The sequence below is a fragment of the Pinus tabuliformis genome, chromosome 5_2 (assembly GCF_031772625.1).
Source record: "Pinus tabuliformis cultivar Carrire ecotype Pingquan chromosome 5_2, CPIR1, whole genome shotgun sequence".
NCBI lineage: Eukaryota > Viridiplantae > Streptophyta > Pinopsida > Pinales > Pinaceae > Pinus > Pinus tabuliformis.
This window is the reverse complement of record NC_142306.1, coordinates 491286299-491354034: the sequence shown is the minus strand read 5'-3', so window position 1 is coordinate 491354034 and position 67736 is coordinate 491286299. Positions and strand designations below refer to the sequence as shown.

General features: G+C 37.9%; 1 protein-coding gene across 1 annotated transcript; it reads left to right on the top strand.

Moving 5' to 3' along the window:
* Positions 1-28551: 28551 nt before the first annotated feature.
* Positions 28552-31433, top strand: LOC149159846 (uncharacterized). Its single transcript, XM_089434439.1, has 3 exons — positions 28552-28665; positions 30622-30828; positions 30984-31433. Exons 1-3 carry the CDS (start codon positions 28552-28554, stop codon positions 31290-31292), a joined length of 630 nt encoding a protein of 209 aa, XP_089290565.1. The 3' UTR covers positions 31293-31433.
* The last annotated feature ends 36303 nt before the right edge of the window (positions 31434-67736 follow it).

Genomic DNA, 67736 nt, shown 5'->3' with positions numbered 1-67736 from the left:
GAAGGTTTTCTACTATCAGGAAAAGAAGACTATGTTTGCAGGTTAAAGAAGGCTTGATATGGTCTCAAGCAGGCTCCCATAGCATGGTATGCTCGTCTTGATGGATAACTACATCAACAAGGGTTCAAGAAAGGTACTGCTGATAGCAATCTTTACGTACAAATAGATAAAGATAATTTAACAATCATTGAGGTATATGTGGATGATATAATCTTTGGTAGCAATGATGATTGACTAAGTAATAACTTTGCTACAAAGATGCAAAGTGATTTCGAGATGTCTTTACTTGGTGAGTTGACATACTTCTTAGGGCTTCAAATATCTCAGCAAGAGAAAGGAATATTTATATGTAAAGCCAAGTACATCAAGGAAATGCTCAAGAAATTTAAAATGGAAGATTGCAAACCCGTCCTTACTCTGATGGTAACAGGTTGCAAATTGAGCATAGACGACTCATCTAAGGATGTGGATCAAGGGTTGTATAGATCTATGATTGGTAGTCTTCTATATGTAACAACCTCCCGACCAAATGTTATGCAAGCAGTTGGACAAGTAGCAATATTCCAAGCAGCACCAAAAGAATCACATATTATTGTCGTCAAAAGAATTCTTCGATATCTAAAGGGCACAACAGAATATGGCTTGTGGTATCCCAAGGGAAACAATCTCATTATTCAAGCCTTTACAGATGCAGATTGGGCAGGAAGTGTTGATGATCATAAGAGTACTAGTGGAGCAACATTCTATCTAGGTGGTTGTCTCGTATCATGGTTGAGCAAAAAGCAAACCTCAATCTCGTTATCTACAGTGGAAGCAGAATACATTGCAGCGAAAGCTTGTTGTACTCAAGTCCGTTGGATGAAACAAACCTTGCAAGATCTTCAAGTACAATTCAGTGAACCTATTCCCATCTTCTGTAATAACACCAGTGCCATCGTCATCTCCAAGAATCATGTCATGCATTCAAAAACAAAACACATTCCATTCAAATATCATTTTGTTAGAGAACAAGTCGCTGAAAAGAATATCAAACTTGAATATGTTGGTACAAAAGAACAAATCGTTGATATCTTCACTAAACCTTTACCTCGTGAAGCATTTAAATATCTTCGCCAAAAGCTTGGGATTCTCCCAAGTTCTCATTAGATTTTCCTTATTCAGAAAATAAAGGGGGAGTGGAAGTGTGTGCAGGTCCACAGGATGGTTGTGTGTAAGGGGAAGTTACCCTTTGCCATTGATGTCAAAGGGGGAGAGAAGGCAATAGGAAGAGGTGCCCTGATCGCAGGGGGAGTGCTTGTGTTGCCATCAATGCCCAAAAGGGAGATTGTTGATCTAAAGATGATCTGAGGTTGTCATTGATGTCAACCCAAGCAACACCGAAGATGACCCTAAACCTCCATGGCACATTGGGCATCATCATTCATGGTTTCTCGTCTCATAACCATTATAGGAATACTCTACTCAAAAATATCTTTCCATCAGTATATAGCTCTCCTCGTAATTCCTCACGGTTTGTAAGTTATTCAAGATTGAAGTTAGTAACCCCAATTAGTGGGCTAAAATGCCATGGGGTTGTGGCATGGCATTTATCATTGATTTTGGTCATTGAATAGTCAATAATTAATAATTTTTTAAGCTCCTAAGATCCCTCCAACATTCTCTATAGAAGCCCCTCTCAACTCTATAAAAAGAAATCTCATGTATCCTCCAAAAGTAGTGATTGTCGCATTTTCGCTATAACTATATTTCTGCGAAGTATTAGATGCTGAAATTAAAACCCATTTGAGCCGAGATCCTGATGAACGTCGTGACCGAATTTCAGATCTTGGTTCGCAGTATTTTCGGAGATATGATCTGTGGAAGTTAGAGTTTTTGTAGGCTCCCGAATTTCATCTCAAAGAGGCGACCTTGGGAAAATCGTCATAACTCTCTCTCTGAGAAGCAGATTGGAATCATGTAAAAAGTGTCGGATAGTGTACGGACTATAGTTTTCAATGTATCAATTTCAGAGCTGAAGGAGGAAACAGTGACACGTGGCACGTTGTACAAGTTCACTCTACTGAACTAGTCCATAATTAGGTCATTGTGAGAGATTGGGATAACTTTGCCTTGAAGAACCCAAATCAGGTCAAACCTATGGCATTGGGAAGAAGACTCAGAGGGATGCTACAAGACCGAAGATCACATATTGGGGATCTGAAATCATAGAGATACATCAGATTTAATATCGTGCTCCTAGAAGGCAACAAAGAGCAAGGTGCAGCAAAATAATGTAGCAGAGGTAAGCTCCATGTAAGTATCTTTTGTATATGCATGTTCATCTCTTAATTTCATTAGGTTCTTTGTATTCTAATTTGTTATTTTTTTTAGCACTAACATATGCTCTGCAGGATGAGGTAAGTTTTGCTATTATCATGTCATGGGTATTTCCTTGAAGACTTTTTGCAGGTATTATATATTCATCAAGAGAAGACTCAATGCATAATCTATTGTTCTGAAGAATGAGAAAGGGTAGCATGACAAAAGAAACAATCAAGGTGCAGAACAACAGCAAGAAGTTCACCACATGAAGTCTTCAAGTGGGCAGCACTGCATATAGTCATTGTAAAAGTATCATTGTACAGAGTCATTTTAAATGCATCATTGTAAAAGTTGTACGAGTGTCTATCTGCCAAGAGTTGAAGAGGCAGTGTTGGGAGGTCTAGGATCATCATTAGGTGGTTGTGTCATAGTTGGGGTTATGGTCTAGTGTGTCTTCTTCTTCTACATCATTCTATATCATTGTAAAGTGGACCATTTTCCCTAGTACGAGAGTCCATTCTTATTTTATTCTTCTATAAGGTGGTAGGGTGGTGCATGAAATCACCAATAGGTTCAAGCCTATGAAAAATTCAGGGTGGTAGGGTGGTGCTAGGGTGAGTTGTAGCTCATTGGGTGTTGGGGCATCCATTCAATTGACTACTGAAGAATCTTAGGCATTGGAGTGTCCATCCAGTGAGAGCTGGAGAAGAATGCTTTTCTAGATTCTAGGAAGTTTGAGCTTTATTTTCAATTGGAGTTGAAGATTAAAGAATTATTAGAAAAGCATTCTTGTGGTTTTTGTCCTAAAGGGGGTTTCCACCTTAAAAACTGTGTGCTTTTGTGTTCCTTTTGTTTACTGCTATCAATGTACAAACACTGATAATAATTGAAGATTAACAAATGCTTTGAAAGATTAATAATAATACTAATTGAAAGGAATACTGATTCATCCCCCCCCCCCCCTAAGTATTTCCAACAGATATTTCATCTACCAGGTGACAACATGCAGATTCCATGCAAAAAACAACGTGGATCTCTTTCCAACTAAGGACATCTGTGATTCCACCCAGTGCCATGAAAATTAAAAAAAAATGCATACTTTCCATATATTTGTATTTTTATTTACACCTTTTTGGGTATGGGAATGCATGTAATATGCGTCCATTTATTTATTTTTAATATCGGAATGTTTGAACGAGTATCTGAGGCAAGCCACCCTTTCATATGGTTCAGTGGATCCTAAAAACTTCTCTTAATCTCGATGAGATGCTTCCCTTTTTCATTCAGCATACCTTGTTATAGGCTGCCTCATCCTTCGGAGACCGTGTAGGTTTTAACCCCATACAGAAATTACCTGCATACGAATTCTAAAACACAGAAAATAAACAATGTTAGAGCATAACACATAAAACACATATACACAGAGATTTTCCCCTGGATCCCAAAATCGGAACTACCAGCTTGATTTTTCATTATGTTCCTTTCAATGTTACAATACATATTTATACATGCCGAAGCATCCAATACCATGGACTGAAAACCATCGCGTCCAAAACCATGTGCGAAAATTATGCACAAAACCATAGCTAGGTCCGCCCAACCTAATCTAGTGTCCAAAAACAAAATTTTCAGGGGCACTACCCGAACCTCATAGAGTGGGGTTATTTGCACCCGTCAAACCCCCTGTGACTCCCCCCGCTACGCAATCGGCGCAATGAAGGGGGGCTCTGCCCCCCTTCTAACCCCCTGGTTAACTACACGGGCTAGTCATGAAAAGAATATAACACAACCCAACATTCTCCCACTTGTTGTTTTCTTTCCACAGGGGGCCACAAGAGAACTTAGTCATTTATCCAGCCCTGCAATGACCATTGTTTCTCTACACCAAGAGAACTTCTCAGAGCTCACAGATTTTGTCAATGCATCTGCAGTATTCTTCAAAGTGTCCACCTTTACCAGCAACACCTTTTGTCTTCTATCATATCCTTCACAAAGTGATACTAAACATCAATGTGCCTTGTCTTTGAATGATATGCAGGGTTCTTTGCCAAGAAAATTGTACTTTGGCTGTCACAGTCTATTCTTATAGCTCCCTGTACTAACCCCATACTTGAACACAATCTCTGCAACCAAACTACTTCCTTGCTTGCATGAGTGGCTGCCATGTATTTTGCCTCTGTAGTTGATAGTGCCACTACAAATTGTTTCTTCCTCATCCCACTGACTGCACCTCCAAATAGGTTAAACACATACCCACTTGTAGATCTTCTCTGATCCAGATCTCTAGCCCAGTCTACATCAAAAACACCACGAATATCCAACACTTTGTCCAATCCTGGTCTTCTTTGGTAGCACAAACCATAATCACTAGTGCCACACAAATACCTGAAAACCCGCTTCATTGTTGTCCAGTGCTCCTTCCCTGGTTTTGACATAAACCTGCTCAATACTCCCACTGCATGTGCAATGTCTGGTGTAGTACAGACCATTGCATACATCAGGCTACAAACTGCACTTACATATGGAACACAGGACATGTCCTCTTCCTCTTCTTGTGTCTTGGGACACTATTCAGCAGATAACTTTACACCTACAGGAATAGGAACCTTCACCGGTTTACTATCCTACATATTAAACCTCTGCAATATTGTCTCAACATATTTCCTCTGGTTTAACCAGAGCTTCCTCTTTTTCTGATCTCTTTTAATTTCCATGCCCAAAATATAGCTTGCAGCACCAAGATCTTTCATGTCAAATTTGGAGGACAAATGGCTCTTCAAATCTTGGATAATTTCTTTGTCATTTCCAACCAGTGACATATCATCCACATACAAGACCAAATAAATAACACGGTCACCAATTAATTTAAAATACACACAATGATCTGCTTTGCTTCTAGTGAAGCCAAGTCCCTGTATAAATGTATCAAATTTCTGATACCACATCCTTAGTGACTGTTTTAACCCATACAGAGACTTTTTTAACTCGCATACCAGTTCTTTCTTACCCTTCACCGCAAAGCCTTCAGGTTGCTTCATGTAAATTTCATCTTCCAAATCCTCATGAAGAAATGATGTCTTCACATCAATCTATTCTACCTCAAAATCAAAAGCAGCAGCAACAAATAAAAGTAATCTAATAGAAGTTACCTTGGCAACAAGAGAAAAAATATCACCAAAATCAATTCCCGAAACCTGGGAATAACCTTTTGCTACCAACCGAGCTTTGTATTTCTCCACCTTTCCTTCTGCGTTTGTCTTCTTATTGAACACCCATTTGTTGCCAATGGGTTTCCTTCCAGCCGGCAACTCCACTAGATCCCAAGCCTCATTTTTGTGCAAAGATATCATTTCATCAACCATGGCCTCTTTCCAGAGTTTTCCATCCTCTGAATCTACTGCTTCCTTCACAGTTCTGGGATCATCATTAGTAATAGATAAAGCAAAATTTGAACAGAAGTAGATGGACTATACCTTTCTGGCTAGCTTCTCTCTCGAACTGATCTTCTCACACCCGGAGTTTGTGGCTTTTCATCTTCTGATTCCTCCTCTGCTGTAGATTCTGATTCCTCCTCCTTTAGCTTAAACTCTATCTTCTTAGGTTCCTTTGTTTGGACTTCATGTTTAATAACATCTTTCACCTCTCTGAACACCACATCTCGACTGTACACAACCTTCCTTGTTACTGGGTTCCAAAGCTTATAACCCTTTAAACCATCCTTATACCCAATAAAGATGCACTTTTCAGATCCAATTTGACTATTTCTTCCCATTCTTTCTTAAGATAATTGCTAGGAATTCCTTTGGCCCCGTTAGGATCTTTGTATTCATCTCTAATAAAAGTATTGAGATCTCCTCCTATAATGAGTTTTCCCTTAAACCAATTTTCTACTTCTTGGGGAAGGTTAAAAGCCTCTGCAATTGACTATTCTGAAACCTGCAATTTGAAACCAAAAATTGTAGCTTCTTGTCCATTGAAAGTTTGATCAAACTCTTGGGCTACACCTTGATCTGAGCCTCCCAACTTGTTTGTTTCTTCTTTGGAACATGTACATATGCATCACATCCAAATACCCTCAGATATGAAAGAGAGGGTTTCTTACTAGTCCATACCTCTTGTGGAGTCTTATCCTCCAATGCTGATGAAGGTGATCTGTTGACCAAGTAGCATGCTGTCTCCACCGCCTCTGCCCAGAATTCTTATCCTAACCCGGCACCACTGAGAATGCTTCTTGCCCTTTCCATCAATGTCTTGTTCATTCTTTCTGCAACTCCATTTTGTTGAAGTGTATATGGAGTAGTCTTCTACCGTGCTCTACCACACTTCTTACAGAATTCTTCAAATTCCTTACTACAAAACTCTCCACCGTTATCTGTCCTCAGCACTTTTATCTTCTTCTCTGTCTGGTTTTCCACCAGAGCCTTAAATTCTTTAAACCTATCAAAGACGTCAGATTTCTTCTTAAGGAAATATATCCATGTATTCCTTGAGAAGTCATTTATAAATGATACATAGTACATAGACTTACCCAGTGATGGAACCTTCACAGGTCCAAACACATCGCTATGCACAAGCTCTAATATCTATTTCGCCCTCTTACCACCAGAGGGGAAACTCATCTGATTCTGCTTCCCATATACACAATTTTCACAGAAATCAAAATCCAAAGAGCTATTACTCATACCGTCTACCATACCTTTACCATGAAGTATTCAAAGGCACTTCTCTCCAGTATGTCCAAGCCTTTGATGCCACAACATGGTCTTCTCTCCAGAGACCACTAGATTTTATGCTCCACTTTAAGGAACCACAGAGTTGTTGCAGCCATCAACAATAGTGCTACCTTGAAGCTTGTACAGAGTTCCAATTCGAACTCCCCGCATCAATACAGTGCCCCCCGAACCATCTTGCAGGTATCATTCTCGATCACTATTTTTACACCTGCATCATCCAGCTTGCTTATAAAAATCAGATTTCTGGCCAATGCAGGAATATGCAAAACACCCGAAAGTGTTATAACCCTTCCACCTTGTAACTTCAACATTACTTTTCTGCGACCAACGATTCTAGCCTTCCTATCATCCCCTTAGAAGACATCACCACCATCGTATTTCTCATACTCGTAGAACCACTCTTTATGGGGAGTGAAGTGAAAGAATGCACCTGAGTCAATCAACCATGCCTCATGATCTACATGTATACTTGAAGAAGCCAAGTACACATCCCCACCTTCATTTGAGGTGGTTTTTCCCTCTGCAGAAAGAGCATCATCAGATCCCTTTCCTTTGTCAGGAGCTTTAGATTTACAGTCCCTTTTTTAGTGCCCTTCCTTTCTGCATTTCCAGCAAACCACCTTTATAGGTTTTCCTGGAGATTTAGATCTCCCTCTAGATTTAGATCTCCCACTCGATGACTTATTTTTGTTTATGTTCTGGGATTATCCTCGTACAGACAAGGCATCACCATTCTGGCTCTCCATATTTTTCCATGTCATCTCCTCCATTAGCAAGGATGAGACTACTTCATCAAACTGCAAGGTAGTTGTATTGCTACCTATTGCAATAACCAGACTATCCCACAAATCTGGTAGAGAACACAACAAACTGATGCACTTATCTTCATCTGAAATTTTAATATCAACAGATAATAACTGACTTACCACAATGTTAAATGCGTTCAGATGCTCTGTCACCGAGTCTCCATCTTTCATCCTCAGGTTATAGAGCTTTTTCCGCAGGAACAGTTTATTCACTAGAGACTTAGATTGGTACAAAGTCTTTAACTTATCCCACAAAGCCTTCGTCGTAGCTTCCCCTGATACATTCAGCAATATTGAATCTGAGACACACAATCGTATTGTGCTCTTTGCCTTCTGATCCAACTTCTTCCATTCTTCATCGAACACTCTCGTTGGTTTAATACCCAGATCTACCGCGATCCACTGATCTTTATCCACCAACAGATCCTCCATCTTGAGTTTCCACAACTCAAAACTCTAACCATTAAATTTCTCAATCTCTATCTTTTCACTGCTCGCCATCTCCTTTCACCACCAAAATTGATCTCGTAGATCTCCCACTAAACAGGGTCTACCACAGGCCCGAGCGAAACCCCTCAACAACAAAGGCACCCCCTTGAAGCCAAAACAGCTCCGATACCAAATGTAGGTTTTAACCCCGTACAGAAATTACCTTCATATGAATTCTAAAACACAATAAATAAACAATGTGAGAGCATAACACATAAAACACATATACACAGAGATCTTCCCTTGGATCCCAAAACCAGGACTACCAGCTTGATTTTTCATTATGTTCCTTTTAATGTTATAATACATATTTATACATGTCAAAGCATCCAATACCATGGACCGAAAACCATCGCGTCCAAAACCATGGGCCGAAAACCATCGCGTCCAAAACCATGTGCGAAAAATCATGCACAAAATAATAGGTAGGTCCACCCAACCTAATATAGGGTCCAAAAACAAAATTTTCCGGGGTGTTGCCCCAGACCCCATAGAGTGGGGTTACCTGCACCCCTCAAACCCCTTATGACTCCCCCCGCTACGCAATCGGCACAATGAAGGGGGGGCTCTGCCCACCTTCTAACCCCCCGGTTAACTACATGGGCTATTCGTGGAAAGAATATAACACAACCCAACAAACCGTAGATTCCAAAAGGGCTTCTTTGGCTATTGGTGCAAAGAGTCCCAAGACCCAAATATCGGACGCCATTATCTCCAAACTCTCAAATGGCTCATCTGCTACTGGTTAGTATATTTCTTTCCAAATGGCTCATCTGCTACTGGTTAGTATATTTCTTTCCAAATGGCTCCTTTGCTACTGGTTAGTATATTTCTTGCCAAGCTTGAGCCCATAATCAGTAAAAGAACCTAAAAGAAGTGGCCTGCTAAAGTGGGATATTATCTGTAGAACTAGGGTAATGCGACCAAAGGGAGCTCTATGATGTGGGTTAATGCACTGGTTAAGGTGTAGCGTTGGTTAGGCGAAGGATATATTTATCCCATCGACTATCAGTCAGTTTATAGAGCCTTATTGACTCTTTGAAGAGGTTTACCGAACTTGGACAGAGACCATGTCAGAGAATTCTTCCCATCCATGTAGATAGGGGCAAGCGATACCAAGCTTACATTCTTGGGCATGCCCCGTATAGCACGGATAATATGGTTGACCAACTGGCTGAAAGTAGGCAGAATGTTGGAGGTGTATTTACGAGAATCCACTAAGTTCTTTAGGTTGGATCATACCAGACTATAGAGATTCTTTCCCTGGAAAATAAATCCCGCTAGTTCGTTGTCGTCAGCTCGTATGTTGGGTTAGTTCGCCCGAATCATCAGAGAATCACATCACATTCCTGCTTACAAATTCTATAGTGGAGTGGAAAACTAGACGAATGCATGCACAGATAGGGCATTCGGAGCCGTATGATGAGCCATCACACACTACTTGAAGAACTAAGTAAACGGTAATTCATATAGATATAAGATGGGGCGGCTTCCACTTCTAGTGATGGTTCATTCATGCTCCTACCTCCACTTCGGTAGTTGTCTAGTAGTGTCATTCATTACTCCCCAGCGTTTACTAGCCCCACCTAGTGCTATTTGAACCTATATCCATCCAAAGGTGGGTGGTTATAAAGTAGTAGTGGAAGTTTCTATGAATAAAAGAGAGAATGAGTTATGCCAATGTTACTTATGGATTGGACCCCAGATTGAGAATATGCCTCTCAGAACTTGGAAACATAAATCTTTTATTTAGAAAATGCGCCTTTGGCTAGGGTTTTTGGATCAATCGGAACCACCGCTTAAATACTTGCTTGCTCACAGACTTTGAACTTTGAGCAGTCACGGGCTTCCTTGGATGTGTCGGCAGAACATATTGCTATTTGACTTTATGAAGCCTACTTTGCCTTTACTTACGTGCATGCACTAGAGGCACATCCTGCAAATGCAAATAACAATGAAAAATTTCCTACTTTATAGAGCACTGCAAGCACATCCTGTAAATGCAAAAATACATATATTTCCTGTGCAACCATGATGGCCTGCGAGGGGCTAAATTGAGCTCTGGTGAGGGAATATCATAACCCTCGCTTTACCAGCGAGATAAGTCCCCAATAGCAATAGATATAATGCCTTTGGAACTTGCATGCCATTGCACACCCCGCCCATTGAACCCTACTCATCACCCTCTCTTTACCTGGCAAACAAGCCCCCATTGACAATCAATGTATATTTTTGGAAACTTGAACGCCATGATGACACACCCCACCCTTTTGAACAATGGTGGGGGAATTTTAATAAATTAAATTCTAATTTTCCATTAGGGTCTTAACTTATCTATCAGCATTGATGTTTGATTTCCACTCTTTATTGCTATGATGTACTATAGAAGATTAAATAAGCATTCAAGCATATTGTTGTGCCTAGTCTCTCGACATCATTGTAAACTTTTTAGCCGTATGAATTTTGTGATGTAATTTTTAGTGCCAAATTTACCTAGGCATCACCTTTATCTTGTTCAATGGCTGGAGTTTACTGCTACATAAGCAGTCTTGTTTCTTTCACTGCTAATCTTGTATTTGCACGAGGTGGCCTCACAGATCAACAATGTTTTCCTAAAGAAAGTTACACTGGCAACCATGAAAGCATATTTTTCTTTATTTCTTTGTAGTAGTGCACAACTTATTTTGTTTCTAGAAACAATGGCTTCTCATCAATTCCTTTCCATTTTATTATTATCCTTATATACATATTTCTCATAGCCGTAATGGACGTTGTGATGTTCTTCAACGGTTGGATGAGATTATTTAACTTTTTCTTGTAAACCCTTCGTCAAATAGTTGTTTTCTGGATGGGCCACCTAGCTGGAAATTTTGTTACCACCAACAAACTGGAGTTGACCATGGAGACCATGGAGTTTCGGAATAATCTTCAATATTCCACGAATCTAGAGTGAGACTCTATTAGTAGCTATCAAGGTCTTGATTCCTATAACAACCCATTTCGACTTCAATTATTCTTTTATCATTCACTTCAACCCATTTCGACTTCAATTATTCTTTTATCATTCGCTTCATTTGGGCATTTCTAGACCTTCCCAACTTCTTTATAAACAACAAAGAGGATGTGTAACTACTTGTTCGACTTCAATTATTCTTTTATCATTCACTTCATCTGCGCATTTCTAAACAATCCCAACTTCTTTATAAACAACAAAGAGGGTGTGTAACTACTGGTTATAGCTTTTAAGAGTGATAAGTCGTATGAAAGCAACACCATGTAACTTGATTGGATTCACTTACCAAAACTAATAGCATTGGTTCATACTAGTTACATAACTGAATAGTTAAAGCTTTTACATAGGGTATAAGACTAACCAGCTTGATAACACTAATTGAATACACACACTATGCTAATCATACTAGTATAGTACGCTTTGTTCGTAATCAATAGCTTAACCAACCTCAAAGATCTGATTTACACATAATCTTTTGCACCTCTTGTAATTTTCTAAAAGATCTTATTTACACGGAATATTTTGCACCTCGTGTAATTTGCAACAATGCTGCTAAAGCAAGTGTAGCTACAATTGCCGACTAGGCAGGGAGTTATTGCTTGCAACACCTCTAGTTTATTTTTATTATTTATAAATTTCCAACTCTTATCACAAAATTGAAATTGAAATTGGTAAGTTAGTGATTAAAGGTAATATGGCTATGAAATTGGTAAAAAGACATTTATTAATGTATCATGGTTTATTTAGAAAAAGATGATAGGAACACAGTGATATTTATTTTTTTAATTTAATTATGTTTATTTATAACTAATTATGTTATTTATTTTTATTATTTATAAATTTTAAACTTTTATTGCAAAATTGAAATTGGTAAGCCCGTGTTTAAAGGTAATATGACTATCTAATTTATAAACACATTTTTGAATATATTATGTTTATTAAAGTTATTTTAGAAAATGATTATAGGAACATAACTATATTTTTTTTAATTTACATTTCTAGTATTATATTTTTTTAATTTTAATCATTATATTATTTATTTTTTAATTTATATTTCTAAAATTAAAATTAAAATTATATATATATATATATATATATATATATATATATATAATTTTTTAATTTATATATATTTTATGTAAACAAATATAATTATATGAATAATATTATATAATTTTATTTTTAATTAATTAATTAATTATGGTGAAATTCAGAAGTACAATTTCAAGATTTTTTTTGTTGTTTATAATATATTTTTGAATGCATAAATGGATTCAGCATCCTAAAAAATCTTAGGACATTCGAATTATTCACATTAAACAATTTAAACTCAAGTTTTTAAAAATCTATGTCAGATTTTGATAGAAATTAACTAGAAAAATGGTGGTGAAAAATGTCATTTCTTCAAGTTAAACTAAGCTTACATGGCATAGTCTAACTTAGAGATGAAATAGCCTTTTTCACCAGAATTCACCAAAATCCGGAAATACAATTTCAAGATTTTTTGTTGTTTAAAATATATTATAATCGTAGTCTAACTAATAGACGAAATAACTTTTTTCACCGGAATTCACCAAAATCAGGAAATACAATTTTAAGATCTTGTATTGTTTAAACTAAATTTTTGAATGCATAAATGGATTCAACACCCTAAAAAACCCCTAGGCGCTCCAATTATGTAAATTAAACAATTTAAACTCAAGTTCCTAAAAATCTTTTTTGATAAAAATTAACTAGAAAAATGGTGGTAAAAAAGGTCATTTCGTCTTTTCACGGGAATTCACTAAAATCTAGAAATACAACTTGCTTATATGGCATAGTCTAATTTATAAACGAAATAGCCTTTTTCACCGGAATTCACTAAAATCCAGAAATACAACCGGCTTATATGGCATAATCTAATTTATAAACGAAATAGCCTTTTTCACCGGAATTCACTAAAATCCAGAAATACAACTTCAATATTTGTTGTTGTTTAAAATACGTTTTTGAATGCATAAATGGTTTCAACACCCTAAAAACCCTTAGGGCACTCGAATTATGTAGATTAAACAATTTAAACTCAAATTATTAAAAATCTATGTCTGATTTTGATTAAAAAATTAATTAGAAAAATTGTGGTGAAAAAGGTCATTTCAGCTTTGAATTATGTATATTAAACAATTTAAATTCAAGTTTTTAAAAATCTCCGTCAGATTTTAATAAAAATTAACTAGAAAATGGTGGTAAAAAATGTTATTTCATTTATAACTACCCTTAATAGTCTTTATGGGTAGTCTAACTTAGAGATGAAATAACCTTTTTCATGGAAATTCACCAAAATCCAAAAATACAATTTCAAGATTTTTGTTGTTGTTTAAAATACATTTTTGAATGCATATATAAATTAGACTACGATTATATGGCTTAATCTAACTTATAGGCGAAATAGCTTTTTTCACCTTAATTCATCAAAATCGGGAAATAAAATTTCAAGATTTTTTGTTATTTAAAATACATTTTTGAATGCATAAATGGATTCAGCGCCCTAAAAAAACCCCTAACGCACTCAAATTATGCAAATTAAATAATTTAAACTCAAGCTTTTAAAAATCTCAGTGAGATTTTAATTAAAATTAACTAGAAAAATGGTGGTGAAAAATGTCATTTCTTTTATAAGTTAGACTACACTTATATATATATAATCTAATATTTTTCTTAGAGTTGAGAATCTAATGATATGAAAATAATGTTATACCATTCAATTCACAATTTCCCTAAAGTGAATTTAAGCATGTGGAAAATATTATATTATTTACTTTGACATGTTTGAATAATATAAAAATATTATAGTATTTTAATTTGGAGTAGTTTTAAGTGCTATTTTTTGGAGCTTTTGGTGGATTTCTAGCTAGACTATGGTGAAAAGAATTGTCGTCAAATCTTGATTTGTGTTGTTTAAACTCATTTATTTATTGTATATATGGATTCAACACTCTCATAAATCCCTGGGGCACTTTGATTGTGAAGAGTTCACCCATCAAAATTGTGGTCAAATCTTGATTTGTGTTGTTTAAACTGATTTCTTTATTGTATATATGGATTCAACATCCTCAAAAATCCCTGGGGCACTTTGATTGTGAAGAGTTCACCCATCAAACTTGTGATTTCAATGAATTCCTGTGGGATTCTGATGTAGGAGGTTGACGAAAATGGGGTGGTAGTCTGGAATTAGACTACTAGTTAACTTTGTAACCAATCAGCTGCGCATTGACGGATCTTGTACGTGGATTTTTCTCGAGAGTCCCGCTTACTTGACCAATAACCGTCGGTCCTAACGCACCTTTCGATACATAAAGGGTGCGATGGAGCCAGGGCGAGTTTTTCAAACCCCAGAGGCTCAGAAAAACCAGAAATCAGGCTCAGAATGCAAAATGGAAAGGATGAAATGAAAGAGCTTAGGTTTAGCTCCTACCTGGTCCAGACGGCGCCGAAAATCGTCCACAGAATCTCCCGGAATAAGCTAATGAAAATCAAGGAGGGGAAAGCACCTTCAAAGCTCCAACAAGCCAAAGTTCAAATGAAATGGTAAAATGAGAGGTAAAAGCACTTTTAAATTACTTTTTACGTAATTCAAGTAAAATATTAGTGTCTTAACTCATTTTTCAAACATATATTGTTCATTTCTAACTAGTTTGATGAAGCAATTGAGCATGCAGTACAATCTTTGAAAGAACAAAGCTATTTATGGTAAAGTCAAAAAATGACCGTTAATCGAGCAGTTTTAACGCAGACTTCATGCTCGTTAAAAAAAATAAACATAAGCGATGAGCAAATGTTTCCCCCAGCGTTTAAGCTCAATAAAAAATGAACCAATTCCCGGTAAATAACCATCGTGAATGTAGTACTTCAGCCTTTAAAGCCTTGGTCGTGTTCCCATCATCACCTCCACTCTGTATCAGCCGATCATTCACCTCCATTTGATTGTTTACCCCTTTTGAGGAACAGCTGCGAAGAGTGATCCCGCTAGCCATCCTTGTAACACTGCCGTGATTGGAAAATTCCAAACCTTACCTGGAATCAGCTACTACCCAATTTTATCACTCGTTCCTCAAAGATGAGTCTCCTTTAAGCTCTTTTCAACTAACTCGTAAAATATGAAAAGATTGTCGAGCCATTGGCCTCTCCAGCTCGTTAAAGGGACCGGAAGTGCTATCCCTCCTTTAGATTTTAATCTTTTTGGACCTGAGGGATTATTACACAAAAAGATCGAGCGCTTGTTTTGTTCGGCTCGTTAAAAGTATCGAAAATTCATCCCTTCTGTATTGTTTTATACTTTTTCAGACTTAAGGGATTAGATGACGAAAAATGATTTTTGGAGTTTCCTTTACGTCCCTTTTCAGACTCTCTAAAATTGAAAAGGACCGAGTTATCTTTGTCGTTAAACTCGTTAAAACCTAATAGCGACAAACTTGTCCATAGCAGACAAGAACGAGTTTCACTATCGCTAGGCTCGTTAAAACATAGCGATGGGTTTGCCCGAAGGGAAAATTATAGAACAAGCATATGTTATCCTCCTCAAGCTTGACAAAAATAAAGAGGTACTAGTCAGCAATGACTGGGGAAAAATTGGGAAGAAAACTTGAAGAAACTTTGTTGGTAGCAAGTCGCTCTTGAACATGACACTTTCACTCCGCATCCAAGTCGGGTTGGGTTGTTTCATTCACCGGTCACATCACCATGGTCCCATCACACCATCCACATTTGGGGTTAATGCTACCAATCCATCATGTCAGTGTCGCTGATATGTTCAAGAGAAGTCACTCAGAAAATTCACCTGTGTCTCACCCGCTGCAATACATTTACACTCCATTCTTTCATGACCGCCACCCTGAACCTTATATCACCAAACCGTTTTCACCTCCATTAAAATCATTTGCTCCGTTCCATGTCATTGATGTGGGATTCATTAAGGCCCTCCTATGACGGATCACTTCTTGTCGACATCAGCTCATTATCCAAGAAGCCGATCTAGGAACACCCCTTTCAGTACTTTGAAGCTTGCATGCCTCAAGGGCAAGTTTCTCACTTTCGGCGACAGGTTTACATCAATGACCTTCGACCGAAAGATTTTGCGTGGTGTTCGACGCCAAGTCCTTTATTCACACCACGTGAATTGTACTGCAGTACCTTGAGGGTCATTATCATTATCGGTGATTCCTCTCGCGCCTGTTAACAGCTTACATCATTGGCTGGTAATCAGGCGATGTCTTTCCATGTTCGACTCCAGAACATCTCTCACATGGATCGACTTGTACTTTGAGTGAAGATTGAACGAGATTGAAGACCCCGGATCTAGTTTCATCCATCCGGGCTGCGATATATATTCAGGAAAATAAAGACATCAAATGTACATCATTGATACACAGATAATCATCCAATCTATGGGATGATGGCTCTACCAGAATCATCAGTCTACACTCAGACGATTGTCTGTCCTATGTACATGAAAATGAATTTATAAAGCTGAGCATGGGAATGCCCGCCTCAGCTAGATCATGAAAATATTATGAAGATAATGTATTGTATTGTATCTTATTACAGGTCTCCTCCCAGCTTGAAAGAACTTTGGATCCTCATGATAAAGCATTTCACCTGACATCAAAAAATATTAACGACCTCATGCTTTAGGGGGCAACTGTTATAGACATTTTTGGGCACTGCAACCCCAAGCATAAAATGTCCATAAACCAAGGGCTCCTAAGTCCCTAAAAGTGTTGTTCCAACCCCTAAAGGAACAAGGTCAACTGATTACAGCTTCTCCCAGAAGTTCTCCATGGAAAACTACTCAGAACTGGTCAAAACAGGATCATTTCACCTGCTCCATAGGAAAAGTGTGTTGCATCTCACCTAAGTACACTCAGTGGGTGCGTTGCATTTCAAAAATCCCTTCTATGGGGTGCGATGGGTGAGAAGAGACAAATGGCAGTGTCAATCCGCAAGGTGGAGAAGCATGGAATCTTCCATAAACTTCTCCTGTGACACTTGCCTCTCTGAATTCGACCAAGGATGAGTAAGAGATCATCAATCTCCAAGTGGAAGCAAGAACTATCAGAGGGAAGACACTAATCAAATCACAAGCTGACTCATCTCCCTTACAGATATCTATATATGGATCCCTCATCCCAGAGATCCAGAGGCTGGAATTTTGCATCTTGTAAGGAATTGCGGTTGGTTTCTTGAGGAAACATCATAGTGTTGGGTGATCTAAGCTTTGCATGAGGTGAAGAAGGGCTTACTTGCTGAGAGGATGATGCTGGGTCAGAACAACTGGTTGTAACTCTCTTGGCTCTTTCTTGATTATCAATAAAGCTATTCAAGTTTTCCTCCATACTCTTGTGTCATTTATGTTTCATGCATTTGTATGGTCAATTTACATCTGATCCTAGATTGTTTATGATAATAGATCCATGTTCTTGTATAGTGTTATGCTGCTTTGATTCTACAGGTACTCTGTGAAGTTGGGTGTACAAGGAAGCAAGTAGCAAAGGACTATCAGAAGAGAGAGGAATCGAGCAAGGAACCAAGCGCAAGACAGAGGTTGGTCTCCTTTATTCTTCTCTCATCTATCTTTCATAAAGGAAAACAAAAATAGTTTTACTTTGTTTGTTTCTAAGGTAGCTACCACACCTTAGTGGGATTAGCAGTTCTGCATAGACACTTTTCCCTGTAACACAAACTTGCTCCAGGTATTAGATCAATATGATGACTAACACTCCTGATGGGTGGTAATGCATTTGGCAACTCATCCACAATAATATCAACAAAACCATTCAACATAGTTTTGATTTCTTCAGATAAATTACCTTAGGTCTCCTTATGACAGCAAAATGCATCTGTTCATCCTTCTTGACTTCTTACAGCAATTCTTTCCCACTCATTAGTGTAACACTGTTTCGAGGTGCTTCTTTGCCTACTTCATCCTTCAATGGCAGCAGTGTGTGTTTATTTCCATTCTTCTCTAGAGCGTAAGTATTTCTTCTTCCATCATGAATAGCTTTCTGATCAAACCGCCAAGGTCTTCCCAGCAACACATGGCATACATCCATTGGCATTACATCACACAATATCACATCCTTATAAGTACCAATTTGTATCTCTACCTTGCATAAGCTGATGTCCTTTTTGCAGCCATGATACTTTGTAAGGTGTAGGGTGTACTGTTTTCACTATTCCTAACTTGTCCACCATTTCTGTAGAAACAAGGTTATCAGTGCTTCCACTATCAATTATCACTTTACAACACTTTCCTTTGGACTTGCATGTAGTTCTGAATAAACTATTTCTCTGAGCTAGTTCTCCTGTCTCTTTCTCTGCCTTAAGCAATACCCTTTTCAACAACAAGGATTCTCCTACTTCAGATGATTCTTCCTCATTTGCAATTTGAGATTTTTCTTCCCTTGCCTCAGCGACATTCACATTCCTCTGATTTGTTACTTTATTATGAGGACAGTCCCATGATCCATGTCCCCATTCTCCACATGTGTAACACCAAATTTATCTTCCTCGGCCTCTTCCTCTGGGTGCAAATCTTCCTCTAGTAAATTCTCCTCTTTGTGGTGGTCTACTACTTGAACCTCCTGCTTCACCCTGAGGATGTTGAAATCTTGATCTGGTAGTTCCTCTACCTCTTGCTGAACTTTTTCCTCTATTCCTCTGATTTTTCTTCCTCAACATCTTCTCTTCTACCTTCAAAGTTTCTTGATAGGCATGTTCAATTGTCTTCAGACTCAGCAGGCTAATTTCATCCTGTATGTCATATCTCAACCCATTTATGTATCTGGCTACCTTTTCTACATCATCCTCTACATTTCTTACTCTAATGCTCAGCTTATAAAACTCTTCTGTATATTCTTTGACAATCATTCATTTTTGTTTCAAATTTTGTAACTGTCTGAAAAGATTTAACTGATAATCTTTTAGCATAAATTTGGCTTTCAATCTACTTACCATTTTATCCCATTGTTTGATCTTGGACTTCCCCTTTCTTGCTCTGGATGTTTGTAGGTCATCCCACCAGATAGCTGCATGACCCTTCAATTTGGTAACTGCAAATTTCACCTTCTTTTTGTCATCAACCTCCTCATAGTCAAAATACTTGTCTAATGAACCGATTTAGTCCATCAATTCTTCTACATTGAGATTCCTGTCATACAAAGGTCTTTCCACCTTTGGTCTTCCACTTGCTTTGGCCAATATCTTGGGAACGTTGGTAGCTTCACTTTCATCCTCTTCTTCTTCCTCAGAAGATTCTTCTACAGCATTGGCATCTCCTTCATCAGGTGCTCTCCTCTCAGCAATCTCCATTGTCTCCATCCTTGTACGCAGATTTCGGATCTCATCCAGCAGAACTGCATTCACTGCAGGTTTTCCTCGACCTATGCCAGCTCCTCTCCTCAGTGGCATGTTTACTGCAACAAAACTTAATCCTTGCTCTGATACCAAAATGATGTAGGAGGTTGACGAAAATGGGGTGGTAGTCTGGAATTAGACCACTGGTTAACTTTGTAACCAATCAGTTGTGCGTTGACGGATCTTGCATGTGGATTTTTCTCAAGGGTCCTACTTACTTGACCAATCACAGCCGGTCCTTCTTTGACTTTTCCCTTTGTCAGGCGTTTCAATTTGCATCGTTGATTTCACTCCTTCTAATCTAATGGATATCGCGTCGTATCACACTCCAACTAGCCCAGACGATCTCCATCATTGATCTGTCCTGTTTGATCCAACAACTATCGCGCAATCTCGCATGAATTCTTGCTCGATCGATATCAAGTCGAGAGCGCGCGAGAAAAGTGGTTTTCCTATGCTACGTGTCGCCCGCTAAGGTTAATCACGTGAAATTGAGAAATACCATTTACCAGTTTTTGTCCGCGCGAGATACTGCTTACCACTTTCCAAATACTACCCACGTGCTTAATTCATACTTTTAAGAAAGACGCTTAAGGAAAGGTTTAGTGCTTAAGCTCAATATTAACCCTTAATACTAATCGACTATGATTTATAAATAAAATGTTTAAACAGAGAAAAATACCCGATTAGGGTCCAGAACGTTGATACACAGATACAAATGAATTTCTACACCAGGATTAACACGCAACACCACACTTAATCATTTATTCAACAAAATAGAATTTCCAGAGTCTTGGCCCTCTTGGCTCGATTACAACAGTTTGTCTAACCTCTGTTCACTCTCCAACCCTATCTCTCACACACCTCTCGCTTACTTACTCTATTCTTGATCATCTCATCTCTCTGTCATTACATTCTTTCCTCTTTTATGAATCAAATCCTATCCTAACTGCATTGACAACTCAATCTCTATTTTTATCAACTCAACCATTAAATCCCTATTCTCAAGCTCTGATACACACCTATACTAACAACTTATCTCCTATTCTAAAAATAATGCAATATTCTAATTATTACAATAATTGGAGTAAAGATAATTTTCGAGAGATGCAACCCTCTCTACTAAGAATTGATTTTGACCACTCAGGTCATTGAAATTCATCTCTTGTTAGCCACAACATGTAAACATACAATCACATTGCTGGCTAAGTCCGGATGCTCCTGCATCAAATTCTAAATAGATTAGATCGGAAAATAAAATAGAAAACTTTCCAAAATATCACACTTAAAAACTACTAGTTTTAATTTGGCATCTAATCCATTCTCTTACAATTCCTATATAAGAGAAAATCTAACCATGTGTGAAAGAATATAATATATTAATTTGACATCCTTGAATAACATAAAAAAATATTATAGCATTTTAACTTGGGGTAGTCTAACTTATAAACGAAATAGTCTTTTTCACCGGAATTCACCAAAATATGGAAATACAATTTAAAATACATTTTTGAATGCATAAATGGATTCAGCACCCTAAAAAGCCCTTGCGGCACTCGAATTATGCAAATTAAACAATTTAAAATCAAGTTTTTAAAAATCTTTGTGGGATTTTGATTAAAATTAACTAGAAAAATGGTGGTGAAAAATGGCATTTCGTAAATTAGACTATGCTTATATGGCATAGTCTAACTTATATAGATAAAATAGCCTTTTCCACTAGAATTCACCAAACCCGAAAAGACTCCTAGGGCACTAGAATTATGCAGATTAAACAATTTAAACTCAAGTTTTTAAAAATATCTGTCTGATTTTGATTAAAATTAACTAGAAAAATGGTGGTTGTTGGTTTGAGTAGTTAATTAAACAAGAAAAAAATGAAATGAAAACTAAATGGAAACCAAATATCAAACAAGTAAACACAATATTTTTACGTGGTAAAACCTTGACAGTTTGTCAAGGAAACATCCACAAGGCAAGGGATTAGACCTTTATTTGATCAAGAATGATTCTCCATGATTAAATTCTCTCGGGAATTCACTAGTTTTATAAGAGCCTCCCCTCTGTTACATAACCGCTATTAGTTAGCAATCTCGTTACAAAACTAATTGGTAGTAATTACTAAGATTTTACCCATAATTATATGTCTTGTTATTACATTTCAACAAACTCCACCTTGACAACAATTTTCCTAATCCCTTGCCCATGCCCATTCATCATATCTTCTGCAAGCCAAGAGAAGATAAACACCATCGCAACTTCTCTACTGTAATTGGCTTCATGAATATGTCTACACAATTCTCCCGTGTATGGACCTTCTTAAAAGCTACTTTTCCGCCTTCGATCACGTGTTTCAGAAAATGATACCTTACATCAATGTGCTTGGTTTTGTTGTGATAAGTTGGATTTGTAAACAAGTAAATAGCACTCTGACTATCACAGAATACATTCAATCTCTCTTGCGTCCTTCCAATCTCATCAAGTAGACCCTTTAACTATATTTCTTCTTTACTGGCATCTGAAGCAGCTATATACTCTGCTTCGGTAGTGGACAACGCAACTTTTTCTTGAAGCTTTGACATCCAACTAATTGCTCCACCTGCAAGAGCAAAGACATAACCTATAGTAGATCTCCTTTTGTCCAAATCACCTGCACAATCATCATCCACATATCTATAGACTGATCCTTCACTACCATTAAAGATGATGCAATGATCATTTGTGCCTTTTAAATACCGAAGCACCCATTTCACTTCTCGCCAATGTTCTTCATCTGGATTTGCCATGAACCAGCTGACAACTCCAACTACATGTGAAATGTCAGGTCTTGTAGATACCATTGCATACATTAAGTTGCCTACAACATTTGCATATGGTACATGAGACATATACTATTTTTCTTCATCAGTTCTAGGACTCAAAACTGAAGAGAGCTTAAAATGGGAAGCTAATGGAACATTAACAAGTTTCACATTGTTCATACCAAACTTTTCAAGTACTCTTTCCACATACTTCTGATGTGATAACTAAAGCTTACCATTTTTCCTATCTCTGTGTATATCCATGCCCAAGATATGTTTTGTTTCTCCAAGATCCTTCATATCAAACATCCTAGAGAGTTGAGCCTTTAACCTGTTGATTTCTTTCATGCTTTTTCTTGCAATAAGCATATCGTCAACATACAAAACTAAGATAATAAATATGCCACTGAAACTCTTGAAGTATACGCAATGATCATACTCACTTCTAATAAAGTTTTGGCTCACCATGAAGGAGTCAAACTTCTTGTACCATTTCCTGGGAGACTGCTGCAGGCCATACAATGATTTCCTGAGCTTGCAAACTAATCTTCTGTTGCGACCTTGTACAAAACCTTCTTCCTGTTCCATATATATTTCTTCATCCAAATCACCATGTAGAAAAGTTGTTTTAACATCTTACTGTTCTAACTCAAGGTTAAGTAATGAAGTTAGTGCCAACACAGTACGAATAGAAACAAGTTTTACAACTGGTGAAAAAATCTCATGAAAGTCAATACCTTCAACTTGAGAATACCCTTTTGCTACCAGTCTCACCTTATATCTTTTGATACTTCCTTCAACTTTCTATTTCAATTTGAAGACCCATTTGCATCCAACAACACTTCTCCCTTTAGGAAGTTCTACAAGATCCCATGTATTATTCTTGGCTAAGGAATCCATTTCTTCTTCCATAGTCGTTTTCCATTTTTTGCTATCTGTATCATCTACTGCTTCCTGATAACAAGAAGGTTCCCCATCTTTAATAATCAAAGCAAAAGACGAAGCAGAACCTTCATACCATTTGGGAGTTTTTCTTTCCCTTGTAGACTTTCTTAGAGTGACTGGTTGCTGAACTAGTTCAGAAGCTTCAACAATTTCCTTTTTATCTTCATCACCTTTTCCTCCAGAAGTTTCTCCTTCCTTTCGCTTTCAAAAAAATCTCTAGCCTCCAACTGAATTTGTTGATTTTGTGATACCTATTCCTGTTCAATTCTTTCACGACATAGAATCCCACAACCTGCATCCTTTCACCGTGTTATCATCTAGATTGAACCTCAGGCTGAAGGAAGGCAATGTCAGGGTAACCACAAACCACGCTTAGCCAAGTAGGTAGCCCTACTAGGCCAGGAGAGGGCTCTCTTCCTAAAGATCTCAATCGAGATGACTGGATTAGGAAAATGATATTAGGCTAGGTATAGTAGCACAAGGTTTGATTTGATTTTGAAGGGTTTTGCTGGATCAGGAGGAGCCAAACAGTTAGGGCAAGGAAATTAGGTCAAAATCGCAGGGGTTCGATGGGGCAAGGTAGGCACAAAGCTCAACACTCTAGGGTTTGATGGGTGAGGTGATTTCAAGATAGCCGAGGAGCTAGAAAGAGCATGTAAGCAACATGGATTCTTCCTAAACTGAAGAAAACATAGACTATGAATATCTTCCCAAAAAAGAGCATAAATATTATAAGTTTTGCCTATCAACTTGAAAACATCCACATAAAGAGTATGAAATGATGAAACTGAGTCAACAATACATTTTAACATATGAAAACATAAGAAAAATTGAACTTAACATCATACCACATGGATCCCAAAGAAATAGCTGCAACTTTTCATTAATCTCCTGCTAAAATTGATACAAAATGATGTCTACTCAAAGCATAAGCATCCAGCGGAGTCCAACCCTTTACAATGAGAAAGAAGAAGAAGAAATAGACATTGATTCAACCTCCTCCCATCCTCAGGGGTCAAATCCCTAGGATGAGGAACTAATCCATCAAAAACTGAACAAGAAATTGGAATCTAAGCAACCTAACAACTTGCCTTTAAAAGGGAGGAAACTGATTCATTTGTCCTCAAGATGACTTTTGATCTAATGAATCTACATTCTAGTAACTGTTATCCATCCTATTTACATGCCTAGTTACCATTCACATCAGTAAAAACATCATCCATGAGAGAAAACTGAAAATTACAGTCATGGCACAATGAAGTGAAAATTCAGGATAAAATAGCCCTATGCGCAACGCTTTTTGTAGGGCCATTTTGGAGGCCTTCCCGGTGTCCAAATTGGGCCTAAAATAGCTTGTTGGAAAGCTCTTCAAGTCTACTTTCCAGAACATCTTGAATTTTTGCATTTGGAGTTCATCTGAGCCCTCAAAAACTGGTTCTAAAAAGAAGGCAGAAAGGTCATTTTTGAGTGTTTTTTGACCTTTTGGTTGACCAATTCTACCCCAAAAGCTTAGTAAATGCACAAGGTGCATGTACTCATCATTGTGAATCCAAAAATGTTGACCATTTCCTCATTGGATGCCCCTAGGAAAATTTATGTGTCAAAAATTGCTAAATTCTCCAAAAGGCAAAAATTCTTCAAAACTTACTCAAAATTTGTGGAGAACACCACCATCAAGTGTCTTGGTTAGCCAAGGAAGCTTCAGCAAGCAACCTAAGCCTATCACCCTCCTTTTTTCCTTTGAGTGCTTGTTTTAGCCTTGTCTTCATTTGCTTGACCCTTATGTTGCAAATCTTGTTCTGGGTCCTGTAATGGCGAGCCATGTGCCTGATGATTTGATTGTCCATGTTGGCCTTTTGTAGCAGCTTCTCCAAATCTTGTGCCTTATAGCATTTTTCCCCCACATTTGGAATCCTTGTAGCATCAGCAATGATGGAGGATGAAACTGTAAATGTCACGCCGGCAAGAGTTACCTTGTTATCACGGATATTGGCTACAAAAAGCCTGGTCAGCTCAGGATGATGTTGAACTCTTTCCACTTGCTCACAAAACTCATTACACCCTAGATGCCTAAAACAAGAGGCAGTCATATGAGAAGCTTGTAACTCTCTGATGTTTGATGGTTCCTCTCTAATGATTCTGCCTCCCTTATGTGGTTTTCTCTAATGCTGAGGTTCATCTCCCAAGCTTTCACTGCCACTGTTTTCCTCCTCCTCATAATCTCTATCCTCTTTGTCCATGTTTGTTGAATTTTGAAGCTTTGAAACCCTAGCGAACGTAATCAAGAAGTGAATTATGGTGAATAGGGATAGGGAAAGGGGAGAGGAACTTATGCGATGTAGGATGAGATATATATGATATGAGAGTGAGAAGGAGGGTATTTTCGGTAGGGACTATTTAGTAAATAGGGTTTTAAGGATTTTGTTTTGGGGATTAGGGTATAAGGGATTTGAGGGAATTAGGGTATAAGGGATAGGTGGAGGGATTTGTTTGAGGGAATTAGGGTATAAGGGATAGGTGGAGGGATTTGTAGGCAACCTAGGGTTTGAAATTTTAAATAGCAAACCAACTTCAAAATCATGAACTGAATGTCGGGAGGATAGTTCAAGGAGTGCACTTACTTGCTTAGAATATCTAGGTGGCAAAAAGGCAATTTGGATGATTGATAGGGTGGTTTTGGTGCTTGCTGGCCCTATGCGCAGCGCCATGTAAAATTGCACTGGCAAATCGGCCCTATGCGCAGCGCTCTGTCCCTATGCACAACACCTCCTCAATCTTCTATGTGTGCAATGCCTCCTGCTCTATGCGCAACGCCTCCTCTTTGTTCAACCACCAATTGGCTTTAATTCCCTTCTCTCCTTCAACTCTCTTCTTTCTCTTTGTCAAATGAATATGATGAATTAGGAAAAGGAGTTTGAAATCTTATATAGAGGGTGATTTTGATTTTTCTTTAGAAAAAACCCACTTTCTAATGTTTTTTGGAACTTTTTCTTTCCTCCAAATCTCTGTTTAATACCTTTCTCTCTTTGTCTCTTTTCAGGTGGATGATGCTTGGATTGAACTGATTTCTTCAATGGCTTCATTTTCTTGCAGCAAGGAGTAATGCTTGGGCAACTTATGGGAACACTTATTACATGAAATGACTTGAATTACATCAAAAAATATAAATCAACTAAAATACTCTGTTTTCATCTCAAAAACATGTTTTTGAGATGAAAATTACATTAGTGAAATAAGATCTTTGTACAATAACCATGACTTATTAGCAATCACTATTTGTTTATTGGTCATCCTCATACCTTTGCTGCCCTTTATTTACACTTGAAATTATGCTTTTGACCTTGGAAATGAACCCTAAGACCTAATGGAAAGACAACTGCCTTGACTATAAAAATAACATAACTGAAACCATAACTAAATGCAACAAGGAGATGGGTCAGCAAATGTACCTCATGAGGGAAGATGTGATTTTCTGAAAAGAAGACAACCATAAGTGGACCATTTTGACATGACCTAATGGAATGATCCAAAAAATTCAATATGAAACACCTAAAATGAAAATGCAAAGAGTAGATTTGATCCTTGATGGAAGTATGCATATACTGACACTAACACACCGCATAGTCGTGGCATAGTCATACCCAACAAAGACATCAAATTTCGATTTTGGATGTAATTTTGAACGCTGATTTTTAGGAATAAGAGCATAGGCACCACAACCAAATATCCTTAAATGTGAATAATCACAAGACTGACCTGACCAAACTTCTTCGGAATTTTACAATTAATTGCTACTAAAGGTGATCTGTTAACTAAATAACAAGCAATGGATATTGCTTCTACCCACAACTCCTTTTGCAGGTTAGCATTGTTGATCATGCTTCTGGCTCTTGCCATAAGAGTTCGATTCATACGTTCAGCAACACCATTTTGTTGAGGAGTATAAACAACAATTTTATGTCTAACAATTCCTTCATCCTTACACTATTGTTCAAATTCTAGAGAAATAAATTCACTGCCATTGTCAATTCTTAAACATTTAATTGATTTGCCTGTTCTTTTTTCTACCATTGCTTTAAATTGTTTAAAGACATTGAATACATCAAATTTCTTTTTTAACATAAAGACCCAAACTTTTCGGGAGAAATCATCAATAAACATTAAAAAATATAAAGCACCTCCATACGATACAACATGAGATGGTCCCCACAAATCAGAATGAATATAGTCCAAAACTTCTTTACTATTATGACTTCCAGTTTTAAACCTTTGTTTACATTGTTTTCCATACACACAATGTTTACAGAAATCCAACTTAAAGGATTTCAAATCAGGAAGTAATTTTCAATTCATTAGTACCTGAAGACCCTTCTCGCTCATGTGACCCGAGCACTGATGCCATAGATGAGTACGTACTTCTTCTTTCTTTGACACAATCATTGCTTCACTGACTTGAGTACTTCCTTTCAGTCTGTAAATATTTCCGACCTTTTCTACTTTCATAACAACTATGACGCCTTTTGAGACTTTCAACACTCCATTCTGACCTGCAAACTTATAACCATCTGAGTCCAAAACTCCCAAAGAAATCAAAATTTTCTTCAATTCATGTACATGTCTAACACTAGTTAATGCCCTAACTGTGTTATCATACATTTTAATCCTGATGTTTCCCATCCTAACAGTCTGACATGATACATTATTACCCATAAACATAGAACTACCATTTACAACTTCATATGAAGTAAACCAATTTATGTGTGGACTCATGTGATGAGAACCACCAGAGTCTAACAACCAACTTTCAAAATTCTGAGAGACATTACATAAAGGTAAAGCTTCATCTATCACACATAATTCTTCAACAGATAAAACTTCATCTATCATACCTGAATCAACTTGATTTGCTTCCTTCTTTGGATTTTCAAACTCTTTCCATTTCCAACAGTGTTTCTTTAGGTGTCCAATTTTATTGCAATACCAACATTTGGATTTTCACTTTTTACCCTTTGATTTAGACCTAGAAGAGCCCCTTGTTTTCTCCCCTTTCTTTTGACCATCCTCTGGCTACCATGGCATCTGATGTAGAGGTTTCAACATTGGACTTCTTCCTTACTTTTTCAGCTAAAAGAGCTCCCACAACTGAATCAAATTCCAAGGACTCAATTGTGGTCAAACTAATAGAGGTAAGGAAGTGGTCCCATGACTCAGGCAAGGAACATAGCAAGGTGATAGCTTTATCTTCTTCCTGAAATTTAACTTCCATATCCGACAATTGGAAAATAAGTGTATTAAAAACATTTAGATGTTCTGCAATTTTTGTACCCTCCTTCATCCGAAGACTGTACAATTGTCTTTTTAAATAAATTATGTTGGTTAACGATTTGGTCATATATAAAGTTTCTAGTTTTCCCCACAAACCTGTTGCTGAAGTTTCTTCAACTATATTGAAAAGAACTTCATCTGCCAGGCATAACCTGATGGTACTGAGAGCTCGGGCATCCAAGTCCTCCCAGTCCAAATCTGTCATGCCAACAGGTTTCTTCTTCACCCCGTCTAATGCTTTTTGCAACCCTTGTTGCACCAGCAAATTCCTAACTTTCAGTTTCCATAAAGCAAAGTTGTTCTTGCTAGTGAATTTCTCCACCTCGAACTTTGCATTCATCATTTTAGCCATTTCTTTCTAATTTGCTTCTAAACTTTGCTTCTAAGGTCTCTTTCTGATTTTCTGAATTTGAATTTCTCCACAATCTACCTTCAACTAGGGTTTCTTTCTGATTTGAATTTTCAACACAAAAAAACTAATTATATTGCCCCTTTTTTCTTTAACCCTGATTTAATTTCCAAAATTTCTTTTATCTTACTACACACATTGATTACTTCAAATATACAGGATACAATTTCCAAAAATAAAAAACTTCAAACCCTATTTGTTTTTCAAATTCACCAGCGCTCAACAAAATTCTCATTTCTGCTAATCGAAACTACACTTTTCTCTCCGACGCAAGGTCAACCTTTTGGCGGCAATATTTTACCCGTACTCATTTTTGCCGATCGAAACCGCACCATTTTTCTCCGGCCCAAGGTCAACCTCTCGGCGACAGTTGTTTTTTTTCCCAGACAAATAGACTCTCTTCCTTTTCTCGACGGCAACTCCTCTCTTTTCAAAAAAATCTGAGCGGGGCTCAGCGATAGCCTTTCAACAACTTTTTCTAGACAGACTGACTCTCTTCTTTTTCTCGACGGTAGCTCCTCTCCTTTGAAAAAAAAACCGAGCAGGGCTCAAATATTTTTTTTAATCGGCTTTCTCAGGCGACAGAATTCAACGTGGGCATGGGCTCTTCGTGTTTGGAAGCGCGTAACTTTTCATACAAAGACTCTCGACAATCACTATTCCAAGCCCCGACGATGCTCGTCGCTCGCTTCGAACTCTTCAACCGACGGTGCTAATAAAAAAATGGCTTTTCCAGGACTACTCGCTTCAAACACATCATCTTTCTCTTCGAGGGCTCCCACTTTTCTTCAACTAAACTCGACTCAATGCTCTAATACCACTTGTTGGTTTGAGCAGTTAACTAAACAAGAAAGAAATGAAATGAAAACTGAATGGAAACCAAATATCACACAAGTAAACACAATATTTTTATGTGGTAAAACCTTGAAGCGTGTTAAGGAAACATCCAAGGGGCAAGGGATTGGATCTTTATTTGATCAAGAATGATTCTCCATGATTATATTCTGTCGGGCATTCACCAGTTTTATAAGAGTCTCTCCTTCATTACATAACTGATATTAGTTAGCAATCTCGTTACAAAACTAACTAGTAGTAATTACTAAGATTTTACCCATAATTATATGTCTTCTTGTCACATTTAAACAATGGTGAAAAAGACAATTTATTCTATAAGTTAGAGTACACTTATATGACATAGTCTAACTTATATACAAAATAACATTTTTCACTAGAATTCACCAAAAACCGGAAATACAATTTCAAGATTTTTTGTTGTTTAAAATACATTTTTGAATGCATAATTAAATTCAACACCCTAAAAAACCCCTAAGGCACTCGAATTATGTAGATTAAACAATTTAAACTCAAGTTTTTAAAAATCTCTCTAAGTTTTTAAGCAATAGTTCAGACTGTGTTCCCGGGCTCTGATGCCGCCAAATCGCTGTCTCTTGTGAGCAAGGAGAAGCCACGGCCGTTGCCAGGCAACGCGGTGGTGCGGATGACTGCCAGCGCCGTGAATCCCATTGATCTCATCTACATCCGCGACGGCTCCCTGAAGCGTTTCGAAGACAAGGGTGCAGTCCACGGCTCAGAAGGAGTAGGCGTTGTAGATGAGGTGACCAATTTGTCATGTATAATCCTTTTCCTTTGGAATATAATTTCTCATTGAGGATGAGATTGTGCATAATTGGTTGAGCCCTCGACAATGTATCGCAGAGATTTGAAAGTCAATTTCACAAACAATTTATAAAATAATTGCTATGCCCAAAGATTGGCAAAGGGGTAACATCATTTAGAGTCGGGGAGCGAGTGATACCGCTGCTCTTTTGGAAATATTACTGCGGTAGAGGAGAAGTGGCGTGGCAGGACTACGTTGAAGTGGCGGAGGAGGATCTGGTACCCGTTCCTGACACGATGACGGATGCCCTGGCTACCCAATTCGTGATCAATCCATGGACTATGTATGGGATGCTTCTGGACCTCCAAATTCCCAAAGGCCACTATCTTTTGCAAACAGCGGCTGGATCTGTGCTCGGAAGGCATGTTTTCTATCGCTCATCCTCCATCCAGTATTTTTAATCGCTTATTAGTTTTCCATAGTTATGGATCAATCACATACAGCATGCAATTTTTTATCTAGCTTCGTGGGTAGTGGGCATAACTCTCATTAGTGGGCGCCGAAGGGATCATTGAGGATAGTTATTTATTCCTGCTATAGAGAAAGGGAAAAATGTTGTACAATCATATTTGGATGTGATGTTTTAAGTAAAATTGTGTTTTTTTTGTTGTTGTTGTTTAAAATACATTTTTGAATGCATAAATAAATTTAGCACAAAAAAACTTTCGAACACTGAAATTTTATACATTAAACAATTTAAACTCAAGTTTTTTAAAAATTTTGTTGAATAATTAAAAATAATCGAGAAAAATGTCTTGGAAAAAAGCCATTTCGTTTATAAAGCCCCTTCGGACACTGAAATTTTATACATTAAACAATTTAAACTCAAGTTTTTTAAAAATTTTGTTGAATAATTAAAAATAACCAAGAAAAATGTCTTGGAAAAAGGCCATTTCGTCTATAAAGCCCCTTTTTATTTAGCTATACAATTAATTATTATTATTATTATTTTAAACCAAAATGAATAACTTTGGTATTAAGTTTGCGCTAGTTGGCAGCAAATACATGAGCATTACATTGCCAAATTTCAATGCTCACTCATAATCAGACTGACCATAAACCCTTTACATGGAGAGACACTCTTTCAAAAAGGTTACAAAATCACAAAAAAGGACCAAAAGACACCTATAGCGAGCAATCTTCTACATGCAAATTAATCATTTTCAGTTGCTAGTTTGTTGAGATCAATGTCTCACTTGCCTAGATCCCCCTGAAGTCGGTCTTGACTTGTATGGGTATCTCTGCCGATCTTGAGGTACATTATTATATCTCGGAGCACATCCACTTCATCTACTAGACATGAGATCTAACGCTAGAGAACCACAATTTTATCAATATGTTCCAACTGAGTGATACAGTGGACAAAATTTAACTTGCAAGTCATAATTAGCCCTTTGTAGGGCTTCATGAGCAGACAAACAGTGAGAGAAGGGGCTTGCTACCGAAGAAGTCTCATAATTGGAGTGAGAATTCATGATGATACGCGGACAGAGGCTACGAAAGGTGCAAACTTCATGAGAATATGAGCCAAACCTCCCCAAGGTGACTGTAGAGAGGAGGTAATCCACTAGAATTGGAAGAAGAGAAGGGATTGCAGATTCAAAACTAATGAGTCTCCAATTGGTGATACCCCAATCACATATTGCACCGTGTTAATCAAATAAGCTTCCTTTCAAGTCACCAGAGCAGAAAAAATTGATTGATAGCCGAAAGACCCAGAATTGACAGACTGCCTCTGAATCGGAGGCTTCCTTAAAACCCCTTCATGCAGAAGAGACCGAGTAAGTCTAAGAACATCCGTGGAGGGGAGCCCAGGCATTGCCAGAGTGGTTTGAGAACCAGAGAGCCCCTTTCGCCAAATTTCCCATGAGTTGGAGTGTCGAGCGCACAATTGCGCTATACAGAGGATAAGTAACTGAAACTTGAATTAGAGCTCTTTGCAAAGTTGCCTGAAAGATGAACACCTAGACGCCACAATGAAATTCGAAGACAGAGCTACAACCAAATTAATGGGCCACAAAGGTGGTGGATCAATCCAAGAAACAGACTTAGTTATGAATGGGGCTAGAGCTAGACAAGAGTCAAATTTATCACCAATTCTCCTACCCATCCACACGATCCTCATCAGTCTATCATTAAATTTTCCAGTACAGCTTCCAAAGAAAGCCATCATGATTCTGGGCGGAGGTCGATTCCAAGGTCGGGGCAGATGAATACAGAAATAGCAAGCATGCGAGTAGAAGGGAGCAACATATACATGGCGATGGTTCTCATGTGTCGCCATGTCAAGGGAAATCCATGTTCGATCATGTAATCAATACATTAAGGTTTCAAGGAGCCTGATGAGGATATAGGGGGTGTCACATATAAGGAGACGGGGGGTAGAAAGAGAATAAGGGGGTGAAGGTGACCTAGGATAAAGTCATGGGAACAAACATTCAAATAAGGGAGGGTCCAAGGGGAGAACCAAAAACTAAGGGTCATATAGCCTTAGGGAATTGGGCAAAAACAACTGAAATCATTAATTTCTACCTTGATCTATTCTAAAGAGCAAACCTTATTTGCTTGCAGGTCAACATCTATGTTGTTGATTCTGAGAATATGGAAGAACTCTTTAGAATGGAAGGACGCGACCAATCCTCTGATTCTTTGACAAACCAGGGCAAGGGAATTTTCCTTTGGACTGCTTTCCTTAATGAGATAATGGATTGTAATCTACAAGTCTCTGAGTATAATAATATATTTGATGCCTTTGTCTTTAACAATTTGTAAACCTTGTAGGAAACCATACATTTCAGCTTGATTATTGGTTTTCCTTCCTAAGCCCCATGCAAATTGGTCTCTATTATTCTATCAGGATTGAGTAAAATCCCTCCCCCTCCTACCTGAAGCAATATTATCACAGCCTTCAACCCCTTTTGCGTACTCAAAACTTTGATTCCATGTTTGAGAATTCACTTAGGGCTTTGCTTATCCATTGTAATCTCGAGATTTCTCTTGTATCAGCTAATTTCCAAAATTGAGGAAGAGCAGCCCCTCGCGATTCTTTGACAGTACAGCCTCTCAATGGTGAATGATTGCAAGGATTTTCAGCTCCTAAGCAAGAGCAGCAGATCTTGTGTGGTCAGGAAAATTTCAGATCTTATGTATTCTCTTTCTCCTCATCTATGTGCTTTGTGGAGAGTAGTGAAAATAAACTAGACATATTTGTTGAGCTGTGTAATTGTTTGTTGATTTGACGTAAGAAGGATGTTGCACGGTTTCATAATGACCACACCAGCCTATCCAATGGTGGATAGAACATTCTTGCAGCAATATACATTCACCAAGGCATCATTTGGACAATCTACCTGATCCCCTTGGTCCTATTTCAAACCTCTGCCAAGTTCTTGCGGACTTTCCAGCATATTTTCAGTGGTTGATTGGCGTATCATTGTTTTGGCTAGGGACAAAATACAGGGGACCTTTTCATGGGATTGATCAATTCATTCAGTGGTTGCATTGGGTTTTTGTTTTTGCTTAGTATGTCCATTTTTCCATACTTATCTAGAGTAGGATGAATAAGCTCCCAAGAGCTGTTTTGATTATCTCACTCCATGCTTGCTTTTGGACCTACTTTTGGCATCATGCAACTCAAATGGTTCTCTCCTGGACCAAATACAGGGGACCTTTTCACGGGATTGATCAATTCATCCAGTGGTTGCATTGGGTTTTTGGTTATGCTTAGTATGTCCATTTTTCTATACTTAGCTAGAGTACGATGAATAAGCTCCCAAAAGCTGTTTTCATTATCGCACTCCTTGCTTTCTTTTGGGCCTACTTTTGGCGTCATGCAACTCAAATGGTTCTCTCACAAGGATTCCTAGGATGAAAACCTCATGCCTCTGTTTTGAATTTTATCAGTTCCATGTTGAGTTGTTTATAAGTATTATTAGAAAATATGGAGTCCTCGTGTTCTTGTGAAAATCTGGAAACCTTAAATCCTACTGCAACAATTGATTAAGTTTCTTCTATTTGTTAAATAAACTGAACAAATTATTCACTGCATCCTACGGTAAATATCGAAACTAATACACTGCAGCCTTCACAAACACAATACTGCGGAAGAAAAATAATGCTGGAAGAATAGATGTGCACCCACACAAATACACAGTTATTTTTGAACCTATGTCCCCAGAAAAACCCAACTTGGGAAAACCAATGCAGCAACTGAGGGTTTTATTTATTATGCAGTAGTAAATCTAAGTACAAATCTATGGAAGCTCAAATCTAGCTTTCCATACAGAGAAATAATTGACAGGAGATCTAGTGAGAAAAATCTTGCTCCCCCCGGTGATCCAACACTGACCTTGGCTCAAGATGAGTTGCCCCTTTGTTGCCTTTGTGCTGCCTCTGCATCAGCCTACGCAGATCTACGTCCCACAACTCAGACCAGCGCCTCTCTTGCTAACTGATCAATTTCTATCTGGAAAATCAATCCTCTTGGCCTTTGGGCTCCCACTCTGGCTTCTGGCACCGAATTTCGACTTCTCCTCAGCAAAACACAGATCTCCCTCTGAAGCTCTGTGTTGCCTCTCTGTGGCACTCACTGCCTCTTTGCTATGCACTCACTGGACTAGAGAAACTTCCTTCCGATCTTACTATCCCTGCCCCTCTCTCACTGCTTCAACTTCACTGAATCACCTCAAGGAACTAACTGCTACTACTTTGGAGTTCGATTTCCCAACAAAATCAAATTCCTTGTCTCTCAAGTGTGTTCTCTCCAACCCCCATCGAATTTTTTCTTATAATCTCTCGATGAGACGTCAACTGCTAAGATTAAAACATAATCAATGGCGAAGATTAACTAGAACTCGATCCATGTCTTCTTTTAGAAGATTCTCACCATGACTTAATTAATACTCTTTAATTAATCAGTTTTCCTAAGTTTGGACTTAGGTCCCATTAAAAAAAGATTAATTATTTTAATTAAGTTGTCTCTAGGTGGAATTTCCATAAACGATTTCTGGGTTTTGGAGAATACATGTATTCTAGCCTCTCCATAAAGTTTCATGGTTAGAACACATCCGATGCTACAAAAATCAACAGTTCTCTTGTCAGAACACATGTCCCCAAGTGGAGCCCTTGTTACCAAATGTTGCATGGGGGAGTTTGCAGTAGGTCCCCATGGTCACCTTGTAGTGTCAGTGCACCTTTCAAGAGCATAGGCCTCAGTGATCATGCCCCTAGTGACATTTTTCATCATTTCTTCTAAGCATTGATGGTTCACTTGGTGGTGTGTTTGGTTAAGAGTTTGTACCTCTCACCCTCTTCTAACTTTCTTGGTCATCTTTTGATCTCAAGTGGCTTCATCATGCTTTTTATTCACATGGGAGGCATTTTACATGCACTTGGGCACTTCCTAAGGAAGATTTCATGAATTTCTAGCTAATTGTGATTAATTTGTTGAAATATGTAACTAGGTTCGGTCTTCATAATGACATATGTAATCATGATTTTATGTAATCGATGTAAAGAAGAAAAATAAAATTATTTTTTTATGCTTGAGTCATGGGTTTCATGGTCAAGGAATTTTATTTTATAGGTCAAGCTCCCATTGAGATCTTATAGGTCATTGTCATGAATGAAAGACCCATTTTGGGCATGTTACATATTGTCAACTTTGCAGATTGTTGTTTAGTTTTCTAGTAAAAAATGGATTAATTCACGCCAGACCAAATGTGTTTATCACCTACCTGTAATAGGGATAATATACATTTTGTCACCTGCTTGTTTATCACATTTTTATTATCCCTACCATAGGTAAGTGATATACACATTTGGTCTGGCATTGACCATGAATTAATCCTTTTTTAACCAAAAAGTTAAACAACAATCTACAAAGTTTACATTATAAAACAATATTAATTTATTTTTTAAATATTTTAATTTTATTTCTTTAAACTCTAATTGTTTCATCGAGTTTGAGTCTTATTGTGCAATCATGGTTTCCACCACCAAATTCTACATTTGCAATTATGTTTACTCAGTACAATGTACCATGAAATAAATTCTTGTTGTTTGTAGCCAACCAATTGTTGACCATCTATTAATCAGTTATTTGACCAAAAATTAAACACTTATCAATAAAGTTAACATTATAAAACAAATTTAATTTATTTTTTAAAATAATTAAATTTTATTTGTTAAAATTTTGATTAGTTCATTCACTTCGGTATTATTTGGTAATGATGGTTGTGTACCATCCATGGTCGTCAATATTAAATAAGAACGTACACTGGTATGACTGTTGAAGAAGGTTAAGAAATTATTTATAGAGTAGTCTAACGAGTCGACAAAATACCCTTTGGGTTTTGCGCTGACTCATTGTCGGCGAGACTACGCCGCCCCCATCCCTCCCATGGGCCCCACCTCCATCTCAATGGCTTCTCTGTCTTTGTCCGTCTCAGTTACTGTTTGCTTGTCACCTGCTCTGTTGGCAAGCTCCATCTCAGTTAGCATTCATGCGCACCTATCGCCTCACGAACATATTTCCTACCACACCGTAGTGAATTAATGGTGAATTTCAAATTTTGGAGAGGCGCCCGAAATTTCAAATTAATGGCGAATTTTGAAATTTGAAACCAGACATTTACCCAATCAGAGCGCAGAGACTCAGACACTGAACATAGATGTCAGCAAGTTTAATGTGTCTGTGCATGAATCAGTTGAACACCATTATTACAGTGGCTAGATTGATCCAGAATTCAACAGATGTTTTAATGAAGTTTCTAGAGATCATTGACAAAATGGTCAAGCTTCCTAAAGAAGCCACCGCACCAATCAAACTTTAGAACTTTCTCTGTCATGTATAAAAATCAGTTCAGTCATCAAATGAAGATATAAGTTTCAAGTTTTAAATTCTGTGTTCAGTGTCTGAGTCTCTGCTCTCTGATTTGGTATCAGAGCTCAGGAGTGTGGGTTGTTTTGAGTTGTGAGAGGTCACCCTGTGGCGCTGTGTGCGCGGTCCAGCATTGTCCAGAAGATAGAGCTCAGGTGAGCTGCTTGGAGGAGGCCGAGTGGTGAATCACTGCGTGAGGCCAATTGTAGTGTCTATGTGTTGAGAACCGTCTAGAAGTGTTGATGTCCTGTTGTGCGCAGAGCAAGTGTGAGGTTGAGTTGTGAAGAGCTGTGAGACAACTTAGTGTGGGCAACTGAGCCGTGAGTGTGGTGACTGAGGTCTATGATAGAGCATTTGAAAGAAGCCTTCAGTGTTCAGTTGCTGGAGTTGTGAGGTAGCGCTATTGTGGACAGGAGTGTTGTTCAAAAGAACTGAAGGATAATCGATGTTTTGTGCGTTTTTTTTGCAAGAGAACATGTGTGAGGTTGAGTGCTATGAGTTGGAGTTGTGTGCTCTGAGTTGGAGTTAACAGTTGGAGCCAAAGGAGGGCTCGGTGGTGTAAGCTGGAGCGACTGGACAGAGAAATTCATTAAGAGCGTTGGTTGATGCCTTTGTTGGAGACACTGCTAATTGTGTGTTGTGGATAGGAGTAATATTCCCACGCTCCGTGTGTGGAGATATCACTGTGAATTTGAGTTGTGAGACAGTGATTTGGTCTATTTGGTGTGGAGCAGATACACGCTGAAGGATTGTTTTAGTAAAGCTGCTCATGAATCCCTGTAAAGGTGTGGCCAAGTTGAGGATCTGTGGAGCCTATATGCTTGTGAAGCAGAGGTTGGCGCAAGTGAAGTTACTGCGTAGGAGGACCGTCTGTAAGTTATTTTTTGTTGCCTCGGAGTATTGCTTTTTGGTTGATGTTTATGCTGTTGCAGCTGTCATTGTGAACCAAAGGGCCAAGATCTGTGAGGCTTTGCCTTGTTGGTGTGTTGTGCCTGTTGTCCATAATCTTTGCTGGTGTGAGCTGTGATTTGAATGTGTCGTTTTCTACCATTCATGAGCCTTTGCTATCGACTGAATGGTTTGATCAGATCGAGAGACAAGATCTATATTTTTGAATCTAGATCTGTTGTGTGTGAGAGAAGTTTTTTGTGAGTGTTGACTGGATTTATTCGTTGGAAGATCGGGCCCTCAATAGTTCGTTTTCAAGAGATTGAACCCATTGTGTAGTAGAGTGCTATGGATAGGGCCGATCGCTGTGGAGTGACTCTTCGCTTTTATGGGGAATCGATGAGGCCTATTTGAATCGATGAGGTATGGTGTTGTTGATAGTCTCACTTTGAGGCCGAGTAGCAATGTGAGCAGTGAACGTGGAGCTGCACTAAAAAAAAAAACCGTTGTTCAAAAGCATGGTAGAGGTGTGAGCAGATAAGTGGGTTGCAATATGTGAAGCAGTGTTAAAGTTTTGGTGAGTTGTCAAAGCACCGAGGAAGAGTACCGAGAGAGAGATGATTGTGGAGTTTTGGTGAGGCTACGTGACCTATAGAGGGTCGAACAAGGCGTGGAGGTTAAAATAGGAGGAGCATGCATTGTAGTCATGGGTCGGAAAAGGAAAATCAAACAATTCCGAAGAGAATTTAAACAGTTTAGGAGAAAGTATCATGGGGTTGAGGTGGAATATGAAACACTAAATATTGATTTGAATCAGCCGGAAATGAAATGCAGTGAGAAAACAAATGAGATTGCAGAGGAAAAAGTTGTGGATGACTCAGCCGCAACGGATGAATTTGCAATTAAATTTGATAATGGATATTTATTTTATGAAAATGAATTGCAAGTTATCTCTGAAAAGAAAATGATTGATAAATTGTTGTTTGCTTTTGATGATCGCGTGGAAGAACATGAAGAAGAAATTGTAGTAGCAGTTAAAGGAAGAAACAAGTTTGAAGATATCAAGCTTGATTATGATGCAGAGATAAAGCTAATTAAAAGATGGCTTGAGAAATCTTTTAAACATATTGATGTAGGTTTCAAAGCAGCAATTGGCATGGTGAAGAATCTTGAAACCGAAGAATCCATGAATGAGAGGATGACAAAAATCAATATGTTTTTTTTAATGAATCTAACATTGTTTTTGAGTGTGCAGATATTGACAATTAGAAAGAAGAACCAAAACTTGAAGAAATTGCAAGCATTAAGGACAAGTATAAGTCTCAAGAACGTGAAGCAATGTTGAATACAAAGAATGTTAACCTGCAATCAAGAAAGGAGAAACTCAATCACTATCTTATGACAATAAAGGTGAAGATGAAATGGCACTAGCAAAGGAAAAGGAACAAGCATGGACCCTTTAATAAGAAGGCAAAAATGAAATGTTTTGTTGTAAGCCTAGCTGAGACTTAGACCAGCAGGCAAGTTAAATTTTAGGTAGTTGTGATTAAGGGGAGGTGTTAGACCATTAATCACAACTACTCAAACGGCGCGACCACTGTTCAGACATCAGCAAGTTTAATATGTCTGTGCATGAATCAGTTGAACACCATTATTACATTGGCTGGATTGATCCAGAATTCAACAGATGTTTTAATGAAGTTTTTAGAGATCGTTAACAAAATGGGCAAGCTTCTTGAAGAAGCCACCGCCCCAATCAAACTCCAGAACTTTCTCTGTCATGTATAAGTATCAATTCAATCATCAAATGAAAGCAGATTCTAGGTTCCAAGTTTCAAGTTTCTGTGTTATGTGTTTGAGTTTGTGCAATTAGAGATTATACAGCTCACACATAAACACAGAATTCTGAAACACTTAGAACTTGTAACTTGTTTTCATTCAATCGCTGAACAGATTTTTATACATAACAGAGAAAGTTCTGGAGATTGATTGGGGCAGTGGCTTCTTCAGGAAGCTTGCCCATTTTGTCAACAATCTCTAGAAACTACATTTAATACATCTGCTGAATTCTAGATCAATCTAGTTCTTCAGACTTTTGCTAACTTCTCCAGAAGACACCGACTTCTCTAGAAGACTCTAGGTTCTGCAATTAATGTTGGTAGTTGGATTTATCAATGTTTTCCAACACTCCCCCTTAAATCCAACCATATAACAAATATACTATAGCACAATAGACAAGACACTATACTCTTAATCACGATGACCTAAACTTTAACTTGCCTGCTGGTCTAAGTCTCAGCTAGGCTTACAACAAAACATTTCATTTTTGCCTTCTTATTAAAGGGTCCATGCTTGTTCATTTGTTGATGCAGTTTCATCTTCACCTTTCTTGTCATAAGATAGTGATTGAGCTTCTCCTTTCTTGATTGTAGGTTAACATTCTTTGTATTCAACATTGCTTCACATTCTTGGGACTTATACTTGTCCTTAATGCTTGCAATTTCTTCAAGTTTTGTTGCTTCTTCTTGATTGTCAATATCTACACACTCAAAAACAATGTTAGATTCATAAACAGAACCATATTGATTTTTGTCATCCTGCTCATTCATGGATTCTTCAGTTTCAAGATTCTTCACCATGCCAGTTGCTGCTTTCAAACCTACATCAATATGTTTAAAATATTTCTCAAGCCATCCTTCAATTAGCTTTATCTCTGCATCATAATCAAGCTTGATATCTTCAAACTTGTTTCTTCCTTTAACTGCTACTACAATTTCTTCTTCATGTTCTTCCACGCGATCATCAAAAGCAAACAACAATTTATCAATCATTTTCTTTTCAGAGATAACTTGCAATTCATTTTCATAAAATAAATATCCATTATCAAATTTAATTGCAAATTCATTCGTTGCGGCTGAGTCATCCACAACTTTTTCCTCTGCAATCTCATTTGTTTTCTCACTGCATTTCATTTCCGGCTGATTCAAATCATTATTTAGCATTTCATATTCCACCTCAACCCCATGATACTTTCTCCTAAATTGTTTAAATTCTCTTCGAAATTGTTTGATTTTCCTTTTTCGACCCATGATTGCAACGCATGCTCCTCCTATTTTAACCTCCATGCCTTGTTCGACCCTCTACAGGTCATGCAGCGTCCCAAAACTCCACAATCATCTCTCTCTCGGCGCTCTTCCTCGGTGCTTTGACAACTCACCAAAACTTTAACACTGCTTCACATATTGCAACCCACTTATCTGCTCACAACTCTACCATGATTTTGAACAACAGTTTTTTTTTTTTAGTGAAACTCCACGTTCACTACTCACATTGCTACTCGGCCTCAAAGTGAGACTATCAACAACACCATACCTCACCGATTCAAATAGGCCTCATCGATTCCCCATAAAAATGAAGAGTCACTCCACAGTGATCGACCCTATCTGTAGCACTCTACTACACAACGGGTTCAATCTCTTGAAAACGAACTACTGAGGGCCCAATCTTCCAGCGAATAAATCCAGTCAACACTCACAAAAAACTTCTCTCACACACAATAGATCTAGATTCAAAAATATAGATCTTCTCTCTCGATCTGATCAAACCATTCAGTCGACAGCAAAGGCTCATGAATGGCAGCAAACGACACATTCAAATCACAGCTCACACCAGCGAAGATTATAGACAACAGGCACAACACACCAACAAGGCAAAGCCTCACAGATCTCGGCCCTCTGGTTCATAATGGCAGCTGCAACAACATAAACATCAGACAACAAGCAATACACCCAGGCAGCAAAAAATAACTTATAGACGATCCTCCTACGCAGCAGCTTCACTTGTGCCGACCTTGGCTTCACAAGCATACAGGCTCCACAGATCCTCAACTTGGCCACACCTTTACAGGGATTCACAAGTAGCTTTACTGAAACAATCCTTCAGCGTGTATCTGCTCCACACCAATAGACCAAATCACTGTCTCACAACTCAAAATCACAGTGATATCTCCACACATGGAGCGTGGGAATATTACTCCTATCCACAACACACAATCAACAGTGTCTCCAACAAAGGCATCAACCAACGCTCTTAATGAATTTCTCTGTCCAGTCGCTCCAGCTTACACCACCGAGCCCTCCTTTGGCTCTGACTATTAACTCCAACTCAGAGCACATAGCTCCAACTCACAGCACTCAACCTCACACATGTTCTCCTGTCCACAATAGCGCTACCTCACAACTCCATCAACTAAACACTGAAGGCTTCTTTCAAATGCTCTATCAGAGACCTCAGTCACCACTCTCACGGCTCGGTCGCCCAAACTGAGCTGTCTCACAGATCTTCACAACTCAACCTCACACCTGCTCTGCGCACACCAGGACATCAACGCTTCTAGACGATTCTCAACACATAGACACTACAATTGGCCTCACGCAGTGATTCACCACTTGGCCTCCTCCAAGCAGCTCACCTGAGCTCTATCTTCTAGACAACGCTAGACCGCGCACACAGCGCCACAGGGCGACCTCTCACAACTCAAAATAGCCCACACTCCTAAGCTCTGATACCAAATTAGAGATTATACAGCTCACACATAAACACAGAATTCTGAACCATGACAGAATTTAAAACTTGAAACTTATATCTTCATTTGATGACTGAACTGATTTTTATACACAAAGAGGAAGTTTCTAGAGTTGGTGGGGTGATGGCTTCTCTAGGAAGCTATCCAGCTCTTCAGACTTCTGCTGACTTCTCCAGAAGACATCGACTTCTCTAGAAGACACTAGGTTCTGCATTTAATTTTGGTGGTTGGATTTATCAATGTTTTCCAACATACCCTGTACCCGTCAATGAGATGACAATGGGACAGACAGAGACGAGACTGCAAAAAAATTATGGACTCCAGAGACAGAGACAACAAAGGGGAGAAGGAAGAAGGTATTTGTTTGGTATAAGGGTGGGATCTGGGCAGAAGGAAGGAGGTATTTGTTTGGTCTGCAGAGTGCAGGAACACCTGTGTCGCAGTAATCAAGGTAAATAGTCAAGGCGAAGGCTATGCAGTGCTAGAAATACGATTGACACTATCATCTACAATCGTAGATTGACCCTCCAAAAGGCCGAATCTGACATCCTCACTTCTATACGAGGATTTCTAAGTCAGTTTGGTTTCATTTCCAAGTTTCCATGCATCCATGACCTCGAATCGGTACCTTTGTCAGATGCCAAAATACCATAGCTCAGATCGGAGGCAGGGAGGCTTATTGTTCATGGATTTTGAGAGGAGAAGCTTGGATCAACTTCTCATTGACAAGAAATTTATGGTCAGTGAGTTGGATTTGTTTGGAGAAGAGTTTTTTTCAACATATTTGGAGGTTTTCGAGAACTGAAATCTAGATTTGGAGGTGAGAGATCAATTTCAATCCTTCGTAAAACCCCTTGATGAGAAAGCATAACATTCTGGTTTAGGCACAGGGGTATTTGTCCAAATTTTTACAAAAATCCCAGATGGTCTATCAATCCTATCCTAATTAGGGCTCAAAATGACTCGTTAGTGCGAGATCTGAAAAGGGAGATCAATAAAAGATTAGGCATTCCAATGGAGGTTCAAAGCTTGATCTTTGCGGGTAGAGATGTATGCAAGATGATTTGATGTACAAGACTATGGAGGTCGACGAAATTCTTCTATCATCACCAACCTGTGATTGCTGGGGGTGCGCCTGGATCTAGTTTCCCCAAGGGTACTGTACCGGTCCAGGGACAATGCCAGGAATCCACTTCATTCAAAGACGTCCTCAAAGGGAAGACTGAAGCCTCCATCAAATTTGATCAGACTCTAAACATTCCTAGTCCCTATATTGTGGAACAGATGAATAAAGTCCCAAAATTGATAGTAGATCTATCAGAGATAAATGCTCTATGGACATATTTCCAAACCCAGGCAGTCATTTGTAGATTTAACAATTTTTGGCCAAAATCAGTGGATCTTTTAAAATGGATTTTCACGATATGGACAATAAATTGTGAAGTTCATCTATGCTCCAGAGGTTTCTGCATCGTAAAATTTGAATCATCAAAGATCAAAGAGTATGTTTTACAAGAGGGTCCATGGTTTTGCAGAAATGCAGGTCTTTTTCTCACCCTATGGTTCCCAGAATTCGATGCAAATTCAATGGTGGTCTCCAAAACATCGGTCTGGATAAGATTTCATAATCTTCACCTTCATTTCTACCATGTAAATGTTCCAGAAGGAATTAGTAATATGTTGGGGAGATTCATAAAAATGGACACACAAAGAACCGAAGAATCAATATACACTTTTGCTAGAATTTGCTTAGAGGTAGACCTCAACAAAGGACTACATGACTGTATTCTTCTAATAGATAATAATTTTTAGATTTCGAGAATATGACTTTCAGGTGTAGCCTTTATCTACAAACTGGACATTTACAAATTTATTGTCCGATGGCAAAGAAAGATCCATAGAAGAAAAAGAAGCCAATTAAAAAGCCCAAAGGATGGCAATTTCCAGAGTAGCAACTGAAAGAAGAAGATGAAGAGGAGGAATTGGGAAATCCCATAAATAAAGAAAACCAAAACCCACAAAAACCTTCAGCAAATGGGAAAATTAATCAAGATGGGACCATGGTTCCAAGCTCACATCCAAGGATAGCAAGAAATTCAACCCAAGCAATGTAGATCGGGAAAGAGACAAGAGGAGTCAAATGCCCTCATTCATCAAAAAGCTCAGACTCAGACAAGGAAAATTCACGGAAGTTAGAGGAGAACCAACTAATTATTGTAACAACCTCTCCTGATCTTTCCTGAAAAAAATTGAAGAACTTTCCTTTTAAAATACCAAAAATGTAATTATTTATTTCAATATGATTGTATAAAGTTTTATAATGTTGATTAAATTTTTTTATTAATTTAAATTTCGATAAAAATAAAAATATTTTATAAAAATATTGATTTTCAATCGAGAGTTATGGTGTGACAATTTTTATTTGGTTATGTAATTTAAAAAAAAAACAAAAACAAAAAACATCTAAAAATGCCACTTAACAATAGCATTTAATATTGATTTGGTACCTTTAGCATTTAATATTAAATCAATATTATTAAATTGGTACCTTTGGTATTTAATATTAAATCAAGATAACATCTAATATTTAATCAATATTAAATGGGTACCTTTGGTATTTAATATTAAATTAGTTAAGTGACATTTTTAAGGTTTTTTTTTAACAATTAATATTTAGAATCTGCCAGATCATAACTCTCAACTTAATAAAAAAATTAACAAATTTCATTTCAAAATGTAATTATGTTATGCTGCAGATAGCGGCAGCAGAAAGATGGTGAAAGTAAACATTATTGTGAGAGTCAAACCTCTCGGATTATGTGAGTGTGTTAGCTTTTTGAACAAGGTAGAATAATATTTTGAATTTCATTCAGTGTCACTAGTTTCAATATGAGGAGGAGACTCTCACATACCGAAGACTGGGAAGAATTATTATAAACAATAATAAAGTAGACTCTCACATGTAGGAGAGTAAAATTTAAACATTTATTATGAGAAATTAAACAAATATATATTAAGAAAATAAAGAATAACTTTTATCTAGTGCCTGTCAACCAAAATAATATGCAACCAGACCAAAATAAGTAACCAATCTTATATGATTCTCATTAAGTATTACTAGTTACTATCAATAAATTACTTTTTATTTTCTATCTTGAAAAGGAGCACTCTTACATCTACAGCGTCCTCTTCCGCAACCTTAACTTGTTTTTGCAGTTGGTGAACGTAGTCGATCGCATCCTCTATAATGGATGCCTTGTCCATCTGTTATTTAAACCAGATTGTGAGGGTGATTTCAATAAAAATTGGATTCTATCATTTTCAAAAATCCTTAACACAGATTTAATTATTTAAATTTATAATTTTCTCAAATCTATCTAAATTTTAAATAAAAACAAGGAAAATCTCAAAAATTTGGTTTATTACATTATATATAAATTTTATAACCCTCAGCTTAAATTGATTTCAGATTTCCGAAATATTCCAAAATCTTATTTGGCTAGTTTCTTTGATGGGGTGTTCTTTGATCCGGTGGAACAAAGAGGCATAAGTGGATGTGGTTTAAGGATAGAATTCTGAGAAGAATAGAAGTTCTGGGCACACTGGGGAGTACCTGGTAGAGGATCAAATATGAAGGCAGAAGTGATAGCCTTATTGGGATTATTATGGTTCACTACTTACCTCAACATTTCAGTTACCTATATAAGGCAGAAGTGATAGCCTTATTGGGACTATTATGGTTCACTACTTACCTCAACATTTCAATTATCTATATATATGGAGACTCTAAGACTACTAATTGAGCATGGTTATCCATATATATGGAGACTCTAGGAATACTATTTGAGCACGGTTATCCATGTTATGAAACCAGCTCAAGAAAAGATAGAAAAGATAGATCAACGCCTTAGAATTCAGCCTCTTCGAGGGGGCAACCTCCTTTACATTACATAAATGAACAATTCTTCGATGTTTCAAATGACAAAACCTCCTTTCTATATATAGGAGTCTAAGGAGTCACAATATAATCTAGCCGACCTAACAATAATAATATAAAGCCACAAAAATAACAATAGAGGGATTCCATGGGGCACAGAAATAACAACATGGGGGTAATAGGGGCACAACAATATAAATAAGGGGTATAACTACAATAGTAATGGGGTAATCACTAGTATTATAGGGACCCAACATGCCCCTCTCCTTCAAAAAAGTGTTGTCCTCAACGCTTGAGTAGTTCTGGATACTTCTGCATAAAATTCTCATCCTCCCATGTGGAATCTTCAGCGGACAAGTTCTTCCACTTGATAAGATACTCTGAAATTGATCGATTTCGTAGCTCTCGAGTTCTTGTTTCTGTGACTGCTTCCAGTTCCAATATAATTTTTCCTTCCTCGTCAAGTTCTGGCAATATTGTTTGAACTGGGAGCTTGTCGCCTATAACCTTCTTTAAACATGAAACATGGAAAACTGGGTGCAATCGAGAAGCTGCAGGAAGCTCCAATTTGTATGCCATAGTACCAATCTTTTGCAACACCTTGTATGGACCATAATACTTTGGTGATAATTTATTATCCTTCTTCGCTTGCTTTAGGGACATTTGCTTGTATGGTTGTAGCCATAGGAATACCCAATCACCTACATCAAAACTTCTTTCACTGCGATGTTGATCTGCCTATTGTTTCATTCTATTTTGTGCCAACACGAGGTTATCCTTTAAGAGTTGGAGGACTTGTTGTTGATGTTCGATGTGATGTTCCACTGCTTGAACCTTAGAATTTTCTCTTAAATATGATGTGATGGATGGTGGTTGATACCCATAAAGTGCCATAAATGGGGTCATTTTTGTTGCTGTATGGAAGGAAGTGTTATACCACCATTCAGCCAGATGCAACCATTTGACCCATTGTGTCTGTTTATCAGATACAAAGCAACGAAGATATCCTTCCAAACATTTGTTTACTATCTCAGTTTGCCCATCAGATTGAGGATGATAAGATGAGCTATGAGCTAACTGAGTACCAAGACAAGAAAATAATTCTGTCCAAAAATTTCCAGTGAAAATGGGATCTCTGTCACTTACAATAATCTTTGGGTTTCCATGTAGCTTTTGAATTGTTTCCATAAATGCAGTAGAAACTGTACTGGCTTTAAATGGATGTGATAATGCACAAAAGTGTGCATACTTGGTAAGTCTGTCAACTACCACCATGATTACACTCTTTCCCTCAGACTTGGGTAAACCTGTGATAAAATCCATTGAAACCTCCTCCCAACATTGGCTTGGAATGGATAAAGGTTGTAATAGACCCGGTGTCTTAATTGTTTCAACTTTATTTTGTTGGCAAACCAAACATTCCGCCACAAACTTTTGAATATCTGATTTAAGGCCATCCCAAAAAAATTCCTTCTTAACCCTGTGGTAAGTTTTTAAAAATCCTGAGTGCCCTCCTAAGGGAGAAGTGTGCAATTCCATAAGAATCTTTTGTTTTAGCTGGGAATTCTTACAGAGGTATAAGCGATCTTTGTACCATAACGAATCATTTTTCCAGATAAATGTATCAGACGTACTGGAATCTTGTTGTAGCTTTCGAATAAGTGCCCACACTTCTTCATCATTCTTCCATTCCTCCCTTGCTTCGTTTATCCAATCTAGTTGGATAATAGAAATGGCGCACAACAATGCTTCCACATCCTCATCCTTTCTTGAGAGTGCATCTGCCACCACATTTTGCTTCCCTTTTTTGTAGATGATTTCAAAGTCATAACCCAACATCTTTGTGACCCACTTTTGTTGCTCTTCAGAGGATAATCTTTGTTCTAAAAAGTATTTAAGGCTATCATGATCCGTTTTTACCTTGAAGTGTCTTCCCATTAGGTAGGGTCGCCATTTCTTAAGTGCATGGAGTATTGCCAACATTTCCTTCTCATAAATAGCTTTGCTTAAAAACTTTCCCTTGATTAGACGACTTTCAAAAGCAATGGGTCTTTCATCTTGCATTAGAACAGCACCAATTCCATTTCCTGAAGCATCACATTCCACAATAAAGGTTTTTGTGAAGTCCGGTGTAGCTAAGACCGGTGCTTGGCACATTGCCTCTTTAAGATGTTCAAAGGCCTTTGTTGCTTCCGGAGTCCATGAAAATGCATCTTTCTTCAATAATGTTGTTAGAGGTGCTGCTATTCTCCCATAATTCTTAACAAACTTGCGATAATACCCTGTCAACCCAAGAAATCCTCGCAGATGCTTTGGGGGATTTTCCATTCCTTAATGGCTTTAATTTTGCTAAGGTCTACCTTAACTCCTTCATGAGATACAATATGACCCAAATATTCCACCTCCTGGACTCCAAAGAAACATTTGGATCTTTTTGCATATAATTGTTTCTCCTCCAATAGTTGTAGCACCTTGTCAACATGTTCAACATGATCCTTCCAAGACTTGCTGTAGATTAGTATATCATCAAAAAATACTAACACAAATTTTCTAAGGAATGGTTTGAAAATTGAATTCATCAAACCTTGAAATGTTGAAGGTGCATTGGTAAGGCCAAAAGGCATGACCAAAAATTCATAATGACCCTCATGAGTTCTAAATGCCGTTTTCGGAATGTCTTCAATCTTCATTCTGATTTGATGATATCCCGAACGAAGATCCAACTTGGTGAAGTAAATTGATCCATGCAATTCATCCAGTAATTCATCAATGATAGGAATGGGGAACTTATCTTTAATAGTGAGCTTGTTGAGCTCCCTATAATCCGGACACATGCGCCATGATCCATCCTTCTTGTGCACCAATACTACTGGAGCAGAGAAAGAACTTTGACTTGGTTGAATTATACCAGCCTCTAGCATTTCTGCAACCATACGTTCAATTTCACTTTTTTGGACATAGGGATATCTGTACGGCCTGATGTTTGGAGGAACACTTCCTGGAATCAGATGGATAGCATGATCATGATCACGCATAGGTGGGAGACCTTTGGGAGTCTCAAATACCTTGGAATGATTGTCCAGGACTTTTTGGAGATCTGGAGAAATAGATGATTCCGATGTGGAAACATCTAGCGAACATAATTGTGCAATTACACCTCTTTGCTCCTTTTTTAGAAGCTTTGTCATACCATTAGAGCTAATTATCTTTCCTGGTTTCCCTGCAATACCCCTTAATTCAACTTCCTTTCCTTCCATAGAAAATTTGATGAAAAGTTCTTGAAAATTAAAAGCTATTGTACCCAAGGATTGTAGCCATTGGACTCCTAGTACAACATCAGCACCTCCCATTGGAATGGGAAGCATTGGGCTAGTCAATACATATTCTCCCATGGATAGCTTGATATTATGGCACCTTCCAGAGCAATTTATTGTTCCTCCATTTGCAATCATCACTTGACACTCTGGTGCTGGATATAGGAAGCAATTCAATTCTTTTGCTACCCTACAATGAATAAAATTGTGGGTGCTTCCTGAATCAATCAACACTATTACCTTTTTCTTCTTGATTTGTCCTTCTATCTTGATGGTTTGAGGAGTGGTAATTCCCGCCAATGCATTACAAGATATGGTCGGATTTATTTGTTCTTCATCTAGGCTTTGTTCCTGGAGTATATCTTCTTCTTTTGACCTTTCTTGCTCCTTTTCTTCTTCCTCTTCACAATCTATGTAGAATAATTTCTTCTCAGCACACTTATGACCTTTAGTGTATTTGCTATCACAACTGTAACAAAGCCCTTTTGCTCTTTTTTCTTCCAATTGTTGTGGTGTCAACCTTATAGGTTGTGGAAGACTAGGGGAAACAACACTTCCGTCTTTATAGTTGTGAGTGGTATGCTTCCTGGTTGCCATAATTTTGCTTTCCATTTTTCTTGCTAACCTGAATGCCTTCTCTAATGAATCAGGTTCCCAAAGGCGAACATCATGTTGGATATTATCCTTTAAAGACCCTATGAACACATCAATCCTATGCTCCTCTGGAATATCTTTTACCCTTATGTTCAATTTTTGGAACTCCTCAATGTGCTCCATTACTGAACCCTTTTGTTTGAGACTTATCAATTGGCTAAAAAAAGTGTTGCTTTTTGTATCTTCATAATGTGCTATCAATTCTTCCGTAAAAATTGCCCAAGTGATAAATTGTTTACGAGAGCAAAGCCATTGATACCATACAAACTGATTTGGTTCCAAATATACAGTTGCCATACGTACCTTTTGTGTGTTTTGCACATTATTGAGATCGAAGAACTGCTCCATCTGTAATATCCATGTGGCGGGATCCTTGCCATCAAACTTCCTCATATCGATTTTTGGAATATGGTGAGTCTTCAATCCAACATTAGCGTCTATGGAATCATGATTAACATTTCTTTTGTTCTCATCATGAGTTTCCTTTAGTACCCTTTCACCCTTAGGGACCATTTCTTATAGCAACTTATTCATATTTATCTTCAATTCGTCCATATCTGTCTTCAAATCTATCTTCAAATCATCCATCTTAGCTTCCACGTCAATCATCTTAGCTTCTACGCCTTTCTTTAAACAATCCATCTTAGCTTCTACACCTTTCTTTAAACCATCCATCTTAGCTTCTACATCTTTCTTTAAACCATCCATCTTAGATTCTGTTCCTTTTTGTGCAAGGGACAGTTGTTGCACTTGGTCTTGTAATTTTGATATATCATGTTGCATTTCTTCCTCTTCTTCATGAGTCATGCTAGAGCTTTCAGGTTCCTTACTAGGTGTTTGCATTTTCTTTCCTCGGGGCATCAGTTACCGATAATAATGCTCTATTATGCCCTTTGAATTCCTTCAAAATAAATTTTCAAACCAAGCTTAAGCAAAAATTTAAGAAAATCTACACACCTTTTTTTCACTTTGTAGGAGCTCGATATTGCCTCTGATGTATATCTGTACTTTCCAATCATCTACTTCTGAATTTGTGAGTTGTAGTAGCCCTCTATGTCCTCTTTCCAATGCCACAAGTATGACCCAAATTGGATTCTCCAAGGAAGAGTTATGTGAAATCTCCCACAGTGACTTGCTTATAGACTAGTTCAGTAGAGCTAACTTGTACGACGTGCCACGAGTCACTATTTCGACCTTTGGATCTGAAACATGCATACAAGAAACTACAGTCCGTTCTCTTTCTGTACCTTCTTACGAAATTTCAATCCGATCCCCAGAGAGAAAGTTATGACGATTTTCCCCAGGTCACCTGTTTTGAATGTAATTCAGGAGTCTACAAAAAGACCAACTTCCTCAGATCATATCTCCACAAATATCGCGCGAAAAGCTCTGAAATTCGCACCCAAGGTTCAGCGCGATTTCTTCTCAAATGGGTTTTTTTTCGACTTCTGAAATGTCACAGAAAAAAAAGTTATAGCGAAAATGCCACGATGACCTGTTTGGAGCAGCGAAACCCTAGAATCCAAAGCTCTGATACCAAATGTTATGAAACCAACTCAAGAAAAGATAGAAAAGATAGATCAACGCCTTAGAATTCAGTCTCTTCGAGGGGGAAACCTCCTTTACATTACATAAATGAACAATTCTTCGATGTTTCAAATGACAAAACCTCCTTTCTATATATAGGAGTCTAAGGAGTCACAATATAATCCAGTCGACCTAACAATAATAATATAAAGCCACAAAAATAACAATAGAGGGATTCCATGGGCACAGAAATAACAACATGGGGGTAATAGGGGCACAACAATATAAATAAGGGGTATAACTACAATAGTAATGGGGTAATCACTAGTATTATAGGGACCCAACAATCCATATATATGGAGACTCTAGGAATACTATTTGAGTATGGTTATCCATATATATGGAGACTCTAGGACTGCTATTGAGTACATTCAAGGTAAAATCAAAATCAAACCGCCTACTTTGAATGGATGACTATGCCAAATAGGGCCCATTTGGCATACTTTAAAGGAATCAACTCTACCGCATATTGGACCAGAGCAAAATCAAAATGCAAATGGTATGTCAAAGAGGGGCTTACTGGATGGTATGCATATCGACATTGTGACGAATGGATGCTGGTTTTATGCATATCAACATTGTGACGAATGGATGCTGGTTTGCTTTCTCTGCCTGGATAAATCATCTTGTTTAACAAGGAATCATGCATCTTTCATATGTTGTTTTTTATATAATTTTTATGATTTATCAAAATGCAGATGGTATGTCAAAGAGGGGCTTACTGGATGGTATGCATATCGACATTGTGATGAATGGATGCTGGTTTGCTTTCTCTGCCTGGATAAATCATCTTGTTTAAAAAGGAATCAGGCATCTTTCATATGCTGTTTTTTGTATAATTTTTATGATTTTGTGAATACTTACGGGATGATATACTGTTAGTTTTCTTAATGCACAAGTTATGTTTTTTTATGTGCAAAGGCATGCAGAAATTCTGGCTTCTTTCTACCGATGTGGTACAAATAATCCTGTGCAAAGATGCTAAGGATGGGATTAAAAAGACTACATATATCGGCTTTAAATTTTGCTAAAGATAACTTTTATGAATGTAATATGCTGATGATAAAACTGGGCTGTTTATAACTCCAATTTAAAAAAAAAAAAAACCCTATGGTGATCATAATGTGATATATCAAATCACACATATGCATGTATTATCCCACTATATTAATACAGCTGTTTTTTTTTCACTGAAAAAAAAAGTATTCCAGTCTCAAAATATTCCAAGATCTTATCAACATAGGCATTCCGGTGATAGCCCATGTCGATGGATCCCAAATTATTCCGTCCCAGAACATTCCAAGATCCTATCAACATAAGCATTCCGGTGGTGGCCCATGTCGATGGATCCCAAATTATTCCAGGAATTCGCAATAGACCTATGAATAGCCATTTTATAATGAAAAATAAGATATAGCTATCTACATTCCGGTGGTGGCCCATGTCGATGGATCCCAAATTATTCCAGGAAATCGCCATTGACATAAGAATACCCATTTTATAATGAAAAATAAGATATAGCTATGTACATTTCGACTAATTGGACCATATTTAAACACACATGAATTCAAAATGTGGGCAATACCCACCAATGTAACTGAGTCCACTAATTTAATCTTCATGGACGAGTTAATTAAAAATGGCATGTAGAGCCCACGGGGCTTTGGATTGACGGTGAATGGGTGCGTTGTTAAGGCACTCCTTGCGATAGGTCACTGGTTCAAATCCCCATGGGTACTTAGGTTAGTCTTAACTAGAGAGAAAAAAAAAAATGGCATGTAGAATAAGGGAAACCTTGGTTATAATGGGAACTATAGCCCGAGGCTGTAAAGACTTTCGTTCAGCCTCCTTTGACGCCTGCGTTCAGAAATTGTGTTCTTTGATGACGAACTCCTATCATCGAAGCAGAAGAAGACATTGAGGGAGGAAGTTTCATCTACGAGACCTTCAACTGATGATATGGGGCGTGCCTAGGAATTGGACATATTACCTGTGGTATCAGACATTTTGAGGCACAGCTTTTCAAGAACAGAGCGAAGGGAAGATGGCCTGTGTTAATAAAGAAAAATGAGGGCGTCTAAAGGTGGATGTTCGGCCACGAAGGCGTGATCGTCGCCACTTGTTTTACTTGTGATGTGGATCTCTGACAATGGGAAAATGGGGCAAATTCTTTTATGCTCCACGCGCCGACCATAGATTGAAATTGTCGATGATTGATGACGTGAACATGACAATTTCGTATTATAATGAGATGCATTTACTGATCCGTATGGTCTTTCGCAAACTCAGCTTTCAAAATGCGTGAGCAGACGATCACCAGGTGGGGGGTTTGTTAGGTTTGCTGCAGTTGTTCATCTAAGGACTTTGAGAGACCCTAGATTTGACTGACAGAAAAGAGGAGATTACCAGGTAATCCAAAAGAGGAGATTGCCATAAGGAATTTGAGAGACCATGGATTTGACTGACATAAAAGAGGAGACTACTTGGTAATCCAAAAGAGGAGATTACCATAAGGATTTTGAGAGACCATAGAATTCACTGACAAGGATTTTGAGAGACCGTAGATTTGACTGACAGAAAAGAGGAGACTACCCGGTAATCCAAAAGAGATTACCATAAATTACCTGGTTTGTTGGGTTTGCTGCTTTAGTTGTCCATCTAAGGGATTTTGGGGCCATGGATTTGACTCATTGAAAAGAGGAGACTCTTATAGATTTGACTGACTTAACAAAATCACTACAGTTGGTGATCGACTTAACAAAATCACTAGAGTTGGTGATGGTCTTCAGCTAAGCTTCTTTTTTCTTTTTCTCACAACTTTAGTCCAAGAGAAATTCTTATTTTTTCTCTTTTCTCTTTCTCACAACCTTAGTACAATCCAGACAAAAAGCAGATCAACCAAAGTAATTTACAGATTATTGTCCAGATTCAGAGGAGATTCCTTGTAAGTGTCAGAAGAAACTCTATACCCTCTTCAAAATACCAAAATACTCCCTATACCCTCTTCAAAATACCAAAATAACAAAATCACTAGAGTTTGACTTCAGCCTTCTTCCTACTTTGCAAGGCAAACTCCATTAGTACAATGAGCAGATCAACCAATTTGATTATTGTCCAGATTCAGAGGAGATTCCCCTCTATACCCTCTTCAAAATCATACTCTCATACACCATCCTTCCTCTTCATCAAGGGAAATGGAAGAAGTTTAGTCCTCTATAGGGGTGGAAGAAGTTTAGTCCTCTACAGGGGTGGGTACAAGGTTTCCAACTTCTAGATTTTGAATATTTAAAGTGTCATTTTTCGATGGAATTTGACAGAAGGCAAGAATTATGCCAATGACAAGTTTGAAAACAAACACACATGGAAAAGCAATGTTTTAGTAAAGATCTGAAGTATCATTTTTTGATTGAATTTGATAGAGAAAATTTTGTAAACGGCAGTGGCATGAAAATAAGTTGTTTTTAGCTAGAAATTGAGAAAATTGTAAAAATTTAAAAATTAAAAATTATCATTAAAAATTATCTTAATTATAGATTTAGTAAATGTTGAAAGTGACTTCGATGTGTAAATTTTTTTAGAGTGTAAATTTAACACAACTATATTTATTAAAGTGATTGATACATATTAATCATACTCAAAATTTATGAATCATTTAAACTGTATCAACCACATTAATAAATATAATAATCTTAAATTTATGTTATTAATATAAAATAATGTACCAACATAAAAATATTATACCAGGATAACTCTAATGGATATAATGGACATCATTTAATCATATAAAATTGAAATGCATTGAAAATAGTATGCGTCTATATTCAGATTACATTCAGTACTTCGGTTTTTTTCTTCCGTGTCCTTGGTCATGATCATGTATTGAAAATGGTTTCTGTCCAAATTATTTTTACGGGTAGTCATTTATTTGCATATGGTTGCTCTGAAAAATGATCATTTCTTCCCAGTAGGAGAGGGGCGATCCCACATTTTAATAATGTAGTCTCTGTGCTTATCAATGTCTCCCTGCATGAAGCTCAGGCACTATATGACCTAGAAGCCTCTGGTAGCAAACGCTGAAAAAACACCGCTGCAATGGCGACGGGTAGAACAATAGTTCAGCCATCGGCTGTTGCCTCGCAATGTTGTGGTGAGGATGATTGCATGTGTCCCTAATCTTATTGATTTTTTTAAGGTGTTTTGAATCAGGGTTAATGATATTTTTGGAGTTATATATCTATTAAAGCAAGGGATAACATATGTCATAGATTTAGGCAAATACAAAATTTAATGAGTGAAATATTGGTTGCTCAAAATAAGTTGGCGGTTTGATGTGAATAATTTGTATTTTGGTTTTTTTTTTTTACCAGGTTAAATTTAATTTTAATGTAGAATTTGGGAATTTTTTGAATGGAACACAACAAAGTTTTTTGTTTTTTGTTTTTTTTTTATGTTTTTAATAAAAATATTTACTAAGTTGAATTAATTTTGGTGTAGAATTTGGGAATATTTTGGATGGATAAGAGTGACATTTTCTTCATAGCTAAATATCTTCATAAATTAATTATCCAAAACAATATTTGAATAAATGGATTTTTTGATAATTAATATTTTCTTCCATTCATTATCATATTTATTTTTAACAATAACTATTTATTGACTTCTAATAATTTTTTCCTTGCTTTTTATTAATTGTAATTAGTTTGGGTCAAAATGCATTTTTTTTGTAAATTGAATTTCTATTATTCTTCCAAAAAAGAGTACATCAAAAGTAAAATGCACGTAGTCTCACCTCAAGCCAGCTCCATCTGAGAGAGGCTCGCACCTCCCTTTGGACAGTGCGAATTGGGTTTCATGCGCGACGAAGAACAAGACATGCGAGGAGCAAGGCGCATGTTGATCCACATGAAACTACAGAGTAATTGCAACGAGGGAAAATTCACGCCTCTTATCGACAAGACAACCTCCAGACTCTCCAAACAGACTCCAAGGATCTTAGACTTACCATAGCCACAAACAAATCTCCAATGCCCACCCTGAGAAGGTCACCCGCAAGACAAACGACCACCCAGAGAACAATGTGCCCACCCCACAGATGCCACCAAGATCGAATAGCCCCGACGAAAGCGCTAGTGGGGGCCACTAAGACCTTATCCCTCCAATTCAATGAGAAAACCACCAGACCCCAATTACACAGCAGGAGAATCCCTAGACCCCTACTAAACCAACACTGCTCCAGTAAAACCATTTTTCCCTATCGACTCCTTCGTTCCACAGATTTAACTCGCAGACCAAACTAGCAATTATCAAAGGTAGACCCCTGAGAACACTGGAAGGAACTTCGACAACTCAAACGCCACCTCTCCCAAATCAAGTGTGCACAAAAACTATTGTTTATCTACTCTAAACTCACATACCAAGTTTATTGGCATAACTAGACTCCACAGCTCTCAATGCTAATTGCACACAATAGCCAGGCATCGCTCGGTTGATAAAGGGTCGTGCCACCATCTATTAACTCACCATTGATGCCACCACCTGTAGAATACCATGTGAACGGATGTTTCACACAAGGTTCTCTAAACTCCCACGTACTCAAGGTGCTTAGAGAGGACCAGGAGGTAGGTCCTCACACCTGTAGTCACGCGCCCTACATCATATCCCACGCGTTCCTTCGAGAATTGCATTCACTCGGTTCAACACCCCCATTGGGGAGGTTGGGTCAAAATGCTTTGACTCTTAATTAATTTGCAAAATTTTAAAAACTATTTGCAAAGTTTTACATTAATATATTTTATTAGTCATAATATTTTTTTGATAGTTTAATTATTTAATTGTTGCCCACCATTTTTCATAAAACTTTGTTATCATGCACCAACAAATTATTAACAATTTGATTCCCCCTCAACCAAGGTTGTAGTGCTTAAATCACGCACTTAATATAACTAAGTTATATGATCACATTCACCTCCTAAGAATTCTCTACTTTTTGCATAAAAAAAAGTACTAAACAAAAATGTTGCATATTACACTTGTTTTTGTATGTTATTTTTTTGTTTTTATTATATTTTATTTCTATTTTTTAATAATATTTTTAAATTGAATCTATATACATATATTTGAAAGTTAAAATAAGGTTAAGGTGTGAATGTAATATTATTTTAATGATTAAAAAAATTATGATTTTTGCTTTCGTTTTTTTTTTTTTTTATATTTTTTTCTTTCATTTAATGATTTTATTACATATTATAATATTTTTAGGTTTTGGTTTAATTGTGATTTTAGTCTTTAAAAAAGATTGATTTTTAGGTTTTGGTTTAACTATGATTTTAGTCTTTAAAAAAGATTGAAGGCGTTATTGATAACATGTTTGTCTAATTGGGGTTGGTTTTAAGATTTTGGCAATTGAACACTGGTCGCCAAAATCATGGATCTCAAAGATATAGGTTTTGGTTTAACTGTGATTTTAGTCTTTAAAAAAGATTGAAGGCATTATTAATAACACATTTTTCTAATTGGGGTTGGTTTTAAGATTTTGGCAATTGAATCATGGATCTTAAAGAGGTTGCCAAAATCATGGATCTCAAAGGGGTTGCAATTTTGAGATCAATTTTTTATTTTTATGTTGATTTTTATTTTTTTGTTGCAATGGTGCACTTTGTTAAGGCCATTTTTCCAAAGAATTATAACGTTTACAACGAGGAAAAAAAAATGTTGTTATTGGTGCCACTTTTGGATTTGACAATGATTTAAGGTTCTTGTTGAAAGTGTTATCACTCAGGGTGTTCCCTTTGACTCCCAAGGGAATACGGCCGAGGTAACCACTAACCAATCTTTGGACTGCAGGTCCTAGCCTACCTGCAATCAGAGAGGGCTCTCTCTTAATGATTTAGCTTTGTTGATGATGATTTTAGGCTAGTTATTGAGTTCAAGGGGTTTTGTTTGAGTTTTGGTGGGAAGGATGAAGCTTTCAAGTAGAGAGGTAATGCATAGTATGATAATTTCAAACCATTGGGCATGGAGTCATGGAGTAGGACTGCTGGTGCGTTTTCTTGGTCACAAGAGGAATATGGAGCAAGATAGCTACACATGAAACAACTTTCAAGCTAAATGGAGATGGATTGAAGGCTAAGGAATGAGAGGCAATTAAGAATCTCTTATTCAGCTTAACAGAGGGAAGGTGAATGAGCTCTATCTAGGAGCAGTAAAGAATCCCTAGATAACTGTCAAACATGGGTGAATTAGGAGAAATATGAGCCAAAGGGAATTCATATTCATTACCAATTCAGAGGAAAACATAAAGAAACAGTAGAAATTGAGCATAGAGTGTAGTTAAACAAAGTCTAAGCTATTCATTTTTTCTGCTATTTTAGATGATGACATATGTATGATATGGGCATATATCAATGGAAAACAGAGGTAGAAAACACTTATTGAGTCATGTTGCAGCACAAGAATTCCATATTCATTCTTCAAAACATTAATAACACAGTAGACAGTCCATCCTCCAAGCTTTTCAGCAGTCTTTGATTAAGGAAAACATCAAGTATACAGAGCGAGTCTCTAGTGGAGCAAATCAACCAACCAACCCTCTAAACAGTAAATTCGGGTGGTTTTATAAGCAAAATATCTACAAGAATCAGATCTGAGACAGATTTGATGTAATAAGTGTCTTTAACCTAACATATGCTTGAAATAAATGCCAAAATATCTATCTAATGCTACGCCGGGGGCAACCGCCTCAAAAAATGAGTAACTATGATGTCCTGAGAGCCCTGTGCAGGCATTTGGCCATAACTGTGCTTTTATTTCTGCAGCGCTACCCTTAGGTGGCCTTATGCATTAACTTTGATCAGGTGACTCGCTTTAATGGCCCAATACTGCTTTATTGACTTTGATGGGGGCCTCTTAATGTTTGCCTGCTTTGGAAATACGGATTTCCACCAGAAATACTAACTGATAGTCTTCGCCGCCTCCTCTGATACACTTTCACTGAACCTGGGCTCTTTAATGTCTTCTGAATGCTTTAAACTATCCCATCAACATTTTATGGCTGTTGTTCGGCCCTCTGTTGCCTTTAGAACTGTCTTTGCTCCTTTTTCGAACCTATGTGAAGAAATTCCTGTCCATTTGCAAATTTCGAGCCTACTGGTAGTCGAGCCATGAGAGGGCTTCCATTTTGGCCTATTTTTCTTAGCGATGCGCGATTAAAAAACTGCCTCGGTTTTTCATTCTGGGCATCCCTTGTTGCAGATTTTGTGCTTCACACCCTTTTTGGTGATGACGTCAGCAGTGGGTCCCAGTACGATGGTGACGTGGCAGGGTGACGTGGCAGTGACATGGTGGCAGGAGGCCGACGCAGGTTGATGACGTCATGATGACGTGGCGCTGACGTCATTCGGTGGAGGCGGTATCCGATTTTCTCCCGCACCGCTTTTCCGCATAGGTGGTATTGGGGGAGGGGCCTCCGAACACACCAGGAGGTTGACACGTGGCGAGGGTACGGCAGGGAAACCGCCCATTCCTCGGACGTTAACCTCCGGCAGATCGGGGGCTGAGAATAACCGCCCACCGTTGGATCTGAAGTGTCGGGCATCGGACGGTTGGCTGGTTGATTGGGGTGGCACGCAACTTTGGAGCGGGGCCCACACGAATATTAAAATAATATTATGCCACGGGGGGTCAAAAACTTTAGAAAATGTGGAGCTGGGGCTTATGTGCCATGGGAGAACAATAATTTAATATTTATTTGGAAAATTCAAACCCCAAACATTGGGAAAATGAGCGCGAAAGGGCAGAGTTATAAGGTTTTGATGGTAGAGGGGTAAATATAGGTTATTAGCCTAACCAGAGGTTAGACCAATCCCGGAGTTATAACACGGATGGGCTCATAACAATCCCAGATGGACTATTATTTCCCAGAACTGTATGTACATAGCTATAGTGCTACAGGGTGGGATATGTAATATTTTTGGGATTTTATATAGCTTTTTGTATGATAGGGGATAAGGAAATGATCTAGGGAGCTAGATAGTAGAGTTAGGAGTTAATATGAATTTGTGAGGTGAAGTGTAGGGGAGAGGCTAAGTTTGTGAGCTGAAACTTAGACATAGGAAGTGAATGGACTGTGGAGACATGATTTTTACACAAGAAATGTGGCTTCTTTTCACTGAAGAAGGTCAAAGCTTGACTTGGTATTTTACAAAAATGAAGTGATAACAGGACTGGTTGGGCAGATCCCAAGGTCCTCCACGGGATGTTAGTGAGTGATTTGGAGATTTAGAGGAAAGGGGAATTAGACATGCTTCGCTTGAGCTCCTCCAAAGGGAAATTGCCTTATACTTGTGATCTGAATAGATATAACATTAAAAAACATGAAATGGATCACATAGCTTGATTCTGCAACCACAAGACTACTTACCCAGCCTGCTTACCTAGCATTTTTTCTTCTTTTTGCATGCGTGCACTTGGACTTGCAGACCCTGATTATCCTTTTTTCTTTTGACTTCCCTCTTATCTAAACGTACCCTTATATCGTCCAGGGGCTCAGATTAAGCTGTTGAGATTCCTTGTTTCTCTACCTATCTACAAATCTGCCAAGAATAAACTGTTTGGACAGATATTCATTCTCTATATTCTACAACAAGAAATTGAAACCTAGGGAAGCCAAGATTAAGCTGTTTGGACTTCCCTTAACTAAAAAAACTCATCAAAATGGATTAACTCATCAAAATTTGGAATGCAGCAGTGGCATTTAGACTGGCACACTTTCCTGGCCTCTTATTTGGCCTCTTTCTGGAAATATGGAACCTTGCAGCATGAAAAGATGACATATTTGGCACTTTCAACTGTCAATCATGAAATATGAACACCTATTGCGATAGGAGGCTAACAGTGGCTCCACTTGGGGATGCCTTTTCCTCGTGAAAAGCCAAGAATAGTAGGTCAGACTGCCTTGGTCTTCTATTGTTGCTGTAGACTGAAACTTCCCTTTTGTTGGTTGTCAAATGATTGAAACTTTGAAACCTGAACACAACATTCTCATAAACTGAATTTTTATACAATAGCAGCACTGCCTGCTTTCTTCTGCGTGCTCCATTATTACATGAACCTGTGCCTGAGAACCTGTCTTTGAAATAAACACAACATAGGGGAACAAAACTGGAGCACTTCCCTTGATTCTGTTTTGAGAAAAAGGGTGCTGATGTAAACTGAAAATCCTCCTTTCTTTTAATACTGTTGACTGAAAAACTGCCTGCTCTTTTGCTGAGATTAATGCAATGATAGAGATGTGAATGGAGGACTTACTTTGGTTCTGCCTTTAAAGAACTTTGTTGCGTTGTTCCATTATTTGGCCTGCTATAAAAACAAAGTGCTGAAAAATACAAGTATTTATGTACAAATATAATATAGCTGCGTTGTGTTCAACAACAGGGATCATAATAATGCTTTAGCATTCGGCCATTGACAGGGCCTTCTTCAGTTATGCTGTCCTCTATAGATTTGAGGAAATATGTGTTATTTCCCTGTACAGTGCTGATAACAAATGGACCCTTCCATAAAAAATCAAATTTTTCATGTTTGCCCTTGTCTTCTCTTCGTGAGTCACACCTTAGAACTTTGTTGCCAACACAGAAATCCTGAGCCTTAGCTCTCTTATCAAACATCCATTTGAGCTTCTCTTGCAAAATTTGAGCTCTGTCATAGACTTGTTCTCTTGTTTGCTGAAGATGAATGGTCTGGTTGATTCTTTGTTGAACATCATTTGGTTCAGCTTGGATCTCTTGTAACAGCTTGATGATAGGAATGCCCAAGGAAGATGGAAATCTGGCCTCCATGCCATACACCAGCTCATAAGGGCTCATCCCAATGGATTTCTTTGTTGAAAGTATGTCTGCCCATAGGGCATTTGTGAGCTTTTTATGCCAGTTCTTCTTGTTTTCTTCTAGCACTTTCTTTATGATGTTGATGAGGCTTTTGTTGGATGATTCGGCCAAGCCATTACCTTGAGGGTAATAGGCTGTGGAGCGACCCAAGGTAATGTGAAATTTATGGCAAAAATTGATCATATTTTTGGATTTGAAGGCAGCGGCGTTGTCAGTAATGATCTTCTCAGGGCATCCAAATCTAGAAAGGATGTTGGTCTCAAGGAATTGGATAATGATGGAGTCATTGGCCTGTCTACATGGGATGGCTTCAATCCATTTAGTGAAATAGTCGGTGGCTGTTAGAATCCACTTATGCTGGCCTGAGGAAGAAGGGTGGATTTCTCCAATGAAGTCAAGACCCCATTGTTGAAAAGGCTTCTCGGTTGAGATGGGCTTAAGAGGCAAAGGTAACAGCTTTCTTTTGCCCTCAAAGATTTGGCATTTATGACATGAGATAGCAAACTTCTTTACATCTGCAAACAAAGAGGGCCAATAGAAACCAGCCCTTAAAATTTTATCAGCAGTGGACTTCCAATATAGATGTCCTCCACAGTCCCCTGCATGGAATTCTTTCATGACATTGTTAGTTTCATTCATGGTTAAACAATTAAGCAGTATGCCTTCATGATTTTTCCAAAATAAAGCACCATCTATGACACAAAACTTGGAAGCTTTCATCTTTAAAAATCTTTTCTTGGTTCTAGACAATCCTGGGGGAGCAAACAGGTTTAACAATACAAAGCATATATCAGCATACCATGGGGATTGCAAAAAGGTTTCACTGATCTGTGGAGTCGCCAGCTCCTGTTCATTGTCTAGTTGGTTAATATCTAAGGCTTGAAAGTTTGTTTCGGACATCAGTTTGGCTAAACCTTGTCCCTTTATGAGCTTGGTTGGTTTTATTTCTATGTCATACTTAAGGATGTTAGCAATCCACTTGCCTCTTTTACCTTCTAACCCCTCTTGGGTTAATATGTCTTTTACAACAACATTTGGGACATAGGCAATCACATGTGAATATAAAATGTTAACTCGGAAATCTTTGATTTCTTTAACAAGGGCATAGGCCTGATTCTCCATGATTTGGTACTTCAAAGGGGCATCTCTTAAGGCTCGACTGAAAAATGCAATTGGCTTTTCAGCTCCTTGATCATCCTTTTGCAAAAGGACAGCAGCTATGGTGTGCTCAGATGCAAATGAAAAAATGATAAAATCCTTATCAAATTGAGGACTAGTGAGGACTGGGGCTTGGGTTAAGGTAGTCTTGATACTCCCAAAGGCTTGCTTGGTTTCAAGAGACCATTTTACCTTGGCATCCTTTTTAACATGTTGCTTAACAGTCTTATCGGCTCGGCTAGATTTGGGATAAATCTCCTTAGGAAATTGATCTTTCCAAGGAATGTTTGCAACTCTTTTATGTTTCTTGGAAATGGGATTTGAAGGATGGCTTGAATTCTTTCAGGATCAATTCTAATCCCATCTTTTGAGATGATATGGCCTAGTAATTTACCTTCTTCAAGGCCAAAGAGAGACTTCTTGGGGTTCAAGGAAATGCTGTATTTCCTACATGTCATGAATATTTTCCTTAAGTGTTTGAGGTGCTCTTGATCAGATTTGGAGAAAGGGGTAAGGTCATCAAGATAGACAACCAAGAAATCATGGATTTCCTTGGCAAATGCAATGTCCATGGCCCTTTGAAAGGTAGCACCAGCGTTTCTAAGTCTGAAAGGCATCTTCACATATTTAAATGTTCCCCACGGTGTGGTAAAGGCTGTCTTGTCTTGGTCATCCGGGTGAACCAGTATTTGATTAAAACCTGAAAAGCCATCTAGAAAAGAGATTCTAGATGACCCCACTACTCTTTGTAGGATGTGGTCCATTTTTGGCAATGGGTAGTGGTCTTTTAAGGAGACTTGGTTTAAATTTCTTAGATCTACACATAGCCTAATCTCACCTGTCTTCTTTCTGGTGGGAACAAGATTGGATACCCATTCAGAAAATCTGATGGGTGCTATGATACCTGCTTCAAACATTCTTTTCACTTCCTTTTCAATCAAAGGGAGAAGCACATGATTGATTCTCCTTAATTTTTGTTTGAAGGGCTTTTGATTTGGTTTTAAGGGAATGGTGTGTTGGATTACTGAGGTGTCATAGGACTTCAAGTCCTCATAACTCCAAGCAAATACATCTTGGAATTCTTTAAAAAAATCAACGTATTTGGGCTTTTGATCGTGTGGCAAAGATTGAGATAGTTTGATCATTTTGGGCTTCTCTGCTGTCCCAATGTTGTGTTCTTCTATAGCAGCGTTTAAGGGCTGCATTTTTGGTTTTTTGAGCACATCATTTGCATCAAACATATCTTCTAACGGAGTGAGGCCAGCAGGGAGAAAGTTATCTTTTAGATCAACGATCTCGGCCTCTGTTTCGGCTATTTCCTCCAAATGTATCTATTTCAACTCTTCTATGTTTGCATTGTCAAAGACAGTTGGGTTTAACATTTTTCTGGCTGTTATAGCTATTACAGCCTGCTGATTTTCATTTGTTTGCTGTTGTTCATCAGTCATAGCATCCATGTCAATGTTAATATTTGAAAACTCATGCTCAAGAGTGAGGAAATTGTTAATCTGGGCATCATTTTTGAACACTTGCCAATCTTTAACATTATTTGGGACAGCATGCCTATGTTTTATCTCAGCAGTGAAATGGTGATTTGGCTCAAAGGGAAGCTTGCATGTACTAGCAAAAGTGGCTAGGCTATGTGCATGAATGTTATGATTTCTTGAAATCTTGGCAAGCTTGGATTCAGTGAATGCATCGAGTATATTAGTGGCAGCAGCCCTATAGGCCCTCATTCTATTGTCATTAGTGACAAAGTTGCCTTTCATTTGCTGTATGACTAAATCAGAGTCACCTAGAATGGATACTTTTGCAGGTCCTAGAGCTTTGAGCAGTTTAAGGCCTAAAAGGAGAGCCTCATACTCTGCCATGTTGTTGGTGCAATTGAAGTTTAGTCTGTAGGCATGGCCTTCTGCATGATTGTTGTGTGTATTGTGAATCCATACTCCTGCCCCTGCTCCTAACTTGTTAACAGAGCCATCAAACTCTAAATACCATGTGATTTCTTGCTTGTGGTTAGTATTAACAGTTTCAGTCATTCTTGCAGTGGGCAGATTTGAATTTTCTATTTGGGGAGGTTCTTCTTGTATGCTGGTTGCCTTTATTGTTTTGACAGTTTCATCAGTATGGGCAACCGATCCTTCATTGATGCATGTGTCCAGTTCTAAAGCCAACGACTTATCATCAGTGGGGGGACTTGTTTCATCATTAAATAAAATAAAAGAATCCATATCAGAATGGATTGAGTAGATAGGGAAGTTTTGGGGCTTTTCCTCACTACTTACCACATACTTCATGAGTGTTTCTCTATATAGTCTCTTTGGTTGCCCAAAGACAGATATAGTGGCATAGGAGAGGTCTAGTTGGAGAGAGCCTTGGAGTTTTGCTCCCCAAGATCTTGACAATAGCATGCCATACTTTGGTGGAATGTCAGCCACCACCACATCCATGAGGATTGTCTTGTTTGGGTATTGGACTAACGAGACACATAAATCTTTGATTAAGCCTAAACACTTGACCTGACTTGAGTCAAAGGAGAATAAGTCTTTGTAGGGTCTTGTAACATCAAGGTTTAGCTTCTCCATTACAGCTTTGGGCATAAGGTTGTGTGAGGCACTTGAGTCAAACATAGCATTATGCAATACTTTATCATGAATGTGCAAACTGACATAGAATGGTAACACAGCTCCATGTCCTGACTTACCATTGACTTCATGACCGAAAAGGAGCTCAGGTTGATCATATAATACATTCACATCATCCCTATTTTCTGGCATTTGCAGCGATCTTTTGATTTGCTGCCTATAGATATCATGTTTGGCAAGTTTAGATAAAGGGATGGATATCTTCAGTTTACCTATTTCTGCCTCTAAATCAAAAGATTTTTCTGTTTGTGATTTAGTATTGTGACTGGCAGATTTTCCCTTTTCAATTGCACTTTCAACAGTTTTCTCTTGTT

Excerpts from the sequence above, each read along its gene's own strand:
- LOC149159846 (XM_089434439.1), top strand. The coding sequence starts at position 28,552 with ATGGCATCTGATGTAGAGGTTTCAACATTGGACTTCTTCCTTACTTTT. Across the intron at positions 28,666-30,621 it reads TTGTGGTCAAACTAATAGAG|ACTGTGTTCCCGGGCTCTGA; the intron begins GTAAGGAAGTGG and ends GCAATAGTTCAG. Across the intron at positions 30,829-30,983 it reads GAGTAGGCGTTGTAGATGAG|ATTGGCAAAGGGGTAACATC; the intron begins GTGACCAATTTG and ends CTATGCCCAAAG.